Source organism: Zootoca vivipara, chromosome 3 (assembly GCF_965207765.1).
Source record: "Zootoca vivipara chromosome 3, rZooViv2.hap1.1, whole genome shotgun sequence".
NCBI classification, from domain to species: Eukaryota; Metazoa; Chordata; class Lepidosauria; order Squamata; family Lacertidae; genus Zootoca; species Zootoca vivipara.
The window spans coordinates 48,017,275-48,089,363 of NC_142586.1; the positions used below are offsets into that span (position 1 = coordinate 48,017,275).

Consider the following 72,089-nt stretch of genomic DNA (forward strand, 5'->3'; position numbering starts at 1 on the left):
CACCCTAACCACATTTTTAAAAAAATCCTCAAAGAATCCCTGGAACTGTAGTTTGTTAAGAGTGCTGAAAATTGTAGCTCTGTAAGGGATCCGCTAACAAGTTTGTAAGGGATCTGCTAACCTCTGTAAGGGATCCGCTAACCTTTGAAAAACTAGTCTCTAGGATTCTTTGCCCAGAGGGGGGAAGCCATGAGTGGTATAAGAGTGCTTTAAATGTGTGGTGTGGATGTGCGACGCAGCAAGAATTTGCTGAGATTTAAGGCACTGGTTAGCTCTTGTAGGGGTGTGAGGGGTAAATCCAAATCAAATAAGGAAAGAATAATAGTACTATAGTGTTGTCATTCCAATGCATTTATTGGCATTAAGTCCAATAATATGGCAGGTAGTGATGTAAAAATTACTTTATTTTTATTTTTAAAAAGAGGTATTAATGCTGTTTATATATTAGACAAACTTTATGCCAAGTGGCATAAGAAAGGAAAACTGTTTGCTATATGGGGCAAGGCCTGCTTTATGGACAGCCTCCTAGATTGCTTTTCCTGCAACGTAACTTCTTTTCCTGCCTCAGCATAAAAGATGAACTTATTTTGCTTATTTCGCATAGGATTGGGAAGCACGTCATCTTGAGTAACTTCTCATCTAACGGGGTTTTGCGTTGCCTGGTGTCAATTATTAAGCTATTGCAGCAAGACTAGTGCAATGTACAGTCTCTTACACGGGATCAAAAGGGCATGCACGACGTGTAGCTAAATAATACACGTTGTCTACTCAGCCTGCTGCGGTCCCGGTGCACATTTATTCACCCCAGCGATCTCCCAGTTCTGGCACCATAGGGCATTAAAAACAACATTTCCCGGCATGCCGTTGTATCCGGCTGCTTTCCATCGGCACGAGGGGAGCGGCGCGTTGCATTCTGGAGCGTGTAGTCTGTGCCGGGAACGTCGCCTCAAGGTGAAGGTGACTGGAACCGGCTTGACTCGTGGCTGTCTGCGTCCGTTTCTTCTCAATAAAGTTTTCCTTCATAAGGAAAAGGGTAGGCGGGGGGTCTCGGCAAGATGGCGGCGCCCGTGTCGCCCTTGGTTACTGGGCGCTGCTTTCTAAGGGCTGCCGCTCGACACGCTGCTCTCCTGCTAACCGGGTGGGCTGAAGCCGGCGCCCCGCGGAAAGGTTAGTGCCGCTTAGATCTGGGACGGCGTGGTCCTGGCCGCGGAGGGCTGAGCGCCCACTGCCCAGAGTTACGCTGACCCGTATCAACGGGGAGCAGCAGCAGCCTGTCAAACGGCGGCTGCTCCTGTGCTTCACCGCCGGGTAGTGACTGGGCCAAAGCCCCAGTCGCCTCTGGCCAGGAGGAGCTTCTTCGATAGCTAGGAGCGCTGCTTCTCCTCCCTCGACTTCCTCAGGAACAAATGTACATATTGGAGATGTTCTGCGGGCTTCCCTTCACCGCCAACTTAACACAACACACACTACCTTAAATATGGGGCCTTTTGGAACAGGAGCGTTTATTCTCTGTGGCATTTAAGGATACTTAAAGTTTTAATCTGTGATATTTTAATGTCTTTTGGTATTGTTGGAAGCCGCCCAGAGTGGCGGGGAAACCCAGCCAGATGTGCGGGGTATTAATAATAAATAATAAATAATAATAACTCAGATAAGAAGTGTTTTTGACTGTGATGTTTCAGAATACTTGTCCACCATGAAGGGATTTTCTGTTGCCTATCTTTTAAGTTTGAAGAATTCAAAATGTCAGTGCTTCCCTGCAACGTTGTACACACTGTTTTATCATCATTATTAGTGTTTTTTCGGTTTAAAAAAAACGAGGTGCTGGTACTTTGTACGGGTGAGTACTGTCACAAAAAAGCTCTGATTATTATTATACTATATTTTTATGCTGCCAATCCTTTGCAGCTGTTTAAATGGATGAACCAGTCATTTTATTTATTTTTATTGTGTTTTATGTTTTCTTGTTCACAGCCCTGATATTTTATCTTACGGTGGTTTAGAAATATTTTCATAAATGATGTGCCTAAAATCTGCTAGATGCTGCACACAAGCTTCCAGAATGTGTTTTATGCAGCCATAGTGAATTTACTGTGTAATGTAAACTTAAAACATTTTATGCATCCAGTGAAATGCACTGAAGTCCATTAAAGCTTATGTTGGCCTTCCTCAGTGTCCTATTTTCCAACTGTTTTGGACTTCAGCTCCTTTTAGCCCTAGGCTAATTGGTCCTAGGCAAATTGTCATAGAATACTATATGTGAACTAATAAAAATTTCAAACTTGAGCAATGAAACAAAAGGCAGAGCAAGAAGAATGGATAATTACAGATTTGACTTTTGTCTATGCTGGCCAGTTCCAAAGAAGACTTTTTTATATTTGTGGTGAAGAGGAGATTTCAGCAGGCTGTGTAAGTGCATCTCATTATCTTACTTCTGTCCCAACACCAGATAACAAAACCTCCTATCATATCCTATACATCCTACACATATATACCGGAAGGACAGGTACCTCGGTTTATGAACACAATTGGTTCTGGAAGTCTGTTCATAAACTGAAGCGTTCATAAACTGAAGCGAACTTTCCCATTCAAAGTAATGGAAAGTGGATTAATCTGTTCCAGATGGTCCACGGAGTACTTAAACTGAAGTGTTCATAAACTGAAGCAAACTTTCCCATTGAAAGTAATGGAAAGTGGATTAATCCATTCCAGACGGGTCCGCGGAGTACTCAACCTGAAGCGTACTTAACCCGAAGCATGGGTGTAATTGGTTCCGGAAGTCTATTCATAAACTGAAGCGTTCATAAACTGAAGCGAACTTTCCCATTGAAAGTAATGGAAAGTGAATTAATCTGTTCCAGATGGGTCTGCGGCGTTCAAAAACTGAAAATTCGTAAACCGAGGTGTTCATAAACCGAGGTTCCACTGTACTCCCAAGAAAGTGTGTATAGGACTGCAGCATGAGGAGCTTAATAGGCACATCCTAGACTAAAAGAGTCTGATATGGCTATGTGTATATTTGAACATATAAGAATGTCTCTGAATCTTCAAGCTTTTCATTGACAATAAAATAAATCATTATTTACCTCCCCCACTTTTCTTTTTTACAGCTTACACAGTTCAGGCAGCTGAGAAAGCTGCCAGTGGGACTCGAGCAGATGCTAATTCCAAAGCCTTGTTAATTTGCAATGGACCTTTAGAACATTATGAGTTTCTGATCAAAGCCGAGGAGTTGAGGAACGATGAGCAACAACGAAAAGTTGTACAATGCCTGCAGAAGCTACATGAAAGCCTTAAAGGCTACAGTATCAGTCCAAAGCACATCTTATCAAAGGTGAGATTCTGTCACTAGGCATTACTGTAGAGTCTTTAATGTTCAACTTAGGTTTTTTCCCTTACTTCTGATTGCAACAATTGTGTAGACGGTAACATTTAATAATTCTTATTTACACATGAGAAACACGGGCTGAGAATATCACATCCAGGACCACCCTGTGAGGCAAAGCTGGGACTTCAGGCCTCATCTCACAGTTACAAAAATAGCAATGACCACTGCACTACATTCTTTGTCTAAATGAGAAACTTGTTAAAAGTTGATCTTTTCACAAAATGATTTTTAGCAAATTTAGTATACCAGTTTATATATTTCTGTTGAAAAGGGTTCTGATCCAAAATCCTATGATGCACATATGGAGCCCAGGTATGACATCATTTCCCCTTTGGTTTTTTTAGCTGCGGAGTTCTGCAAGTTCAATGAAAAAATGAAGCCTAAAACCATCATGGAAGGCCTTTCTTATGTGGGAGCTCTATGTGCTCTATATCTGAACTCCTCTGGTCACTGATATTTTACAAAACTTTACCTGTATTCCCCTACTAATTTTTTCCCATGCTTTGTGAATCCCATTTTCTTTGTTGATGATGAACTGTCCCATGTCCGCTTGATTGTGCAGGCTGCCACAATGGCAACCTGCTTTGGTTTTAATCATGCAAAAGTGCAGTTGGTTGGCTTTACCTAATCTATAAGTCCAAGCTAAAGTACTAGTGGCAAGGCTGCGGTAGCATGAGGTGCAATATAGTCTAGCTGCCACTGTTCCATGAACTTCAGTACATCTGCCTATGTGCTTACCAAAATCATGGTGAAAGCCATTGCCCCCACTTCCCAATGAACAGATTCACCATTAGAATTGCTCATTATTGCTGTCAGAAGGCAATTCTGTACCTTGGTCCCACAAAGAACTTTTTGCCAGAACACAACTGTCAGAGTTGTCAACAGAAATGATTGATAGAAATTGATTATTGTATTGCACTATACTTGATCCCATAGCCTTTGATACTTCTGCCTAAGTCTTTGGATCATTGCTGCTAGACTTTCAAGCCACTAGGCTACAGAGAGGAAAATGCCAGTAGTCCCTTGTATTGTCATGTATTGGGAATTAACTAAGAAGACCCATGGAAAGGTGAATATGAAAAGGGTAGGAAATATGTGGGGATACAGGACAAAGTGGATGAGATGAGTTGGGTAGAACATAGTGGTAGGCAGTTGAGTCTAAGGTTGTAATAAGCAACCTTGCACTCCTAGACCAATGGTCCATATAAACCACCACCACCAGTGGTCACCCTGGTTGCCCATATGCTACTAGGCCAAGTTGAATGTTCTTGTATTAATTTACTAGGCTCTTAACAACTTGGTTCCAGGATACAGCAAGGACCACCTAATCACTTATATCCCTGCTTAATCATGGAGGACTTACATGAGGGAAGTCACTGTCAGCCGCCCCCATGGCTCAGATGCATGGCTCGCATCTACCAGAAGCCATGTATTCAGTATTGTGGACCCAATTTTGTGGAACTCTCTTTCAGTTGAAGTCAGGACAGGCCCCCTCCCAGTTGAACTTCTGGCACCTACTGAATACTTTTTTATTCTAGCAGGCATTTTATTTCAGCAGTCTGATTTTATACCTTTTCTGTGTTGTATTTCTTGTACACCCCATAGAGACCATTGTAGTTAAGCAATATATGTAGTTAAGCAATATAGAACTTTTAAAAACAAAAAACTAGTCTAACACTATTACTTTTATATTTACTTCTTTATCTTTTTTAACAAGGCTGTTGTAACACAAGATATAATTCTCCCCTCAACCCCCCCCCCTATATTAGGAATTGGCCATTAGATCAAACATCCCCTCCACAGTTGCATACAACCTTTCCCCACAGCTTCAGTCATGAGCAATGCTATGAGGATTACCTCTTAATAATGAACTGATATTTTCAGTACATGTTGTTCTGTTATCCAAAGATTTCTGTTTAGCACAAGTATTGACCCCCCCCCCTCGACATGCATGCAATTAAGATTTTCTTTCTCCTCCATCCACTCTCTGCAGTGCGCATCACTGTTGTTCAGTCTTCTGGTTTGGAGATACAGTACTTTTTTTGTTGGTGCTGCTTACAAGTTTGCCATCTTGAATAACTTGTGTCACCTATAAACTAGTCCACCTCACTGCTCAACTTTAACTCCAGAACGCTTATAAATACTCTTCTTCTTCTTCTTCTTCTTCTTCTTCTTCTTCTTCTTCTTCTTCTTCTTCTTCTTCTTCTTCTTCTTCTAAAAGGGAGCTGTTGTATTTGGACTGTTAACGATGTAAAATGTAATCTCCACAATTTTCTACTCTGTTCTTAAGTATTCTAATGCAGATCACCATTTCTGTTCCCTTATTTATTTGTTCTTTCCTTGTTCAGTGTTTGAATATTAGTAAGCAAGCATTTTGAAAACAATTCCTTTAAAAACAGACAGGCTAGAGAAACAACCCTAATTTTGTCTTGTTGTATTTTCACAGCACAATTTACTACAGTAGTTGCAGCTAACTATTACTGAAACAGTTTCAGAACATCTGAAACCTTGTTGCAAATGTCCACTGAATTTTGAGGCTCTAAATTAAATCTTCCAGTGGTTTAGTTGTAATAGTTAGCTTGTGTGGCTTGCTGAATATACTGATTTTTAAAAGGCAAAGAAACTTGAGAAACTGATGAGGAAAATACTTATAAAAATGCAGTTTTTATTTGAAACACAGTCTAGAAATTGCTCAGCTCCACATGAGATCAAAAAAATTGAACTTTAATTTGTTTCAGCTCTGTTACATTAAAAAAATGTAAAAGCAATAACTAAATTAGTACATTTGTGAAATATGATGGTGAATATCTATGCAATCACAGAAATTGATGAAACCTGTCTCACTACCACTACTACATGCATATGTAAAAATAATTCTCTCCAGTTGCTTAGCAAATGATGTAGTGGGTTGAAAATCTAAAGAGAAATATTTCAGCATGCTTGATTGTTTTTATATAAGTGATTGAGATCCAAAGAGCTACTTGAGGTGAGATCAAAGGCTTTTACTAATGGTTCTATGCTTGTTTTCTTTGTACAGCAAACTCCCAAGTTTCAAAAGTTGTTTTCCATGCAAGTTCTGTTCAAGAAATGTTATTCTAAAGTCACACTGGGCACAATAAACCAGTTAGATAATTCTTTGGATGCTAGCTTATTTATCTTTAATTTTCAAATAGATCTGCCTGACTGACCACTATTAGTACTTCTAAGAATACCAGATTATATAATGTTACATTAGATTGACTATATATGTATAGTTGATGCATTTAAAACATCCTGCCATCCTGTTCCAAAAATTTGGATGCTTCTTCCAAAGCCATAAATATGGGAATTGCATATAATGCTGGCCAGAAATATCACCATTACTGAATCTCTCCATCTTAGGAAATATAGATGGAACCTTGATCAATTTAGTGGTTGTTATAGTCCCCACCTTATTTCATACATATACATCCATTTGGCACATATGGGGTCAGATGAAGAAGTGCAATTCACACGCAGATGCCTGTTTCTATGCAATGATATCTCCTATGTGATCAAAACCCTGTATCCATTATTGGTTTTTTAAAAAAACAGATAACCCATGTAATTCTCATGGTTGCAAATAGCCACACTGATGTAATTGTGTACTTGATTTCTCTTTTTACACACACACACACACACACACACACACACACACACCAGTTAGCTGAAGAGATAGACAAGTATAAATTTACATTTTAAAAAATCTGCATTTTTCTAATAGCATTTTTTTTTTACAGACTATGGACTTTTTCCATAGTTTTATTTTGTGGAGTTTTGTTGTTGTGTGTGTTGAAGTGGTTCTTGTTGCTGCAGATATGTACTAGTTTGCAATTTTTATTTTTAAATGCTTTGAAATGTGGTTATTGGTATGTGTTTAATAAAATATTAGCAGCAGGAAGTAAAGCTAAAGTGCAGTTTAATCGCTATGAATCAACTAGCCAATAGAATATTTTGATAATCAGAAATGTCTGCAACATGATTTTTTGGTCGCAGACACACCAGTGCTAAACACTGGTGACCATTTATGAGGTTTCTGTTTTGAGAGGAATTTTTAGATCACCATCCTCACCACTATTACTTCAGAAAGGCTAATTGTATGACAATTGTACTCCCAGGTACAGATCTAAGCAACCATGAGAAAATACCAGCATCATAAAACTAAAAATAAATTCAGATTAGTTGAAGTCATTTTTCTGAAGACTTGTCTTGGACAGAAAATTAGTATAGATTTAACATTTCCCAAGTAACATTGACACAAACTGTAAGACAAAGCTGTAAAGATCTGGGTACAGGGAGTCCTCAGAAATGCAAGTTGGGTGAGTTAGGAAGCAAGGTTCACATATTTATTGAAACAACTCTTTTAATTTAAAGGGTTAATTCCTTTCCTAGTTGAACATAATGGGAACTTTAACATTTAAAAAACAAACAAGCCCAAACATTATTTTCCGGGATATTATTAGGTATATATGTTATAATCCAGCCTTATATCCTTTTTCCTACAATCCTTGCAGCATGCCTGAGAAATGGTATATTGGGCTTACTAGATGATGATGCCAAAGTCATCCATTTAATCTGGACTCTGCCTAAACCCAACAGTCAATTCATTGCATTGATAGGACACCATCTGCTATCAAAGTTTGTTTTTTCTTATATTTTCACTGTATGTAAAAACTAAGCCAGACTCAACTTACTGCAAATGACAGAGTACCTGATAAATGTGTGTTGTACATTGTGTCTATTTTCATTATTTAGCTTTTATCAGAGCAAAATAAAATATAATGAATAATTTTCTTTATTTTCAGTTGTTTACCAGACATAAACCCCCCAAAGGTCTTTATGTCTATGGAGATGTTGGTAAGTTTAGCAGAAGTATATCTGAATGTTTTCCAGTATAAAATTTGCAAATGTTTTCAAATAATACTTAGTCATTGGAAAATGTTAATTCTGTTGATGGTAATGGGACTAAATAGATCAAAGTATTTTTGCCTTGAGCTGCTAAAAATGTGTATTTCTTTATCCTTAAGTGCAAGACAGATATATCTACAGTACTGACAAACATTGAAGAAGAAACCGTTAAACCCATATTAATTTGGTTCCTTTTGCAATGCATCAAATTTAAAGTTTAGCTATTGTTTCATACAACTTTCAGATTCAGTTGCAGTGTGCTTCTGAAGGCTTGGTACTGGGTTGCATACAATGTAGTCAGCCAGCTGACCTGATGCCCTGCTTATGTGGGCTTCCCAGATGCATCTGTCTGGCCACGATTGGAAACAGGATGCTTGGTAGATGGACCCTTGGTCTGATTAAACAAGGCTGCATTTGTAGTTGATACATAAAAATGGAAAATAAGATGAGAGGCATCACATTTATTCATAATGTGTGCTGCTGAAAGTATTTCAAATGGAAGCAATAATTACAGTTGCTGGTTCTGATATTATATTTAGTTCAGATTCTGATAATACAAGCAATTCCATCCACATAAGCTGAAGTCTTGTTTCCCAAAGATAATGATTTTGTACTGTTCAGATCACGATTATGATTTCATTAGCTCGATGCTAATGAACAGTCATTACTGTAATCAGTACATAGTGTTTTAAATTAACAACCTGTTGGATATGTGTGTTTTTATTTGAAGGCACAGGAAAGACAATGGTGATGGACATATTTTATTCTCATATAGAGGTAGAAAGAAAAAAGAGAGTCCATTTTCATGGCTTCATGTTAGATGTGCACAAAAGTAAGTTTAAATCTCTTTGATGAAGTACAGTATGGTATGGATATGTCTTATGTTCATAACACTGTCTGCCTCTTAATGTCTTGTCATCCTCCTCCTCCTGAATCCTTGTGCTGTGACAGAAGGGAGAGCTATTCTTTGAAAACAGAGAAGGGATTTTTATAGGTTATTTCTGGGGGACCTCTGATCTTTCACTTTGAAGAAAGTTATCCCCAAATGCTCCTTTCCCCTAGAAATTGCTGTGGGGAAATTACTGCAAGACTTGAGTATGTAGACTTCACTTTTTCTGTGGCATCAGCAGGCAGTAGACCAATTGTGTGACATCATAGTTATTTGCATGATTACAGACTTTTAGTTTTAACTAAAAAGCAGATCTTGTCTTGTGCATTCCTGTTACATTCATATTCAGTGATAGAAATATACATGAAAATGAGTATTAAAAAAGAGGGGGAGGAAGAGTGAGAAACAGATACATAATTTCTGTTTCTCACTCTCACTCAAGTGAACATTATGGAATTGAGATGTTTGGACAACAAATTAGGAATATCGGAAAAGGCCATCAAATGAGTGTGAGTGATTTCCTTATGCAACCAACCACAGGCATCTTCCTGTTCATATATAAGGTAGACTAAAATATCTGGCTGCTGATTACACATTGCTGTGATGTCCTACATTCTACAAATATTATTATTCCAGTGCTCGTTGTCCCACACAAATGTAAAAAGTATCAATAGATAGATACATCATTTTGTCCCTAGGTCTGTGCTTGAGGAGGTGTTCCCACAACCATAATAAGATGATAGTTCATATTTCTAGTAATTTGTTGTCTGCAAGTTTAGTAATGCTTTGTGTAATAGGTGGCATGTTAAGTGGGATAAGAAGTTTTATTTATCCACAGTGCACCTTCTTAAGGACCTGTAGTTGAAATATTTAGTTATTTTGAGTCAAAACATGAAATTTGGGTTCATTGTGCTTTGGCACACGGACCTCTTCCACCTCCCATTCTAGTAACGTTCAGTCCTTAATGTTCCCTGACTTTATGTGAGGTTTCTTCACAGCTTCCTTATATCCTTTCCCGCTTCTCTGTTTACTTACACTTGCTCTATTCACTTGCCTATTCACACTAAGACATGGTTTGGCTTAATATTACATGTGAGCCAACTCACTATAGTTGCACAGGCCTTCATATTTCTGTGACTGACTCAGTTAACTGAAATCATTTCCTGAGATGTAGTTTTCAACAATCAAGGCTACATTCCTGCCTCCATGCTGCCCACACCATTTTGTAAACCTATGAAGATTAATTTTATTACTATTTTACAATACTTTGTGGTTATCCCACCCCCCTCAATGATATAACTTCCAAACAGAAGTGCTCTTTTTCTTTTTGTGATTTGGTAATGCAAATTCTCATCCAAGGTCTAGAACAAAGCAATACTGATTAAAAATAAAATAAACCTCCAAAAAGTCGAATAGACAACTTTTAAAATGTATTTTTAAATTAACTTTTGACTTAGCCAGTGTGGTGTAGTGGTTAAGAGCGGTGTTCGCGTCTCCGCTCCTCCACATGCAGCTGCTGGGTGACCTAGGGCTAGTCACACTTCTTTGAAGTCTCTCAGCCCCACCCACCTCACAGGGTGTTTGTTGTGGGGGAGGAGGGGAAAGGAGATTGTTAGCCGCTTTGAGACTCCTTCGGGTAGTGATAAAGCGGGATATCAAATCCAAACTCTTCTTCTTCTTCTTCATTGTCATATTGCTGGTTTTACTAATAGGTAAGCATAATGCTATATTTAGGCTTACTTAGACCATCTCTTATTAGTTTTTGCTTATTGTCTGTGCACTGTCTTCTTTTCAGGAATACATAGCCTTAAACAGAACCTGCCAAAACGGAAACCTGGATTAATGGCTAAATCATATGACCCAATAGCCCCAGTAGCTGCTGAAATAAGTGAGGAGGCTTGTCTCTTGTGCTTTGATGAATTTCAGGTAATAATACATTAGACCAGAAGTGCATTAATTTCCTTTCTGGGAAATAAGTTTAAACTAGCAAAACATTTTTCAGCTTAGCCATTTGAAGACTGATACAAACTAGTCTAATTGCATGGTGTCCTGGCTGTTCCACTAAGATATTTTGCTGGCTTTAGATATCATGTGCTATTGGAAGCATATTGTAGAACATTTCCCCCTCCCAACTTCTACCAGAGCCTGTAGCTGTGGGCTGCCCTGTTCTAGATCTAAAGTTGTATTGTAGATGTTCACATGGCCTAAAGCCACAGCTTCAAGTAGATGTATAGGTGATAGACCCAAGCCCTCTTTGTACATTATGTGTATGTAGAAGGCAAGTTGCGGTGAATTCACTTTTTCTTTAGCATGTGGAGAACTAGCTTTTTTTTTATCCACAGCTGATTCACCTTCTAATTGCTCCCATCAAATATGATATGTCTGTATTATACTGTTTATCAACACCTTTAACTGTAACACAGTGGCTGTGATACTTTAGCCAGCCACACTTTTATAAGTACAAGTTACAATATGTTATTTATTTATTATAAACTATAAGTGTAAAATAAGGTAAACATTGTAAGTCAGTTGTTAACTGTTTCCTTAAGACTTGTATTTGCTTTAATAAGGTTATAATATCTTTAATTGACAGTTACAAAGGTTTACCTAAGGCTGGCTGGTAAAGTGCAATTCCTGATCTTATTTCCTTTGAAATACCAGTACCTGGTAGTGACTGGGGAAGAGGGACTAAAGGTGGTAGCATACAGTAGTGGCAAGTGCATTTTGTGGACCCTTTGTTAAACCTTCCCACACACCAATTCTTCCTTAAAAATGCACCCCCAGCACCTGTGACAGACAGTACACCAGCCTAGGTTCAATTCTGTGGGCTCTCTGCCAAATTATTTTTATGTGCTTTATGTCATACACTTTTTAAAAGGTAAATACAGTCATACCTTGGGTTACAGACGCTTCAGGTTGCGTCTCTTTGGGTTGTGCAGCACACAAACCCAGAAGTACCCGAACGGGTTACTTCCAGGTTTTGGTGCGTGTGCATGCACAGAAGCACTAAATTGCGCTTTGCGCAGAAGCACCGAATCGCAACCCGCTTGTGCACAGACGCAGCACTGCGGGTTGCGAACGCTGCGGGTTGCGAATGTGCCTCCTGCACGGATCAGTTCGCAACCCGAGCGTCCACTGTATGTGTTTAATTTTTTAAAAATACCTTATTTAACTGTTGCAGAGCTCTGACCCAGAGCTCCAATTGGTGCAGAAAACTGTGTCCTGCTTGCTATCTTCTCCACCAGGGAGCACTTAATGGATTCTGCTGTCCTGGACAGTTAATGGGGTGGCTTCTTGACTTAGCCTAAATACAGTGTTAGAAACTGAGATATGAAAGCTAGGAGCTAAATGGCATCTTAAACCTAGGTTATGGGTACAACAACAGAATGTCTAGGCACACTTTTCTTTTTAACAAGAATACAAAGCTGAAAATAATTGAACTGCAGCTAAAATATTATGTTAATGTTTTCACATGGTCTGGTCCTTCCTTTCCCACCCTCCTAATATTCTTAAGAGGGTCTCTTCTCCAGCTGGAGAGCAGCTGGAAGTGGGGAGGCAGAAAAAGGTCCTCCTTTCCTTCCACTCTGCATTTTAATCAGAAATCTTAGGCGCAGTACTGCACCCAGAGTTCAGAAACTGCTCACGCTAATGAAATTTCCTGTTGAAAAATGTGCATGGAACAATGGGAGTTTCTAATGCTGCTTAAATATCCACAGTCTGGTCCCCCTTCAGGTCCTGCGTGGGTTGGAACCAAATAATCTACCCTTTAATTTGGGGCATCTACCCTTGTGGGCCTGGGTGGCTTTCTTCCTCTACAGCTCTTCTTCCTTCTTGACTCATTTTTATATGGGCTACTTTGGCTTATGGAATTTTAGCAATACCTTGTTTCCACTCTCAGTCGGTCATTCTCCCCTCCCAGCCCCTTACCTTCTGCTTGCTTGCTTCTCTGCAGTTGAAATCATAAGCCAGCCAAGGTGCAAGTTCCTCCCTCCCTCTTCCAGCTATCTGGGTGACATGCCACTAACCAAAGGGAGGAAGAGGAGAGATCCATTCACATTCCTCTGATGTCCACAAGGGGTGGCAGGTGACCTTGCGTCCCACCCTCCAATTCTTACTCTCGCCCTGCTCCGTCCTCAGAGCCAACTTGGGGAAAGTCTCCCATTCTGCTTTGTCCCCAGAGCCATCTGCCTCCAGCAGCCACTAGGCACAGCTATGCCCGGTTCATCTTTGACTTGCATCTAAAGCTGCTTCTCCACAAGTTGCTACAGCAGGAGCTTGGGCTGCCTCAGTCACCATCTAACCCTTTCACCCACAAGAAGTGGGTGACCAAAGGAGTTTGAAAGCAGGGGTGGGTGATCCAGCCATCCTTCCTCTGCACCCAGCAGACAGATACAGAGGGCCTTGAGTGCACCAGCCAGTATGGCATTTGCCAGATGGACAGTCAGGGCCTGCATAGCCCTTTTGCATTATGAAGCCCACACAGGGTTGAGAATCCTGTTTTTGACCTTCTAAAGTTTCATCTTGCGCTACCTTGGGAATGAGCTGAAATCTGCTCTGATCAGTGTACTGATCTTCTGGATGCCCTAAATAGCATAGTCAGTGTGGATGCTGTTTCTGGCCAGCACAATCACTTAATAATGTAGATTACTTTCTTTGTCACAGGACAAAACAAAGAAATGAAGCTGTGGATGCAATTCTGAACTGGGCGGCTTTCTCCACTCCTGCATTCAATAGGGCATTTTATTCCACTGTAATAGTTAGTTACTTCATTCAGCAGAGTTCTGTCCTACAAACAGTGCCTTCAGAGACCTCTCCATGCTATAATACTTGAAACAAGATTATCTGGAGTTTCCTTTAGACAAAAGTACATCTACAAAGTTGTAATCCAAATTTATTCCATTTTTATAGTTCAAGAAGCCCAGAATCAGAGCTGTCCACATTGTTGTGTGGAATCTTGCCACTTCCCTTTTGCAATATCCCAGTATTTTTTCTCTTTGGCATGTGAAAATTCACAGCTGGGTTAATAGTAATCAAGGTGGCACAAGGCAATCAAGTGTGTTTGTTTCCTGACAGGTGATAAATCTGTTGAGGAGTTCATCATTAAAATACTTGTAGTCCCATTGTGTCCCTGTTATATCCAGCAACTGAGCTGCAGACCATTTATAAATGACCAGTGGAGAATAGGGAATATGATAAATGGCATGAATCAGCCAAAGACAAATTACAGCAGTCTAGCCTAATTTCCTCCTTTGATAGCAAACTGGCATAGCAGACTGTGGAGATGTAGTGTACTGTATATAATATACCTTGACTTTAAGGCCTTGGATACTGTTAAATGGGTGAGTGAGGTAAGTGTTGGCTCCAGAGCCATTAGCTGAACGATCATAGAGTATGTGTATTAATGGGCTGCCATCAAGATGAAGTACAGTGAGATACAATTTTAATGGGTTAGATAGTTGGGCACTAGACATGTGGATGATGATGGTAGCTTTGAATTTCATATGCTACAACAATAGCTTTCTCCACTGGAGAAAGGGAGCATGGAAAGAATACCCTTGTGCAGGTAATTTTAGAAGCAAGATATTATCCGCTGTGTACTTCTGAAGAAGAAAAAATGAAATGGCAACCAAGATACATTATCTGATAAGATACCACTTCCCCCCTCAAAAGAGCTCTGTGGTCACGATGATTTCCATTTGCCAATTGATACTTGAAATATGAGAAAATGATTTCACCAGAGTTACCCAGCGTCAGGGAGTTGAATCTCAGCATGGGCTGCTGGACCCAAATGTCTTCTAGCATTCACCTTCTCTGCTGCTAAAACTGTTTGAAGAAAAGCACCTATAAAGTTGCTTCCTATAGGTAACTGATAGAAAGGATTTGAAAAAAAAAGTTAGAAGCTAATGTTTCTATAAAACGTTTCTATATTGTTGTGCCCTGGGCAATAACTTTAGATTGAGTTATTCCTTTTTCTTTAATTCCTTCAAATGACTGCCTTGGCACTGAAATAATGACAGCTGGGTACTGCATCTGCCCTTGTTCAAGGGGACAACAGCAGACCAAGAGCAGCCCTCATGTCCTACTGGTTTGGGAGGCACTGATTTTGCTCTCTAGCAGCCATAGTTGTTATATGTACAGATATCAGGCCAGGGACACATGCTTGAGTTGGAGACTAAACTGGGCTTATAGAGTGAAGCAGTAGTGCAAACAGGATGGTTGGAATGGATGGATGTGAGGTATATCACCTGAGGCAAGCCACAAAATGGCACCCCCCCTGCCAAGGAAGGCAGGGTGAGTGAAGATCTACATCGGGAACAAGGGTGGTATTTGCCAAGGGGCCATAGCTGAAGTGGCATGGAGGGGGCTGCCAAGGATAAGGCAGATCCAACCTTCCACCACAATTGACTTTGCATTGGCAGGAGTGGGTGATGCATTCCTTGGAAGCCTGATCTGCTGTCCCTGTGGATCGTGCTACCTGAGGTGGCCACTTACCTTGCCTTTTTGTTGGGCTGGCCCTGTGCCTAGGTTTGTGTCAGACGTGTAGTCCTGAGGCGTATACTATTTTTCAGTGACTACCACCATAACAGTCACTGCATAAGGTACTGTAATTTCTAGCTGGTTCTGGGCTTTAACCTCAGGCGAGCTTCTGTGGCATTCATTTCAGAATGGCCTTACTGCTCACTAGTAACTGGGTGACCATTTTTATGACTGTGGCTGATACCCAATCAGAAGCAGTAAAAAGTGCTTGATTAATTGATTGGTCAACTTTTCAAGATGTCATATTTGTAGACTTGAAACAAAAAGAGAGTGTCAACGTAATTACAGTAACCTCCTCTTATGAAACAATATGTCAAAATTCTAAATTATTGTATTCAGTTATTATTTATAAAATTTGTAACTGTTTGTAAATATGTAACTATTTGAGCTACCCCCCGGGTCTTGAAATACATTCTGCTGTACAGTGGACCCTCCGGATATGAATTTAATTAATTCCGGGGGTCCGTGCACACCCCAAAAATTTCATAAGGAGATGGAGTGCTTCTGCGCATGCATGCGCTGCGAAACCTGGAAGTATACACTTCCTGGTTTACCGCGTTTGAACCCAAAAGTTACGTTACCCAAAGGTAATGTAACCCGAGGATCCACTGTATTTACTACATCGACAGTATTCAGGAGAGATGGAAGAGCCAGTTTGGTTTTCACTTCAAATCACAGGATTGATTAAGCAGTTACAGATTTTGTTCCAAATGAAATTAAACACACACAGTAACTATAAAATATAGTAGTTGCTGTCATTGCTATAGTATGTAGGTTGATTGTCATTGCCCAAATTCTGTTGCATTAGTCCATATTGGGATGTGCTGCTAAAATAAATGCTATTTATCATCCTGCATCCAGTGAATGCTCTTTTTATATTGCATCTGTCTTCTCCCTTTGTCTTATGTCATCCTCATAAATCCCAAACAGAAATGAAAAGGCTCTTCAGAAACAGAGTAGTCTGAAGTAATTATTAATGGGGGGGAATAGAATGTTAAATGTGTGTAAGACAGAAAATTTGAGAAGTACTGTGTGATGTTATCAATATCTCATATGTTTGGTAAAAATGAATATGCTTTATGCAATGCTTATAGTCCGGAAAAGCTGTTGAAAGCATGTAATAAAAAAACTTAAGCTCTTATTTTTGAGCTAACACTAATTACTGCTTATACATGCTTATGTTCTTCATTCATTATAAGAAACTGTACCAATCAGAGGATAACTGAGCTTCAAGCACTTACACACATACATTATGATTTTTTTTCAACTTAAGAGAAAAGAAAGCAACTCTAGGTCATAAAAATCTTTTCTCTTAAATGCTAATGAAATTTCTCCATTCTCTCCATTAGCAGATCTCTCTTATTGGTAATTTGTATCCTTTTCTTTTGTTCCCATTTATAATGAATGCTGGGCACAGAAAGAACCTGAGCTTTGAGAATGCTTTCACTTTTGTCTTCTCTTCCAAAGCTACACAGGATCAAAAGGACATAAATTGGCACCCAAGTACACAGAATGACTCTTGCTTTTTTAATTATGTAGCTTTTAAAAAAATTAATGTATTTTGGTAGGCAAATAGATTCAAATTCTGAAACATCAAAACACCAACTGAGAAGGCCTCTTTGCATTTCCTCTGGTCATAAATATTTTGCAGCTTAATGTGCCAGAGTGTTATGCCTTGTCAAAGTCTCCCTCTTGTAAACCTAGATTGTCGTATTGCATGATGCCTTCCACTTCAATTTCTAAACTAGAAGAAAGGTGTGTGTTTCTTCCTCTTTTCCTTTCTGTTTCCTTCTGCATATTTCAATGGCCTCATGACCAAAGACCATTTTCTTTCTTTATTCCAAAGATCCTAATTTCTCACATGGTTATATGTCAGGATTGATTGTGTTTGCATGTGCAGCCACCCCATTCACAGTATTGCAGCAGTCAGCCCCCCCCCCAGGTCCTGCAGCCGTGAGTCAATTGGTTCAGACAGAGCCTCTTCCAAAACTAGCTCTTAATGTGTCACAAGTGCCTTTTAAAGAAGCATAGAAGGGCACTATGGGCAAAGGCAGCTGAGCTGTTTGCTCTGATTTCAGATGTATTACAGCTACTTTGTTCAAAAACTCAGCTCTGCCTTAAACCATTTTCAGCTGGCCTTTCTCATACCTGCTTCTACATTTGTTCTTTTTCTCCATGGTAAGTTTATGTGTTTAATTTAAATTCAGCATATAATAGTTAGTATTTTGAGCCCAACTGTAATAATTTGATGAACAATAAGCAAGAAAGTGAAAATGTTCAGACAAAAGTTTCTTTTCATTATTAATTGCTGCCCTCATTTTTATTGAGACAACGAGTTAGTGAGTTAGTGTGTGTGTGTGTGTGTGTGTGTGTGTGTGTGTGTGTGTCTATGAAGGGAGAGAGTGATTTGTGTCTGTGAAGGTTAGAAGAGGCTGACTGTGCTGGAACTGACTGCAGTGCCTTTTTGATTATTCATGGACAGTAATAGAAGGCACTTAAAAAGAACAATGAAATTGCTTATTTTTTGTGATGGGCCATCTGTTGAATTGTTTTGTGCAACAATTGCACAATAGTATCTATGTCATATCATTCTATTTTCAACAGCAGCTGATTATGTATACTTGGCTACTTGTCCTTTTTTCCAAAAGTTCCATGACCATTTAAAGTCACCTTTGTGATCCTTTGCTGGAAAGGTAATAGAAGTGTAAAGCAGCTGGTTTGTATTTTCTTCCTTGATCTTCTGAGATTTGTGTGTGTTGGTCCAAATTAATGAGGCCTCTTAAATGTTTGGATCTATTTTTCTGCATTTCCCACCTGTAGTTTTATAATGGAAGTTAACACAGAATTGTTTCAGCAGTTTGTTAAAAAATGATGGGGCTCTGTAATGAACTGACATATTGTTGCACATTCACTACTTATTAATTATTCCCTCCTTTTCTGCTGCAAGTGGTAATTAGAATCTTCTGTCATTTAACCAACAAGCCTCTTTTGTGACTACAAAAACCAGTTGCAGATCAGTTAATGGAGCAAGTCAAAATCAGCCTCTCATGATGGCGGCGTTGTCTTCTGCAGGTCACAGACATTGCTGATGCCATGATTCTCAAGCAGCTCTTTGAAAACCTGTTCCAAAATGGTGTTGTTGTTGTAGCAACTTCCAACAGGCCACCAGAAGGTAAAACCAAACAATATGTTGCTATTGGCCTTTTCACTGGAAAGGAATAGATGCCTTGATAGGTAGCATTACATGTATTCCTTTTCTAATTAAGATCAATCTCTTGTGTTGCTTCTATTGTAATTTTTTAAGGTTCTACGCTGTGCCCTAAATGGCACACTTCCTTGGCTTCTGTTCAAATATATGGAAGTGAGGAACATAGTCATGCTAAGGAAACTGCATGGTATATAGGAGGTAGGAACTATGAGCAGGAGAGTTGCAGTCATGAACTTCTGTGAATGAAACTCTTCTTATTTGAATGGAAATGTCTTCAGTTCATGGAACAATTGTTGTAGCACTGAAAAGCCAATAGTCCTTTCAGGCTAGAAGATGGAAAGTGGAAGGAAGAAAAAGGTGCAGGGAAAGGGTGATCAGCACTATGCATTTATGACTGCCCTATTTATAGGATTGGTAATATTGCTGATCATCAGGGAGAATGAGCTGAGAAAAATGGATGCTCACATAAATGTGATGTAGTATTCAGAGTGTCAGACTAGATCCAAGGATAATGGGTTCAAATCTCCACTTAAGCCATGAAGCTTAGAATGGCTATGGACCAGTCATTTCCCCCCCTGCCTAACCTACCTCACAGGATGGTGAGTGGGGGAGAACAATGTACATTATCCTGAGCTCTGTGAAGAAAGACAAGGATAAACATACAATGTAATAATAAATGCATGATAAAATAGACAGATGGTAGGGATGGAAATTTGATATATTCTCTGGCATAAGGCCAAAGATTAATGAGACCTACTCTAAAACAACCAGGTATACCTGTAGCAAGAAATGTAATAAATAATTGGAATAACAAACTAAGAAAATGACTGGCTGCTACAAGAAAGAACATGAAAATCTTTAAAGTTTGTCAATAAACTTTGAATGAAAATGCAAATTAATGTGGAAACATGTTTAATAAACTTAAAACTGAAAATGAAACTTCACATATCTTTGTTGCTAAGTAAATGTCTAAAAGAAACAAAAGCTTTTCTTTAATCACTTTATATTTTGATTGTTTCTTAAAAACTAGTAGGGAACAAAAAAAATCTACCAGTTGTACTATTACAGAGACATAATCTGTAGTCAGCCTTTTGTGGGTGAGAGGAGTGGTTTATGGTAAGTACTGCAAATATGATATTGCAGTTAAAAACTGCATATTCACCCAGTACTGTTATTTTCTGCAATCTAGTGTAGTTATGTTCGTTTCTCAAGAATTTCTGAAAAACATACAGGTATTTACTAATACTACCATTGCTGGTTCTGTATGGATAATATGGTAAGATCCTTAGTAGACTTTCACAGACTTCATTCAATACTTACATGAAACAGCAGGTTCAGTTGGCTTCTCGCATCAACAAATGACTGGTGAGGAAGTGCTCTCCATGGCCTATTACCAGATACCCAACACTGCAATACAAGTGAACGGAGTAGGAACTGGGAGTTAAAATAAAATGAATCTCCCTAATAAACAGATGTTGGGTCTCTGGCCGGTGTCTACCCAGATAGTGATAAGAAGCATGGAGATCTAGCAAGCTGGGCCCAATTCATGACTTCCTATCTTCAAACAGTATCCTGTCCATCAACTAACTGTTTGGAATAAACCACCTAGAGATGAGTTTTTATGTTTGACTGACAGCTTTATGATTTCCTCTGGAAGCCAGCTCCCTCCAAGGTTATTGGAAAGGTCTGTGCAGGAAACACATGCAGCTTTAACAGGGATTGCAACATTCTACTAATCTTAAGCAATCATCTTTGTCAACTGATAGCCTCCATTATTTATGTTTTGCCTGTTTCAAGTTGAATAGTTTATTACCCTTTGTAGTTTGCTCCATCTCAAAATCATGGAAATATATCAGTGAGCTAATCCAGTTTTTAAAAATACATATTTTTTAAAACCCAGAAGTCATATACCATGGTAACCTTGCCTGCTGTATTACTGGTTTAAGCATAGTTTTCAAAAATGAGTACAAAAAGGGGGAAGTGATTGGCCACATTTCTATGAATAAAGTTCAGACTTTAGGTGTTTTATGTCTTCGGAAGAAAGGATTTATGATTTTGGGGTAGCCACTGATAACAGTGCTTTGCTTGATGAGCAGATGCTATATTCAAAGAACATCTTTATTGGGTGTAGAAGTTGTGAAGGGGTTCTGAAAGAGGATGTGTTATCTTGATTGAACCTGTACTGCCAAGAGTTCTAAATACGGTACCTACACACCAAATTATGATCACAAGTAGTACCGTAGGAAGACAGGCTAGGAAGCTCATTGGCATGATGAGCTTCCACAGACTGCCTCTGGCTAGAGGCATAATACTAATTTCTGTGCCAGCTAAAAGTTCTGTATATCAGCAAATGCAACAATACAGCATTATAGTAGGTCTAGCTCTGATGCTACAAAGGCATGATTTAGGCAGCCTGGAAAAAAGGAGCCAGCCTTACCAAATGGCATTGGTGAAAAATCATTTGTGGACACTGCCAGCAACACCCTTGAGTGAACAGGAAAGACTGAACCCCTGGGATGGTAGGAGTTATTGTCTCCTAATAAGCAGAACCATACAATGGTGATCTCACAGATATTTGTCCAGAACCCCATCATTAATAATGTAATGCAATAATGGGAAACTTTTTTCAATTCAATGGCCACAAATCAGTGGTGGGTGTGGCCAGAAACACCACTTGCCATCCTTCATCCAGGCAAGCAGTAACTCTCATCATAATTCAAAGACACTTTCAAACTAGTTAAGATTACTAGAGGAAAGGACATAAAAGGAGCAATGAGGGGTTCCACCTTGAGCAGAATCTTGGGGACCAGATGGAGACACTGGTTTCATTTGGCCCCTGGACCTGAGATTTCTTACTCCTGCCTTAATTATAATGCTGAAGCTCATTAAAAAATGCCATAGCATCTGCAGGGTCCTGTTGCTATTTAGACAGATTTAAACCAGGCATAGGCAAACTCGACCCTCCAGATGTTTTGGAACTACAACTCCCATCATTCCTGATCACTGGTCCTGTTAGCTAGGGATGATGAGAGTTGTAGTCCCAAAACATCTGGAGGGCCGAGTTTGCCTATGCCTGGATTTAAACCAATACCTCTAGCATAGTCTTCATGTAGTATGTACGGTAACTGAGAAAATTGAAAGGTTCATAGAAATGAGAAAAACAATGTTGTAATTTCAGGTACCAGTCTCTGCCTATGAAACTTTAAAAAGCTTAGACCTGTGGTTCACAGACTTTCCACTCCCAGCTCCACGGACTACTTGAAAATTGCTGACGATCTCTCTACCTGTTCTTACTGTTGTAATGCACTGAGCCAGATGTTGTATGCTTTTTAATTGATTTTTATTGTTTATTTTACTTATTACATATTGTAATAAGCAACCATTTTAATGAAGCTCGCGAATTTCAGTTTGAGAACCTTGTCTTATACCCAGCATAACATCAGTGTCAGGGCTGCCATATGTCCAAGAGGGATTTCTGAAATGTGGCACTTTGTCCTGTATCTTAGGCAAGTCAATCTTAAAAGCTCAACAATTTTGAGGTCTTCCTAAAAAGAAAAGCAACCCTGTCTTTGTCTAGGATTAACAATCGTGGCATGCTCTGCCTCTCAGAAATTCACTTAATGAGTGTGCAGCTCTTCTGGAAACATCATAAGGCTCAATAGTTTTGGCTGGTTTTCAGGAACTGAAGCTAAGCTTCCAGAGGAGTAGGGATTTTAATGGAATTTATTCTGAGAAAATCATGCTCAGCTTTATTGGAATTGTCCCGATCCTGGGAGACATGAACCACATATTTAGATAGATAAGCAAGCAAATGATATTGCATGACATTTAAACTATTATGGTCCAGTTGGCTTTGTTGGGGCTATGACAGTGCTTAACCATTACAGTCATACCTCGGTTTAAGTACGCTTCGGTTTGAGTACTTTCAGTTTAAGTACTCTGTGGACCCGTCTGGAACGGATTAATCTACTTTCCATTACTTTCAATGGGAAAGTTCGCTTCAGGTTAAGTATGCTTCAGGTTAAGTACAGACTTCCGGAACCAATTGTGTAAAACTGAGGCACCACTGTATACAAAAACAAGCATTGAGTTCACAGTCCTTTATAAATAGTCCGAAGTATGACTGGATATGCTTGAAACTGAAACCCTTACTAAAGATAGTCTTCAGGCTAACCCATATCCTTGGCCAGAGTAAAGGTATTCCTGGAGTTTATTCAGGATTTAATTTTCTTATGCTTACCTCCAGACAGCAGTTTTGTTGCTCCAAATAAGCATTATAGCACATCCAAAGGGAAGGTGTATGCTAAGTGTCTTGGGCAAGTGCATTTTACAAACCTTTCCTCTGAGATACCTTCACACTTGCTGCAGAAGACCAACTCTACTGACTACACACCTTGCATTGGTTCCTATCAGCTTTTCTGTCTAGTCTAGTGGATTATCACTCTGAGAATCCACAGTGTGGGTCTGGCATGCATTGACACCGTGCTTCCAGTTCCTGCAGCTGGCAATAGTTTGATTAAACGTAAAGCTGATGATGCCTCCAGGAGGCCCAAAGTGTGCTATTTAGAGTGTAATGCAGTCAAATTTATTTTTTATGATGTTTTTTGTCTCTTATACATTAGAGTTTAAGTATATTTTAAAAAGCAGATACTGAAATGTTAATCACTGTATTGTGCAGCTTTGCTGTTTATGATTTATAAAGTTAACCTCTCCAAAGCAATGAGATACATTTAAACTATGTGGTTAATTTAATTAAGTAAGAAGAATACAGTATATTAATTACTTTAAAATACAGTTTAATTTAAAAAAAACATTGCAGCCAAAGATTTAAATTTAAATTATTTTCTTTTTTCCTCCCTTATTTCTTGATTTGGTAGAACAGAGATGGAGAGCCTGTGTTAAGGTTCCCATATTTCAAACAGTGGGGAAATTTTTTTTTGCCAAAGTTGTTGAGCTTTTGGGGCTAAAAAATATATGCTGTATTTCCCTGGACACTGCCCAATTTCTGCCTGGACACTGATGCTGAGTGCACTATTCCAGATATGCCTGGGAAAATCTGGATGTATGACAGCCCTAGCTGTGTTGAACTCAACCATGCTGTTGAACTCTAATTCCCATTGGCACAGCCAACATAGCTGATGGGAATTTAGTTCACAATGCTAGGAAGACCAAAGGTTCCTTCTCCCTAATGTAGAACTTGTATTTGTAAGTAAGAGCAAAAGACAGTCCTGTCAGAAGTATGTGGCAAAGATAATATCCATGTGTTCTCTTTCAGATCTCTATAAAAATGGGCTCCAAAGAGTGAACTTCGTGCCATTCATTGCTGTTCTTAAGGTAAAGGAAGATGTGCTTGATAAGGGATCTTGGGTTTGTCCTAGCTTACTGATAAGCATCTTTATTGCAAAACTGTTTTGTTCATATTTCTGGGAGGAATTTTCTTTAACTTTATGGGATTAACTCAATTAGGGGAGGCAGAAGTTAAGATTCAATTTGTAATATTTTTGAATCTCGAAGCTCTACGTTTCTCCAAACTGAATGACTGAGTTCAGAGCAACAACATAAAAGGAAACATTACCAGAACAGAATTAATTTTTTACTTCTCAGCTTTGTTTTTTCACATGTGGTATTCATGAAGATAGAAAAAAATCCCAAGCCAGGTCTAGGAGAGCATTATCTATTATTACCTGTTACTATTCTACTCTTTTCAAAAATACAAATGACTATAAGGTTCATTTTTCCTATGATTATTTATTTTATTATCTTTTTAAAATTCTTCACTACTTTTCAGAATACAATATTTCCCATGGTGGCTTACAACCTTTAAAATAATTTAAAAGCATATAAAATATAAACAATATAATCACAGTCATCATAGCAGTAAAAACATTTCAGATCAATACATTATGGTAATCACCCATGCCAGATACCAAAATCAGGATTTTTAAAAAATGAAATTGCTATTGTGCCATGGGTTTCCCAAATTCAGGTTTCCCAGCATTTAGGTACAAAGAGAAAGGGGAAATGTATTAGCATTTGGATTTATATCTTAATCTTACATGAAGAAGGGTTCATTGATGCATGGTTTGGCTGTGGGTTACCAACGTTTATGAACTACTTCCTAATTTTTCTATGGGAGTCCAATACAAACTCAATTTGGACTCCTGGAGATTGCACTGCAACTGCAATTGGTTTTTGCAGCCATTTTCTGATTGCTTAAATCCTTTTTTGGTAACCTAGAATTTCATTATTTTGATCAACATTTTAATTGTATAGGGAAGGGTTCTTTCAGTTTATTAGTCTATAAACATCTAAATACACATTTCAGATGCAAGTCCCATTGATATTAATAGGACTTGCTCTCAGGTAAGTGAAATAAGACTGCAGCCTGCATCTCTCCATTAAACTGTCTTTTAAAAGTCTTCTACGTGGCCGAATCATGCCAATGTAAAATCAGTTTGATGTGAAAGAAGTGAATTTTTTTAAAAAATAGCGTGGAGAGCCTTCCATAAGTAGAAGCAAAGACATTCACTGTGGAAGTGATAAATCCACAAAGACTGCTTAGAAGATACTAAAGGTGCAATCCACATCCATTTAAGTCTGTGTTGAGTCTGGGTTATTTTACTTAGGTTTCCTTCTTCTATGAGTGGGATTCCAAGTAGCTGGCTCCTGATCCTTAGAAATCAAGACAAGAAACCCGATTGTGTGCAAACAACTGTGTTTAGTATTGATTCTTTTATAGAACATCCATTAGCACTTATGCAGTGTGATAAAACTATATGTACATTGCCTTGGGAGTAAGTCCTTTTATTTGAACTCAGTGATACCTGCTTCTGAGTAAACGTGTATAAAATTGGACTGTTTGATTATTTCCTATTCTTCCATTGGCTTTCACCCCAATAAATAATCATGTTGTTGTTTTTTGTCAAAAAGCCACTATTAATGTTTGGAAGACTATTCAACTTTATACTACTATTACGTCAGGAAACTACTACCAGCAGATTTAGAGCGATCTTGGGACAGGGGGTGGGATTCTGGCACCGGTTAGGAGATATAAAATGTCTTTGATTATGTGTTCTGCCTTTGTCAAGCCACCTGTGTTAGAAGCACACAGATCTGTGAATTGACAATTTCTTTTTAAAATAAAAAAGTCATCTTGGTGATTAAATTGATTTGTCAGTTAGTTCCATTCTAATGCTGTGATAGCCCAGTAGCTTTCAGTAAGCTGAATGGTTAAAACTTGCTTTTGTGGTCAGTGTCAGCACCCTGACCTCTGCTGAGCTGTCACCTGAGTCAGAATTGCTGGGATTAAGTCTTTGATATTGTGATGTCTTCACTTATCAATTGACTTTTTCATTACTGAAGATGTTAGGCCTTTTGTTTCCCTTCTTAGTAAGTACCCAAGCAAATCTTAAATAGAAGACTCTTTCTTTCCCAACCTGTGGAAGTTGTAGGCTCTGCTTTTCTCTTTTTTTCCTGTGTTAATTAAATGGATTACTTTTGGAATTTACAATACAGTTCAGTTGTGAATCATTGTGCTTAGCATTAGAAAACGAGAGTGAGAGAAAATGAGGGGGTATACACGTGCAAGTATACACTCAGTAAATATAAGACTAGAACAGACTTTGGCTCAAATGTTCACATTGTATTTTTTTGGCTTTTAAAATGTGATGGTATATCAGAGTTTGAGTTCAAAAGTAGCTACACTTTAATGCACAAAATTAGAAGTCTAAATACTCAAAAATTCTGTTTGATCATCTGAAAACTGTCTTTTGGTAGGTATGCAAATCCATACCACACTGAATATATTAATAAGTTTTGTATCTCCTACAACAATCCAAATTAATAAATGTTTAAAAAATCAGGTAAGGTTTTAAAATATAATTTTCGTGTGCATGCACACTTCGAAAACTCATACCTATGACAAACTTAGTTGGTCTCTAAGGTGCTACTGGAAGGATTTTTTTTATTTTGTTTTGACTGCGTCAGACCAACACGGCTACCTACCTGTAAAATATAATTTGTTAAACATATTGCATTTTAAGTACAGTAAGATGATTGCTTTACAATATTTCATTTAAATATATATTACCATATATATATTTGTCATCTGAAGGTAAAATAATGATAGCAAACTCTCGCATTCTATTCCATTTTGATCTGTTTAAGCAAATGAACTCTTTGGTTCCAACAGCTGGCTCAAATTCTGAGTTAGATATGCAATCTTGCATTGCTTGTAATGCGATTGATTTGTTTAATGTTTCCTTTGCTTGTGATGTAATGCAAAATAAGGTCTTCCTTATCTTCCTCCATCCCCCTCACCCAAAAGGTCCGAGCCAATTAATAAGGCTTGTAAGTGCTTTGTCACAGGCTACCATGGAGGTCTGCAGAGAAGAACTTTAATCCAATAAACATTTCATTTAGATCATGAAAAGAAAGTGTGAGGAGAAGATCCAGAAGGAGAGGGTGTTAATGGCAATTCTCTCCTTGCAGTGACATGAGGAATTTGCCAAATTAAGCAAAAGGCCTTCATATTTAACACATTAAACCTGTCAAAACTAATAATGGGAATAGTTTAATTTGGGTTGAACCTTACATTGTGAATATTCTAAAAAGCCACAACTGTTTTCTTCAAAGACTTACTGTTGAGCTGGATGGACAGGGCAAGAGGAGGTTGTGAGAAACCCAAATAGCAAATAACACTGGCCGAAAGTTGGGGTGGGGAGAGGAATAGATAATTAGGTGTAATTAGCGTGTATGAATTGTTGTCTCCCTGCCCTTGGCTTGAATAAATTTGGAAGAAAAAAACCCAAGTGGTGAAAATGCTTTGATGTAAGAGGAGTCATTGTGGCTTGGCAGCATAAAGGCAGTGTTTTATACTTCTTACATAATGGTTGTGATACAGAAAGACTGAATGGACTCTGCACCCCCCAGTCTGCTTTACAGCAAGGACTTTTGGATTCTCTTGAAACAAAATGCAGCAGAAGTTTTCAGTTGTTGGTAATGAGGTAGCAGACCTCATCAGAGATAGGCGTAAGCCATCCTTAGTCTGCTTAGAACTTAATCATTTATTTTTATACTGGAATCTAGTTTCTTAAATCAACACTTTCCCTTTTCTCCTTCATCCCTGTTTGGAGCTCTGGCAGGACCAAAGATTCATGCCAAGGAAGGAAGTACAAATCAGATTTTGAAGTAAGAAAACATTGTGAGCAAATTTCATATTGGATGGAACTGAGTTAAAGTAACTTAGTCATCTTTATATATTCGACCTGTTGTTGAACATTTGGTCTAGCATGAAACATAGCCAGTCCTGTTCTGCTTTGCAGAAAGGCATACTGTATACCGCTTACTTGCAGGAATAAGAGCTATCCTTAGTTGGGGGTGCGCATTCTTTGTAAGAGTTGTTTATACTTTTGGATATAATGCAAAGCATCTTGTCAAAGACCAAGATTTTGGTTTACATATTGCTTCTGTTTGGCGCAGTGGGTAGGAAATGATTATTGAGAGACCTTGAAAAAGGAAGCCGTGTTATGCTCTTACCTTACTCCCCACTAAAACTTAATATTGTTCCCTTTGTTTAGGACTTTCTCTTGATTATGTACTCACTAAGCTGAACTTTAAATAACTTTATAGTTACTGCAGCTATGGTCTGAGATCTGTTGCATAGCTACAGCTACGTGGTATGCAGAAACAACTGTAAAGCATCTAATTTGAATTAAGGAACCAAATTATCAATTTTGTGTGCTGAAGCAGAGAAACTAAACTTATTATTCCAGCTGAGGTTCTGGACAATGATACAGCTATGGAAAATGAACAGTTACTTCATATCCACAGGGTTTTAACAAACATAGGAAATAAATCAATATTAATAGAGAATAATTGTCACCCTTTAAAAATATTAAGCACAAAAAATCTGATTTAATACATACAAACTTCAATTATGCAATGTAGCAGCAGTAATAGCTATAGCCTTACGCACACATTTTATGCATAGTATTCTTTTCGAACTTGAGGGCCTGATCTAATCATTTTGGGTGTTAAAATGCTTTTAATCTTTTCAGATTTAGCATTTTATATTTATTAAAAAATGTAATATTTATGTACATGCACTCTATTCTCAATTTAGAGTTCTGTAGCTACTGGGATATGCTTGAGAAAAGGAAACTGGCATTTCATTTAACCCTTTGAGGGTTTATTATGTAGAACAAGTAGCCTTTTGTGCTTGAAGTTGTACACTCTGAAAAAAAAGCAACACCTGAATATCTCCGGAGCTTGAATAATTATGCCCGATTGTGTTTTGCTGGTGTAGGTCACAGGAAATTCACTTAGGGTAGACTCTCTACAAAGCTAAGATATATGCAGATTTTCTGTTGTTGGATTGTGTAAAAATTATTTACTGTTAATACTTGCATAAAGGTTAGAAAGGTTGATGAAGTGATATTTAGTATTGCTTTACTATTCACTGCGTGTCAGGATGTAATTATGACTGATTCATGGAACTGTCTTAGGAACGAACCATCTTTATTAAAATGCTGATCAAGATAAGAGCTGACAGTAATAAAGAATAGAACATTTTAGTCTTGTTGCTTTTCAATGATTGCTAATTACCCCAGAGGTCATGTATAGTGCTTGGGAGGATTCATTGACATTATTTTCTTTTAAGTCTGCTGTTTGAACAACATCTGAACATGAAGACAAAGACTGAGTGCATACTGAACAATAGTTTGACCAAGTTTTTTTATTCCACAAATACTAGATGATTCCTCTTTTCTGTTTTGTTACAGAAATTTATGTTCACACGATAAGGCAGGATCTTTGTTTTAAGATCATATCCTGATCATATCCATCACTATCTTCAGAAGGTCAAACAAAGATGAAACAATGTACTACTATCCTATAGTTTATTGTATGCAGAGCATAACCCAAACTAGAGGTACCGGTAATTAAAAGCCCAATCTCCTTCCTATGACTTTGGTTATCTTATAAATCAGAATCTTCAGTTTCTTTATTAGATTACAATGGGCATTTAACCTTCAATATACCTTCAGTCCCATCACCTCCTGGCAAATAGAAGGGGAAGAAATGGAGGCAGTGAGAGATTTTACTTTCTTGGGCTCCTTGATTACTGCAGATGGTGACAGCAGTCACAGAATTAAAAGATGCCTGCTTCTTGGGAGAAAAGCAATGACAAACCTAGACAGCATCTTAAAAAGCAGAGACATCACCTTGCCGACAAAGGTCTTCATGGGGTCATGAAGAGTCGGACACGACTAAACGACTAAACAACAACAAACAACAACATACCTTCAGATAGAAGACTTTTTAGTACCCTTTGTACCATGTTTGGAACTGAGGTGTTACATGTCATGATTTGAAAACAAACTAATATCCAGACAGAAGAAATACAAAGCATGGGGGAGAGATTTAGGCCAATGAAATAGTATACAGAGAGGAGTGAAGCAAATGTTTTCAGGCTAAATGTGTTTCTTAAGGGGTTTTTTTGTTTTGTTTTTTAGTCACAGACCCCTTTGAGAATCTGATGAAAGTCCTCTCCCCAGAAAATACACATAAACACAAACACACACACAATTTTGCACACAATTTATTTTATTTCAGTAGAGAGAGAGAGAGAGTTTGTGTGCTCAGTTCACAGACCTCTTGAAGCGTATGGGGTCTATGGGCCACAGGTTAAGAACCCCTGGTCTGAACCCTAGGTTGAACAGCCTCCTGCAAGCTAGGGCTACCCTCTAACTAATGTTTCATCGATGGCAACTCTCATAAACCCCAGCCAGTATGGCCTTGCTGGCTGAGGCTGATGGAAGTTGTTGCATCAGGAGAGGAATCAGCTTTGAATGCAGAACTAGAAGAAGTGGCACTTAGTGGGGTGTGGGGGAATGATTTATGGTATGTGCATGAAGTGAGTAGATTAGGTAGGTGCACAGAACTCAGGAACCATAATGAGGGCAGCAGGGTTAGAAATAGGGTAGCTTGGGTATGGGTAATAACCTTTCTCAATAGTTAAAATAACCTTCTGAAGGCTTCATGATTGGTGGGCCATAAGCAAAAAGTGGGTGGGGCAAAGGTTGTGATTCTTATCTTGTATAGTGGGCTATATTTAAGCCATGAAAAGGTTAGTGGTTTCTTCATACACGTGTATCTCCTCTCCATTCAGGCAAGCAGAAGGCAGCATCATAGTTCAAGGACACATTTGAGCAGGCAAAAGCAGAGTCTCTAGAGCAGGGCTAGTAAGAGGACATGACTTAGAAAGATACTTTAAGAGCTGGTTTCAGTCCCTGGGCCTGAGGTTGCCCTTGTAATAATAATAATAATAATAATAATAATAATAATAATAATAATATGCCCTGCCCATCTTGGCTGGGCTTCCCCAACTACTCTGGGCAGTTTCCAGCACATATAAAAACATAATAAAATGTGAAATCAACATTTCAGACAATTCATTTGCAATTCATTACAAAACCCATCAGCAAAATCATAGCAGTAGGTACTTGTACTTGCAAGATTGGTATAGACACAATACTGGGGAGCTTTTCAACATGCCTGAGAGATCAGAAACTGGATACAGGATATTGTTCTCTCCCCTTCTCACTCTTTTTTATGGGAGGAATTCCCTCACTTCGACCCTAGCTAGAGCTATAACAGATGTGCTAGAACAAACATCCAGAACAGTTAGTGTTAACAGTGAAATGTTAAGCAGGGATTCACCTTAACCAAAACCTGAAATCAGATTTGAGACATCGGCAGAAATCCTAGCTAATTGGCTAAATTAGTGAATTGGAAATACAACCAAATCTTTGGAAGAAGTGCTGGCACATAGGCGTTGTAGCAGACTTTAATGGGGAGGTATTCCTCCTGTTTGAGAAATATATTTCTTTTTAAGCTCTTGTAATGACTTAATTATGTGTTTATTTATCTTTAAGAACAGATGTCCAAGTAAAAAAAACCACTTAATTTAAAACGAAACTTAATTTTTTAAAGGAAAACTGGGTATCAGGCTGGGGGCCGGCATGCAAATCTTTTTTGGGATGGGTCATAGCTTGGTGGTAGAACATCTGTTTAGCATGTAGGTTCCAGCTTTCATGCCCAGGATCCCCATTTGGGAGAGAAACCTGTCTGAAATCCTAGAGGGACACTGCTTGTCACTTTAGACAATACTGAGCTAGAAGAACCAATGGTCTGACTTGGTATAAGGCAGATTGCTACGTTCCTATGCTGTATTTTCAGTATGGATCTTACATCTAACTTGTAGTGATTATTTGGAGGAAAGCATAGTTGTCTCCAATGGCTGTATCATTTTCAGTAGTGTTAGGGTTATTATTCCATTCTAACAGAAATTCCAAATATCAAGGTTTGTCTCCATTTCAACCTTACAGAAGCCAAGTAAAAGCTTTCTGAGTCTAAATTTTTTCCCCTTACAGTAACGTGTGTGAGTGATAAGGTTTTTTTAACCTTCTTAATTATATTTTCAGAATGTAATTGTGTTTGTCCTTTGCTCTACATAAATACATAAACCAATACATAATAATGCGAGCAGCTGAATAATTCTAAGCATTAAAATTGAATAGTGTAAGAAGTCACAGTCTTTACGCCAATAGTATTGAAATGCTCCTTTGATGTGACACGCAGCTCTGCTATGAATAGCTTCTACTACCATTGGGGAAAGGACAGGAGACTTTTAACACTGCAGATGAAATAGGATTATCGAAAGACTTTAAATGTAAACCAACTGTTAGGAGTGTAGCTTTAAAATTAAGGGCTAAAATATGAAGACTCCAGCTAAAAGTTCTTTAGCTGCTGATTAGGATTCCCTGATGGTGATTAGTGAGTGTGGAATGCAATCATGCCTGTAGGCTTTAATCAATCCCATGATGGAGAAGTCAGTTGCTCAAAGAGAGACCAAATTAATACATGTATTGTTTCTATTGGGCTTATTATTTTTAACACTTAAAAAAAGGAGGCAAATTTGTGATGAAGCATTTCGGAGCATGCAGAATTTCAACAATCCAGAAGCATGTGAACTTCACTACCAAATATTCTATCTGTCTTTATCCTAAGAATGCTTTATTTTACATTGCACAACATTATGACATGTCTTTCCTGTTGTGTTGCAAATGAAGAAGTGTGCATGCACACGAAAGCTCACACCAGTGGCAAACTTAGTTCTTAACTAGAAGGAATTTTTGTATTCTGTTGTGTTGTGTGAGCAATTAATCTCACTGTGCAGTAACCCAAGACCTTTTCAAATAGCAATTTTCCTTGTGTAAGTATTTCAAATGTTGAGAGATCTCCATTTTTATTTACATAACCACCTCTCTGTGTATATATTTAAAGTCATGTATTTCTGTTATTACGATGTTCCAGTGTATGGAAGTTTAGAGAATAGTTTGTGATGTGAACAGGCCACCTGATAATAAGAGACCCTGCCTGTGCTTAAGTCAGGTGATCCAACAATATGACCATGATTTTGCTGCAGACCATGGAACTAGCATCTCAAATGCAGATTCCAGAAGCTTGAGCGCAATTATAAGAACAGTTTTCACTATAAGGGAAGGCCTTCGTGTTTCATTGGGGTGGGGGTAACCCAAGTTCAGATCTCCTTGTCCTTAGAAACAACTTTTCCCTTCCTACTTCCTTATGTGTTCTGATCTATTATCCACCAGGCAATCATTGCTATTATTATATAATTATTAATATGTATGTATGTATTGCCTTTATGTGCCAAGACAACACATAGTTTCAAACAATATTAGAATAAACAAATGATACAAAATATCCTAAGGCAACTTCAGGAACCGATGCCACAAACTCCCAGACCTTGCGTCCAGCTTCCCTCAGAGCAGACAGTTCCTAAGAAAGGTGGGAGAGGGATAATAACATTACTAATAATAGCAATTTATACATTTAAAAATATTCAGAACTGCGCCTTCCAAATTGCAATGAAATTAAGTATTTGCATACACTGTGCAAATTTACTCAAACTGCAGAATAATTTTAAAGGCATTTTTCCAGATTTGCCGCAGAAATCCATTCTTGTTGACCACTGTGTGCTTGGGCTGCAATTTTATTCTTGATTTCCGGTACTTAGAAGAAATTTCTAAAAGTTTGATATGTAGCTTTTCTGAGTTCAAATGCAGCTTACACATTGCAATTCAAAAAACACAATCTGTGATATTCAACTAAGTCATATTCTGAGTAGACCGGTTGTAAAAAATGAACTTGGTAACTCAAGGTACTCACCAGAGGTCCCTAGATTTCATTGAGTCTGCACTGAGTATGACTGTTGGAAATCACCCAGTCTCAATAAAACTTCTTTTAGAAATCTAAAAAAACTTACAGCATGCCATAATACGAAGCAGCAATTTATAGAGAACAGGTGAAGAAAAAAGTCTCCCAAGTCAAAGAGAGGCTTGTTTATGTAAAGCTCACTTTATTTACCTTCAAGTACATATGCAGAGAGTTGGGCTGTTCTTGTACATTCAAACTAGGGCTGTGATTGCTGGCATTCCTAGCCCCTATTTCATCTTGATGAGCAAAAACTATAGAGGTTGTTTGAAACTTTGATCCCTTTTTGTCTGATTTGGATAAACATCAACTTTACATTGTTGTTCTTGCCTGGCTCTACTACCTTGTATTGCAGCCATCCCCAAACTTCGGGCCTCCAGATGTTTTGGACTACAATTCCCATCATCCCTGACCACTGGTCCTCTTAGCTAGGGATCATGGGAGTTGTAGGCCAAAACATCTGGAGGGCCGCAGTTTGGGGATGCCTGTTGTATTGCTTTCTGAGTGATGCTGAAAATGTATGTTTGTAACAGCTGTATTAAGGCATTCTTAATGGCCGGGAGGAGAATTCTCAGTGATTTCTTGGTATAACTTTGAAGCAGCCTTGATGGTGGAACGAGCATAATCCTTCCAAGTGAATAACTTGCTGAACCCATCATTGAGTTTGCCTTATGCTGATGCATAGGGACATATGAGATGATGCACTGCTAAGATATGTTGTACTCCCTTGCAAAATTCCATAGCATCTGCTTAAGGAAAGTAACAACTGTTTTATTTTGTTTCTGTATTCAGAAATACTGCAGCACTATCCAGCTGGATTCCGGAATAGACTATAGGAAACAAGCGCTACCAGCAGCAGGAAAGCTATATTACCTGTAAGTTGCTAAAGCGAAAAGTATTTTTTTCCCCTTCACTAGCCAACATTTATTGCCACAGGGACAAGTAAAAACACTCCCCCACCCCACCCCACAAAACCAAAGAAATGCCAACTATCTTCTGTTTTGCCACAGTGCTAGTGCCATCAGATGGCATTTTCAGTATATTCAGTTACATCGTTTAAAATGTGTGACTGAATCAAAACTAATTAGATTTTGGGGGGAGGTGTGGTGTTTGCAGAACTGAAGTGACAGATGGTTATAAAGCAATGAATATCCTCTTGTAAAAGAGTGTGCAATTCCCTGGTAAATAAAAGAGCATCCTTTATTGTAGTAAACTAATTATTTATACAAATCCTCTGACAAGGACTCATTTACTGTTGGGTGTTACCATTTGTGGATTGAAAAACTTGTCTTATTTTGACAGATGATCTGCTTGTATCTAGGATGTTGATTTCCTTCAGCATTTATTCTCTGTTTGAAGATGATAAAAAATAATACCATAATACAGCTATAAGTACAATTTATCTGTATAGCTTTGATTTCTGTTTCCCTAATGATAGTTTACCCTCAGAGCAATTTGAGAATACAAGTATATGTGATGCAAAGTTGTTCCAACATTTAAGAAGAGAAAGTGGTTTTAATCAAGCCAATACAAGTACAAATCTACTTGTAGCTTTATTATGGCATTGTTTTTTAATATTATTTTTGAGGAGTTTAAAAGACTGGGCTTTCCAGCTAGCAAAATAATTAGCCCCAGTCTAGGACTATAATGGGAGTGTACCATTTAGTTCACAATCCAGGGGTAGCACCTTGATATAATTTTTGGAGTGAGTTTTATACTTGAGTTTGCCAGACAACTGGATATGACCTGAAGTTTTAGGTTTAACCTTATTCTTAGGCTTCTGGGGAATGAATAAAATATTGGAGTTAGGGACTTGTTAATTAAAAGTTACTGAGCATTGCTTCCCATCCTGAGCAGGAAAAAAGAAATTTCACTTCACATAGCGGTTTCAAGGCCACAATTAGTGCTTGCCAATACTAACAAATGATTTTGAAATACTCAAATTTTATCTTTTAAGGGAGAAACAATTTATTTTCTCATTTTGTGGTAGAATTCATGTATGTTGATATTGTGTTAAGCTTGGACTGCATTGAATGTTGATTGGTACTTCTATAGAAACGTGTTTTTTCCTCCTGCAAATCTGGACTGAGCATCAAAGGGCTTGGGCAAAATTTGCCTGTTTCACCCATAAACAGAGTTCTCACTCCAGATCTATAAAGGAGAGGTGCTAGGTAATGTTACGGGGATGGATTTATGCTTCTGGCATTGCTACATTTTGAGCTAAATGTATATATATGGGAACAAGGGCAGAAGAATCCCACAGTCTAACCTACCGTATATTTCAGGGCCTTCTCTCCTAGTGGGCAAGATGAGATACTAATGGATTACTAATGGTGAGGCACCATCCTTAGTATACATATTTACTGGCATTGTACTTTTGCCTGAATTCACAAAGGGCTGAGTCAAAGATTGCAACAAGTTGAAATGGAACAGCTGTGGTCTGTCTGAAGGATTGAAATGTGGAGAATACACACACACACACACACACACACACACACACACACACACACACTTTAAGGCAATTTTTCTGTGTTTGGTTCCATAGTCCCAGTCTTTACAACTACCGGTACTAGCACTTTTTACTGTGCAAAAGAAGTTTATTATAACATTTCTGTATCCAGACTAAGTCCAGTTTAAACATAAAGAACCATAAGAAGAGAGACCAGGAGTCTCTAACAATAGTTAACACGTGGACAGCAGATCAAGCAAATACATATGCCACATGGTCATAGTATTTCCCACTATAGTAATATGTATTGCATTTCTATTTAAATTATAGTAAATGGGTGATGTCTAGCTGAATCCCTTTGAGAGACTCTCTGGAGCAGACTTGGGAGAGGTATCAGGGGCTGCAGGGGAAGGATAGGAAAGGCCCATTGCACAAGAAAACTTCTGCTTATGCAACAGAGAGTATCAACATATAATTCTAAAATGGTATATAAACATATAAATTACCACTATATGTGAATTTTATGCAAATCTGCTTCCTCTTTTGTACTTTTTGGATGGTTATGCATAAGTGACTGCTTCAATCATTGCTGAAAATTTCCTGTAATTTCATCATCTTTGGCCATCTCGAATTATTTGGAGAAGGATTTTAGATATGTCAAAACTAATTATATACAGTATGATCCAATTCCAATACATGTTTACTTTTAAGTAAAGCCCACTGAATTTAGTGGGACTCATTCCTAAGTAAGCGGGCATAGGAATGCAAACTTTATTCTTGAAAATGCCAGATCAACAGATTACATTTTATTTGTATCTATTTAACTGTGATAAAATAATAGTTACTTCAGATATAATTTCACTGCACCCTCTTAGAGGTTTGTAAGGGTTCCCCTTCAGATGCTTGCTAGCTTTTGCTTCTTTGCTCTCATTTTGTGTGTCAGATATAGACAAAAGCTTATCTTTCTCACTGTGTGTGTGTGCGTGTGTGTGTATGCATTGTTGGCATCTGTCTGTCTCAAGAGACAATGGAATAGTGCGCTATTGAGAGTAAGTCAAAGCATCGGGCAGTTATGGTGCCTGCTGTGGCTGTAGAGACCAACATGGGAGAGACATGTTTGATTGCAGGTGGGGCAAATGAAGGTGTCCAGTTTTGCTTCTACTGATGCACCATGGGGTTTCTTCTCTCTGTGCTCCTCCCAGTGTGTGTGTGTGTGTGTGTGTGTGTGTGTGTGTGTGTGTGTGTATCTGATGCCCTGGCCTGGCCTGGCTGGCATTGCCTCATTACTGGAAACAGCTTGAAACACAAAAGTCTTCCTATGTATGCAAATAAAGCAGAATCATCTACCTGAGAGTTAATGTTCTCTGCTTTTAAGTGTATTCTAACTCTAATGTTTGTATTTACAACATAACATCCTGTTCTGTCTTTCTCACTCTCTCTCCTTTTTTATGGGCAAAAAGCTAAGCAAGCCCAGGCAGCTGTTTGATGTTGGCTTCAAGTGTTATTAATTTCATATTCTATTATTCTTTTCACTGTAGCACAAGTGAAGCTGATGTGGAGGCTGTCATGGATAAGTTGTTTGATGAGCTGGCTCAAAAACAAAATGATTGTACGTAAGTTAATTTCTCTTGAAAGAGAATACATTTAGAACACAATGCCCAATCTCCACTGACCAATTAATAAGTTCCACTGCTGTATATGGGTTGATGCCACACTCAAGTGGCAGTCATTGTATCAGCATTTTGTCTAATTTATGTGTTGAATCATGTGCTATTATTCATCAAGCTATGCATTTCCTATCTGTAAGAGATGAGTTTTGTAGTAATTATCCAGACAAGATTGAGTCTTTGTTCATGTTCCCATAGTAACTAGACCAAGGATTTTAAAAGTACAAGGCAGAGAGCTGAGAGTGAATAAAGCGTGTGGAACCATTGCAGACTTCACATTTGAAGAGCTGTGTGACAGAGTGAGTACCCAGTCAAGCCTAGATCAGTTGGGCTTTTCAGGCTTTCCCCCCTCTCTCTTTTTTATTATATTATACCAGCTCCAAACAAGCTTTGAGATATCCTTTGAGCCTACAACTACAAGACTAACAAGGAAACTTGAATTCTAGAGTTGAAAAGTAAAACTGAAAGGGTGAAAAAAAGCATAGCACAATCAGTTTCTCTTGAAAGTGATCTCTATGATAAACAATTTAAATGTGTGAATAAAATTCTGGAACTTGATAATGCACTAGTGTCCAAAAGAAATTCACATTTAGATCTCAGTTGTTAAATGCTGATCACTTAGGTAAGGAGCACAAAGAATAAAAACTTCCTTTCAGAATCAGACCAAAGGTCCATCTATTACATGTCTCCAATGGTGAATTACATTTGATCTATCCTAGCTGTTTTCACTTACCTCCAGTGAGACAAAGGACAAGACTTCCATCTAAATATCTTTTCAGCCAAAGATTCACATGCTACCCTTTGAGTTACTACTATGTGGTGACTCTGTGAGACCCTAGAGAATATTCTTTAAGAAAATGTCCATCTGTACCTGTACTGATAATGTAGAGCTGCCAGCCAGGTAGCTTAAAGAAGAAGCCTGTTGCCTTGACCAAGGGCAAAAGCTGTTCAATGGTTGTCTTACCTACTGTGACTTTATAGGTAAAGTATATTAAGATACTCTGATAGGTAGTTTTGTGTAATGTGGATACTAGAGTTTTATAATTGCATATAGTATATATTCTAAAAAGGTTTACTTTTTTTAAGAATGTAAAATGATCTCTAGAAATCTTATCTAATGGCGTTGTATATGACCAAAAGTGTCCAGCATTGTGTGTCTTAAGAGTTAGCCTTGTTGGGCCTTTTTCTGAGTACTCAGAATTGCAGCTCATGAGGAGAGCAGTTGTATAGTCTCTGCCCCTCTGCAGACATGCCCCCAATATATAGGTCATATTGGAGGTAGTGTGTGACTCAGGAATCCATGTAGGGCTGATTTGTACAGCCCTGACCTCCTACCTCAAACAGTTATGGCTGTTATGGGACAAATAGGGCTTCTACAATAAGGATAGGCGCCACTTAAACTGGAGAGGAAACAGATTGCTGGCACATCAAAAAAGTGGCAGAGTAGTTTTGAAACTGATCCCTGAGGAAAAGTTGATAGGAGCTGAAGAGCACCTTGGTAGGGTGAAAATGGGAGTGTTCCATATGGGAGTGGAGCAGAATTAGGCAATGAAAGTTTAAGTTTACATGATAACCATTTAGTGTTGTAGGAGGAAATATGGAGAGCGACACCACATACTCTTCCGTGAGCCTAAGTCTGTGAGCCTAAATGTGCAAGCTAGAGTGTCCTTCAAAACCAAAGGAGAACATAGATATAGTAGCCAATGTGGAATGGAAAGAACCAATGAGATACAGTTATCTTTTGGGTACGAATATTCTGTGACGCAAAGGGAAGGGCATATGAGAATGGTGTAACTGTATGTGAAAGAGAACATAAAATCAAAGAAATGTGACATCTCCAAAGGATCAGGCTTTTTCACAGGAAGTGGGATGGTAATACCCCAAAGTAATAGAATTGAGGATATATTGTTAACCCCTGAGCCCAGGGGGATCTTGAGATGGACAATGCAATCAATTAGGCATCTAAAAGGATAAAGTGTTGTATTGAGTGTCTTAAATTACTCTCACATTGACGGTAGATTCATCTTCTGGTCACAACACAAAGGTAAAAAAAAATCTTTTGTTGTTGTTTAGTCATTTAGTCGTGTCCGACTCTTCGTGACCCCATGGACCAGAGCACATATTTTTAAAAATCTAGAAAACCCTAAATCACTCTGCCCTAAGACAATTGGTGATGGAACTGATTAGAGGGGAGTTTCAAGTGATGGCCAGGACCAGATGGAAGGCAGGAAATGTGCTGTTGAACTGATGGGGAACAGTGATCATAGTGCTATCAAATTCAACATATGGACAATTGTCAGAGAAGTCCAGCATGATTGCACTTGACTTCAGAAGCGGGGGGGGGGGGGAGATGAGGTACAGCTGCACCTGTGAAACCAGCCACCTTCTGAGTCTTTCCCCCCTCACAGTCCTTCCTCTGGAAACAGCTCCCTTATGAAGGCTCCTAGGGCCAGAGGGTGGGGCAAGGCAGGTGGAAAAAACTATTAGCTGCTCGATATTGTATCAATAGAAAAAACGCAGAAAAGGGGTTATAATATTTTGGGGTTTCAGCTGAGAAAAAAAAGCCAAGTAAGAGGGAGGGACTCCTGTTTAATTCTTTGGCCATTGGCCTGTAGGACCCCTCAGGACTAATAATAATAATAATAATAATAATAATAATGGCATCAACTTATACTAACTTTGAGTGTAACTTTGGGTCAGCACAAAAAACAAATGCTCTTCTAGTAAATGCGCTGGTGAAAGGTCATTTTCCTTGGTCAGACAAGTAGGCAATGAAACATGATTGTTGCCTTTTGTGGTAAAATAATAAAATGGAAATTTAAGAGTTTAGTCCTATGCATTTGCATTCAGAGATGATTACAACCAAATTCAGTGAGGCTGGCTTCTTAGTTAGTGCAATTAGGATTACATGCTAAATTCTAAACATTACAAAATTATTTTTAACGACAATTAAAGCCCCAGAAATGTTCAGATGGCAGTATTTAACACTGAAGAAGATGAACTCTACATACAGATTGTGAAAATGAGTTGGTAGTTATTTATAGTCTGAACACACACTCATAAAAGTCTAATTAACTTTGAAATGGAAATATGGTTTTTCTTTCATTCCTAGGTCATTCAAGCCCAGCCCTACCTTCGTGCATGACCACCCTCCTGATTTAGACATAGTGGTTGAATCATGCCCCAACACACACACACACACACACACACACACACACACACACACACACACTGGATTAGTCCATATGCATTAGACTGCAACATAAAATAGTTCTTGCAGGTTTCATATTTGCAGTTATATATATTTGTGGCACTCAGAGCTTTAAACAGTGACAAATCTCAGCGGACTGATTTGCACATAATGATTTAGCACCATGTGCATGAGCTGGAAGGAGCCTGAGCATTGCCTTGGGCTTGGGTGCTCTCCTCTCCTCCACATAAGGAAGGAAAGGACCTCGGGAGTGTCTCCTTTCAGTTTCAGATAATACTGATGTAGCTTTATGTACAGACCTGATTGTGCTTTAAAAGAAACTCTGGTTAGTTAAACAAGCCAGCTTCATAATCCATGGTTTGAAGTTGGCTTGTTAGAAACTTAGCACAGAGTTTCTTCTAAATGACAAAATCTGCTTCCTTTGTCACTGCCAGGATTTGCGGAATGAAAAATGAAAGACTGCAGAACTCCTCTAAATCACACAACAGGGTCAGGAGTGTGCAAAACTGAGCTTTGATCTTGTTGCAGCTCATGCACATTGCACTAAACCATTGCTTAATACAGAGGTTGTCAATCTAGAGAACACCTTCTTCTGTGAGAGGTGCACATGGGGTCTATGTGTGAGAGTGGGAGGGTGATTATGTGTGGTCTGTGAGGTATGTGTGATTTATTGAGTGTGTGAGAGAGATGTATGTTTGAGGTCTGTATGTGTGCAGTGAGTGTATTGCATGTGCATGAGGAAGTGAGTATTATTTAGCCACCTTGTATAGTTTCCCTGGTACTCCAGAATGCCCCCTGTTGTTAGACAGCAACGGCATCAGTGTGTGAGAGAAAGAGAAATCAATATTGTGTGATCTCTACAGGACCAGTCAGACATGTCTGACTTCCCTTGATCAACTGAGGTTGTCTGAGCAGGGGGTGGAGTGGGGAAGCAACAATGATTGTACTTTCTTTAATTTTGTGTTATGCTATACCCCATGGCAATCTTTTTCTCCCCATGCCATGCCCCAAAGGCAGCTGTTTTGTGGCTGGTACCCACAGTGCTATCTCAATATTCAAATGTGTGCCCACTGTCCCAAACAGTGGTGACCTCTGTCTTAATGTTACATAAAAACTACAGAGTGCCGTGAGTTCTTTGTAAGTCTAATTTATATACCGGTATGTGTTAACATATTGGTCTGCTATGGGAGGAAGGGCAGGATATAAAGTGAATGAATAATAACAACAGCATACCCAGAATGTGTCAAGCTCAAATAATAAGCAAGTGCCATGTGCAGATTTTAAGTATATTATTTCACAGCTTCTGCGTCGGTCTTAAGTTCTAGACATTGCATAGCAAATGGAAGAAGGTCCATTGCATCATGTAGAACAATTGTTTTCATTACACAGTTGCTTTTTATAGATGGCCCTGACTGTATAACACACAGAAAGTCGTTTCACTTGTCTCTTCCCACCATCCACCCGTTTCATCCATTTAACCTAGTTTCAGAATCTAGTGTCTGTGTATAATGTAAATTAATACTGACCAGAAAGGTAGGTGCAGCATAAATCTTATCTTTAATATCTTCATGTTATCTATATTTCTTAATGCTTCTTTGAAAGAAAAACTTTCAGCCATGTTTATGCATAGCAAATACTGCCCCCTGATGGCAATACTAACTTTTTAATGTGATTAAGGCTGTGTGGTGTGTGGTGATGGTTCTTTCTCTGCAGCAACAGTGAACTTCCTGATCCACTATTAGTAACTTGATAGTGGCATAGACATAATGGAGACGCTCTCTAGGGGCAAAAGCCTGGTAACTCATTCTTCAAAATTCTTAGCAGCATGTTTTGGCAGTCAATGTCAGTCCTAAGGATTTGCACTTTTTTATTTTAAGAGCTACATGGGCATCTATATTTATATGCACCCCTCATTTGACGTACCAAAATATTTAATTAAAAAATATTCAATCCAAAAGTGTGGTAACCATGAAGGCAAGGGGATAGTTACTTTTAATGGACACTACTCAATAGCTGCCAACACCAAACACACCGAAACCTAGAGAGAAAGAGCACAAGAGTTGTTTCCCCCCCCCTCTGCTTTTTAAAAAAGTGTTTCCTTTTTGAGGATATCCTTGATTGAAGAACTGAGGTTATTTCGCCTAGGGAAGACTGGCTCTAAGTAATGCAACTGCAGCCATTTGTAATTCTGCACGTGTCCAGTCCACAATTGTGTGGAGAAGGTAGCAAGGATACCACCCCTTTCATGAATACAGCCAGTCTCCAAGTAGTGATTTCTACAATTGCAGGAGTCCTTTCATCAGCTGCTACAATCATGGAAATGATTCTATCACAGTGGTTGTATCGTCTGTCAGGCTAGGTCACTTACGAACATTCTTCATGTAAAGGATGATGCTGGGATGGTTACATATCATCCCTTAGCATGTTAAGACTGAAAGTACTTGTTAATGACAAATTACAATGGAAGAGCCCACAAAAAGTACAAACAACACAGACCCAAAAGGTAATTTATCTTAAATAACATAGAAAGAAGGAAATTGTAATAGGTAGATTCCAGAGCTTGACTTTCTTTTCTGCTTCCTATTTCTGTGGGGTTTTTTATATTTCTAGTACCAATAATAAAAACCTCACCTCGGAGCAAAGGGCTGTTGCTTTGCTGCTTTTTTTTCTTCAGAAGCAAAAAAAGTCAAAGCCATCACCTTTGTGTGTTATGAAGTTGTGACATTCCCTCGGCACAGAGGTGCATCTGGCACCTTCACTATACTGTACAGCTTTTGGTGAATGTGGAAGATGCACCTCTTTACCCTGGTTTTTGGTACCTGAGATGTGTAGGACCCACCCTTAACTCCTGTGACTACAATATGTTTTAACTGCTTTAAATACTGAATTTTAATACTGAGACCTGCTGCTGAAGGGGGGTAATAAATTTAATGATAATAATTAATAGAAAATAAGGAAAAATGGAGTGATTTGTTAGAGCATTACAATATATAGACAGCTATTAAAATAACTTGAGTTGAGATAATGGTAGCAGAACACTTGTTAACTTGGTAGTGAAATGGAAAAAGAATGAAGTGGACAGCTCAGTCAAGCAGGCTAAAGTAGATTAACAGCTTGGTGGGCTTGAATTGGCATGAATGTGGTTTGAGTGAGTGTGACATCGATGAAATCCTACTTCCCAGTATTAAGAATTAGTAACAGAAATCCACAGTGGTTGGTCTTTATTATCCATCTTTTACATGGCAGCAACAAGGTAGAAAGCCAAGTCATTAATCACAGAAGTTGATATTAAGATAACCGTAGACACACTACAGACTTAAACGAGTTTCCCATGAAGTCCTAGAACTATCTGAATTTTTTTTAGAGTCCTGCAGAAAGGGTTGGGAGTGTAGCTGAGATTGGGCTAGCTATAGGAAAAACACCACTGTCTGCAGAGTGGGTTTTGGTGGTCCCATCTGGTTAAAACAAAATAAGGACATCAATAGGTATGTTCATAAATAAATAAGTAAAATTAGATGTGGCTGAAGGTGTCATTGTGAGAATGAGGAATTGTACCAGGTAATCTTATTTGTAGCTTGAAGTGGAATAACATGCCCAAATACAGCACTAGCTGAAGTGCCATTGAGTATTCAAATTAAGCAAATCAGTTCTTCCTAGGGCAAGTTATGTAGCTTCAGAATAATTATTTCTTTAAAACTAGGCATTGTATTGAGGCTGCTATTGACTGATACAGAAGTGTTAAGCTCTTCAGAAAGGTGACATTTCATAATAAATTATACCATCATAGACTTCTAGTATTTACATGCTAATCAGTCAATTGTACAAAGCAAGACCTTGGACTCCAGATAGGTTTCCGTAACTTGTCTGGCACATTCCACAAAATTAAAGCATTTCCCAATAAATGCAACTGAAAGAGCAACAAACTTCAGGAGGTGCATAGGAAGCTGCCTTATACGAGGTCCGGCCATTGGTCCATCTAGCTCAGTATTGGCATCATTGATTGGCAGCAGCTCGCCAGGATTTCAGGCAGGGTTCTTTCCCAGCCCTTCCCTGGACATATCAAATGTTGAAACTGGGACCTTCTGCATGCAAAAGAGATCTCTACCACTAATCAGTGGCTCTTCCCTAACAGACTGGATTTATATAGTTCTTTAGCTAGTTAATAGGGATATGTTCAATGGGTTCACTACACAATGGCTCAGAAGTTGTGCATAGCAGGGAGTCGGACTCAGTGACCAGACGCAAAAGCAGGAAGGGCTCCTGCAGCTTTAATAATTACGTAGAGGAGGGAATTACATACATTGTGTGCTAATCTACTGTATATACCTGGTGCAATTCCCTCTTCTACACAACTATTACAGGTGTAGCAGCCCTGTCCTCTCTTGCATCCGGCCACCCTGCCTAGTAAGAGACCCCATGTAGGAGACGCCAAGTTCAATTCTTGGCACCCTTGCTTAAAAAGGGCTCTGCCAGCATGACGGGGAAGGGGGCCTGGCTGAGGCCTTGCAGACGTTAGTGAGCTAATTGGACCCTCAATCTGACTTGATATAAAGCAGCTCTACCTGTTCACAGGATCTCACTGGACTTCACCGAATTTGTGGCGGTGTTTCCCCTGCCAGGTTTAAAGAATACTGGCATTATACAGGGCACCTGGGTTTGTGATATTTAGTGGCTTGTATTTCTTCCTTCGGAACTCTTGGCTTATTCATTGGCTTGTAGGGGTTCTCTCCCTGTTAAGAGTCCCAGCATAAAGAAATCACATTGCTTGTGAGGCTACTCAGGATCTGTTGCTAGCACCATGCTTTCAGTGCCCAATTCTGTATCTCCTCAGCAGATGTGCCCAATACCCTCACAATGCCTTCAAGGGAACAGCAGCTGTATGGTGGGCAGCTGGCAAAGCTGGAGTAATGCTTTTGAGAAGCTTTTATGGCAGGGCACATGTTTTCGTGTGTGGAGGGTCTAAATCAGTGGTGCAGCTTGTTTCCCCCCCCCTCCAAAAAAGGGAGGAAAACTCCTCTGTCACAGGGCTCCTGCTCCTCTGTAGAAAGGCAAGTTGCGTAATAACAGTGTACAATACATGGAAACAGAACTTTGTTTCAAAACAATGTTGGGTAAAGACTTGGCTTTTTCATTTCATTTATTTTACAACATTTTTATATCGCCTAATAACATTCTCAGGGTAGCAAACAATACAATTTGCAAGCCCATGGCCATCACCACCACCACCAAACTTGTAATCACTTAAAATATTAATCATAAAGTGGTATATAAATGTATTAAATAAATAATAATAAATTGCTCATTAGAAACAGTAGAGATAATGCCACCAGCAGTCACCCTATAAAAAGCACTGCAAAGCACTGAAAGATGATTTTTACATACCGCAAGAAAATAAAAAGTTTTCCAACTAGTGTTGAAAGGGCCATAACGTGGGTGCCAATCAAGACTCTCCTGGCAGGGCCTTCTTTGTGTTTCAGGGGTTTCCCTCTATTCCAAACATGGAAGAGTTGTTTTTTTTAAAATCTGCTGAAACCAGAAATAAAACCTAAGCACTTGCTTTGCTTTTTTAATCTTAGGTATCCAGGGCCATTTAATTAATTCTCAAATGTGTGGTGTACTAAATGATCCATGATCCATCTTTTATCTTTTATGTTTTAGCTGCTATTTTAATTCATAGGAATTTAGTTAAACCAATCTGGTATTAGACTGGATGATTTCAGGAACATATCTACTACTGTTGTAAATTTCAGACTAATTCATATAGCCTATTTCTGTAATGTGTGCATTCCTGCATGAATTCTCTGCAGCTATAGTTAGAGCTTGAGTAAGTGATTTATTCAGGGCTTGTTCACACACCTGGGTTTATTGCATTGTGCTTATATTCCTGTTGCTTGAGCTTGAGTTAGAATGCTTCAAGAAAGTAGAAGACTTGTTGACAAACTACATGTGATGTTAAATGTGCAAATGCATTTCTTTCCATGGGCGTAGCCGGGGGGGCAGCTGCCCCCTCTAGATCAAGTAAAACAATAGAATTACTTAACTGACCAATCATGTCAGCTCTGCCCCCCAAAAGTCCTGCCCCCCCAAAAATCCTAGCTACACCCATGCTTGTGTCTTTTAAAAAATGTACTTTCAGTGCAGCAGCTGCAAGAGGGGATCAAGATCAGGACTATGGCATATGAGGAGAGAGAGTTTTACCCTCCTACCATGTCACAATCCTGGCAAAACTCCCTTCTCTCTGATGCTGTTATTTGCCGCAGGAGGGAAGCTGCCATTTGCACCAATGGTAGCCTTCCTCCCAGAGGCTCTGGGAGGGGGAAATCGTATCTGCTTGAACCACAGCATAAGAGGTAAATGCTAAATCTTCCTTGCTGTGCAACACATTTCCAATCCTAATCCCTTCACTGTGGGTATTAATTTCATAGTTGGAAATAGACATATTAAATGATTAATAAAGACTGCATCCTATTTGGTTTTACCCTGAGGAAATGACTCCTTTGTCTTTTAAGTTTATCCTTAGCATTAACATAGGATGTGGGTGGGTGGTGGGGAGGCACCTGCTCTAGTCAGTTAGTACAAAATTTACAAGGATACGTTCACAGAGTGCTGTTGTACTTAGATCCTGCTTTCCACGGGGATCTCTGGTCAGCCACTGCGAGAACAGGATACTGGTCTAGATGGGCCATTGGCCTGATCCAGCATGCTCTTATTTGCTCTGTAATTTTGGCAATATCCAAGCAAATTACTTGCTGATTTAATTAAGAGATCATGAAGCTAAGCTTAGCCACCAACTTTAGGAATCAATCTGTTACTATCGCAGTCAACCTTCTCACCTAATACAAGAAATGGAGGGATCACACTGGTTTTCTTGAGATATGATGGTAGCATTTCAAAATATATATTCAAAATGGTCTATTGGCTTTTCAATGGGTTACAGTTCCCATTTTCTGTTTCAGCCGCTTGGAGCCAGTGATTACTTGGAAGTAGCCATGCATTTTGACGTAGTCTTTGTTCGTCACATACCTGAGTTTACAGTGGCAAAAAGGACCCAAGCTCGCCGCTTCATTACTCTTGTTGATACTTTTTATGACAAGAAGGTAAGTAGTCAGTTGGTAAATTCTTACAGGATGAAAGCATCTTGAATTGCTCTGGAAATTATCAGTATAAGATTAATGGGTAATGCAAGTTAAATCTTCCTATTTTCTCTCATATTTGCCTGCTGTTTTGGGAAATTGGTTCCACATGAGAAGTCATGGGACAATTTAACCCAGATACAGTTTAGGTCATAGGTCTTCAACGGGTGGGAGTTAAATTTTGTGTGTTTTTAATTTCCTGGAATCAAATGGCAATGCCAATCAATTTCATTAGGTGAGCCTGAGTTCCAATGCTATAAAAGAAGAACCAAACATTTTCTCTTGTTTTCTCCAAACCAGGACACATAAATAAAACATTGCTGCTCACCAAATCCTATCCCTGAAAATTTGCAACTCCAAGATGGAGTTTAAGATAGCTTTAGATATTAGAAAATTGTTAGTATATTCTGCCCCATGCCCTCACCAACTCTCCTGAGTCAAAATAATATCTTTCCAAGAGAAATGATCATGATTCATTTTTCTTGATTGGTAAAAAGTCACATCGTGTTTTGCAAGCCAAACAATAGTTAAATTGAAATTATCCACAAAGTTTTGTTTGCTGCTATAATTCCAGGGTACAGATCTGCTTTGTTTTTATCTTATTTCACCTAGAGTCCCAGTCATGATTCATTATAAGTGAACAGACGAGTAAAGTGTTAATGGGTTTGCCCCAAAGTGATAATAATTTTAGAAGAAACAGCCACTCTTGGTTTTAGTCTGAGTTGTGGGACGTCTAATGAAATAGTAATGATAAATGCAGCACTTAGCTTGGATTTACAAAGGTTTCAATCATGGGAGCAAAATCAGCAGTATTAAAACAACTAAAAAAGGCTCTTTATATTTAAGCTGATGTTTTTAAAAGTAATGGAAGACATTAAGCTTCACCCTATGTGTGATTATAGCCACACACTTAAATATTTATGCAATCAGGAAATATCGATTGAGATTAAAACCTTTTTCAAGAATGTCCTGGCAAAGAAATTCACACAAAAAACCCCACCTTTAGTTCAGCAAGATGTTGTTGTTTAGTCGTTTAGTCGTGTCCGACTCTTCGTGACCCCATGGACCACAGCACGCCAGGCACTCCTGTCTTGCACTGCCTCCCGCAGTTTGGTCAAACTCATGTTCGTAGCCTCGAGAACACTGTCCAACCATCTTGTCCTCTGACGTCCCCTTCTCCTAGTGCCCTCAATCTTTCCCAACATCAGGGTCTTTTCCAAGGATTCTTCTCTTCTCATGAGGTGGCCAAAGTATTGGAGCCTCAGCTTCACGATCTGTCCTTCCAGGGAGCACTCAGGGCTGATTTCCTTAAGAATGGATAGGTTTGATCTTCTTGCAGTCCATGGGACTTTCAAGAGTCTCCTCCAGCACCACAATTCAAAAGCATCAATTCTTCGGCGACCAGCCTTCTTTATGGTCCAGCTCTCACTTCCATACATCACTACTGGGAAAACCATAGCTTTAACTATACGGACCTTTGTCGGCAAGGTGATGTCTCTGCTTTTTAAGATGCTGTCTAGGTTTGTCATTGCTTTTCTCCCAAGAAGCAGGCGTCTTTTAATTTCATGACTGCTGTCACCATCTGCAGTGATCAAGGAGCCCAAGAAGGTGAAATCTCTGACTGCCTCCATTTCTTCCCCTTCTATTTGCCAGGAGGTGATGGGACCAGTGGCCATGATCTTGGTTTTTTTGATGTTGAGCTTCAGACCATATTTTGCGCTCTCCTCTTTCACCCTCATTAAAAGGTTCTTTAATTCCTCCTCGCTTTCTGCCATCAAGGTTGTGTCATCTGCATATCTGAGGTTGTTGATATTTCTTCCGGCAATCTTAATTCCGGCTTGGGATTCAGCAAGATAGTTGGGACTTATCCAGACAATCTTATCTTTGTTTAGTAAATGACTTAGATGCAGCTCATTTTTTCTGGTGGATCCAGATGTCTTTTCTCAAAACTCTTGCATTTTCCTCACAGTCAAACAACCATATTTTCTCACTGGACATTATGGTGAGCCACACACACAAGTATGTTATCTCACCTTGCCCATTGCAATTATAAGTATTATTCTAGAAGTGTCATGGGCCCTGTTAGCTACTGGCTGTATTTTAAAGCTGGGGGAGTGCTTGTTCTTTCTTCACTAGACAATTGCCCTATAATAGATACCAACAGTTTAAAACATACATTGGCACCTGCAGCTTGTGAAATGACAGGCTGTGTACTAGAGGTTCTCAACTTTATTAACTTTTATCTTCTTTTAAAAAGGATGTTAAAACATAAAGGCGGACAACTAGCAACTCACATTAAAAGTATTTTAGACCATAGCCCCTATTGGCCCCAGGCAGCAGAGCATCTAGAGGGCACCAGGTTGGGAGAGTCTGCTCTAGCACTTGTAGAACAAACATCATGAAGCAAAATGTGCAGGTACCATTCCAGGAATTGTTTGGTGGCAAAGGAGCCTCCTCCCACCTTTCACAGTTTTTAGTCAATGAGTGAAGTCACAACTGTGATTGAGGAGTGCTATGGCGAAATTTAGAATGACACACATCAAAGATGCCAAAATGACTTCAGAATTACTCCAGGCAGTGTAGAAGGAAATTCCTGGTTCACTTTGAAACTGTGTTTTGGTCTTCCTTGTTCTATGTATGCGTGGCTCTATATTGTTCTCTAGACTCAGACAATGGTCATTTTGAAGCTGACAAAAATTCCCTGGTAGAGAAGTGACAATTGTCTAGAAAGAGGGAAAAAGCAAATACAAAATTGTAATGTTGTGGTGGCTGGCTATAGTATTTCCACCCAAAAGCAAAAGGTAGTAGCAAAATTTATTCTTTCTAACACAGGTTTCATGCCATGCCAAAAGATATATTATTTTGTATTTAACATTTCAAAATTCCATGAGACACACTTGTCTTTTCATATTTTCTGGCGATTAATGTTGTTTCAAAAAAATAAATGACAATAAATCAGCAATTAAATTCGTCACAACTAAATTTAATTCATCTAACAAGGCATAACCAATCTGATAATTTGAATTAGTGGCCTTATTTCAGTTCATTTCTGCCCTGCCTTCCATTGCAGCACAGAATTTCTATATTGTTTTACTACAAAAGGAAAGTGAGCTTATTGCATGATAATGCTCAATGAGCATAAGTATTTTAAATTGTGTGTGTGTGAAAGAGAGAGAGAGAGAGAAAGAGACTGTAAGCTAAATGCTGTACAAAACCAGTAGAAATAAATGCCCTAATGCTGGCTTACATTCTTAAGAATAGCAGAATAAAAGAATGGCCTACATTTTGATAATATTTACTACATATAGGTTTTGACGGTAAGATGCTATACCCAATGACTATGTAAAAGAACAAAAGTTAGTGGTAATTGTGTTAGAATGCCACATTTTTTATAAATGAGTTTATGGTTGGTGTTTGTGAAGTGAAGAAGGAATGATGGTATAGTACAAGCCACTTGCATTCTGCATTCTTATGGAGAGCTACTTATGCTTGGCAAAATCAGAAATCATTTCAGTTGTTGTCTATCTCAAAATTGCTACTTACACCATACAAAATGAAAACATGGTGGGTTACAAAATTCAGATGGAGAAATAGGAGCTATAAGTGATAGCACCTACAGCTGTTTCACTCTCTTCCAGGTGCGTATTGTTTGCTCTGCATCAGCGCCACTCCAAAACATATTTATTCAAGAATCCCATGATGGTGGATTGGACGAAAGTAGGGTAATGATGGACGATTTGGGGTTGAGCCAGGTAAGCACTATGACCATTAGAGCCTTTGTTGCAGGAGAGCATAATTGGTTTTGGTCTGAGTGGTGGTGCTAGGGGGGCAGTGAGCAGCAAAAGCATTTAACCGGTCATTCTGTAGCTTTCTGGCAGGATCAACGTTGCACATTTTCTTCTATTCCAACTTAATGTAATGCTGTTCATAAATGGTTTGAACCAATCCATTTTAGCGTAATTCTAGAGATACTTCTAATCTTTTACTCAGTATGTGTTTCTAATATATTAGAAATATTGGGTCATGCTGCTGCTTTAATACATGTTCTTTAGATTTAGTGCAGCTACATTTAGCTTTGCACATTGTACTTGTATCATCATCATCATCATCAACCTACCTTTTTCCTGGACTGGAACTTATTTTACTTGAGTCACCATGTTGGGAATCTGTTTATTGTCTAATAGGTGTGTTATAAGTGTCTCTTTCACTCCAGGTTTACAAAGGAGAGAGAGCTGATAAATACTGCTTCCCAAAACTGATATGCACAGGATTTGCAATTAACTTTTACTCAGAGTAGACTCATTGGAATTAAGGAGCCTAAGTTGTTGTTTAGTCGTGTCCGACTCTTCATGACCCCATGGACCAGAGCACGTTAGTCATGGTCATTAAGCAATTACTCTGAGTAATTGTTGGTTGAATACAACCCAGAGTACAAGAATCTGTTGCTTGCATTTTTGCATTATAGATTATATTTCTATTCTTACATTATATAGTAAGAATAGAAATACTATATAATGTAACACTAATATACTAATACTAATACTATATAATATAATATAATATACTAATACTAATACTATATAATACTAATACCTGACAGAAAGTTAAATCAGAAGTGGGAAGCCTCAAGTAATTTTATCTATGGCAAATAGTTTCCAGTGTTTATCCAGTAAAATTAGGTTTCCTAATAAGTATTGTTTTCTAATAATGTCTTCCTTTTTGTATCTTATAAAGAAATATGGTGGTTATAAGCAACACTTTTGAAAAATAATTTAAGGGTTGCAGCTTAGTCCTCTTTTGCTGATCTTTCAGTGTATGGATGCTGTTAATGCACAGTAGACACACAGTTTTCTATCTTAAACAGTGACATTCACCTTGGCGGGGGGGGGGAGCATAATTTTTCAGAATATGAGCCAACACACATTTTAAAAGCCTTGTCCTAGCATGTCATATCCTTCAGAAAACTTGGTTTCATTTTAGTCCTGCTGTGAGAGGAAATTCAAAGAAAGTGAGAGGAATGTTTTGTGAACCCAGTCTGTTAATGCCTAACTGATAAGGATAAAAAAGCATTACCAAATGTATGTTAAACACAAGTGTCTCTGAAAGATCTCTGTCATACAGAAATGTTGTACAAAACTGTGATGTGATGCAGAAATGGAGGGAGGTGGGAATGGAAAGAGATTCATCCTCACAGTACATTGGCCCCTGCAGGGCCAGCTGTGTTATGGTGATATTTAGACATAATGTTTTGTTGTGGCTTTACCACTGGCAAAGAAAGATATAGGTTAATCATTATCGTAGAACAACTGTGTGCTTTTCAACTAGCCTCTATATTTGGGGTGGAGAACCAGATGTTATTGAATTTCAACTTACAACATGTCCATTGGCCATGCTGCCTGGGACTGATGGGAGATGGAGTCCACCAACATCTGGAGGGCCATTGGTTCCCTATCCCTATGAGGACATCAAACCTGCCACTACAGACAGTAAAAAAAAAAAAGGTTACATGGGCAATACCATTTTATTGCACAAAGACTGACACATGGAGTCATCCAAATAGCCTTTATCTGTGTAGGTGAAAGGATGTGTAAGCAGTGTGTGTGTGTGTTTTACTATTATCAACCACAGAAAACAGTCCCAGTCCCTACTCTTGGAATAAATATTTTTAAAGCCCCTCAAACTTCTGTCTAACTGGGAAATGTTTGTGTGCATGTATTAAAGTGTGTGCTTTAGAATTAGCTAGCTGAAGTGTGCCTGGGGTTCAGAAACATGTAACCCAGAGACCTGCAATATCACCAAAAAAATATTGCACAGAAGCACAGCCAAAAGCAGCAACTGCAAGGTGCTGCTCCCTGTATTATTTTTTCAATATTTAAGAATAGTATCGTTCTACAAAAGCATGATTGCAGAAGAAAGGGAGCTCAATAGTTAATGAACTGCACACAAACCTGGGGGGTGAGGCAAACTGATGCACTGTGAATATGTGGGCTCAGGCCACACTGCACGTTTGAGAAGTCTTTCATTTTCTGGTTTCTTTTTAATGCTTCCTGCATTTTTTTAAAAAAAATGTTCTTTGCTTCCATCTCTCTCTAGAATTCAGCTCAAGGACTTTCAATGTTCACGGGAGAGGAGGAGATTTTTGCCTTTCAGCGTACCATCTCACGACTGACGGAAATGCAGACTGAGCAGTACTGGGAGGAGGGCGACAGGAGCAACCAGCCACAGTTGTGAAAAGACTAACACAAATAGTGTTTTAACAGGCACACTGCCCAATTTTGCACCTCATTTCCTAAACATTTACCTTTGTTATACGTTAACAAGGGACAGGTTACATGCTGGAATGCTGGTGGGAACAGCTTTATGCCTGTGTGTGGAAGTCTTTTCTGCAGCCTAACACAAAGTCTTTCCTGACCAAGAATCCAAATCCAGTTTTAATCTACAAATTATGTTGAAAGGAGGGGGCACATACAGTTATGGTCTGCATTTTATATCATACTTGAGCAAATGGTAGGCTCAAACCAGGCAAATTAAATACATATTCCTGCACCCGCCTATATCCAGCGTTTTGGTTACAGATAACTGCATCTCCAGTACCCTTGAAATTTTTTTAAGGAAAAATTATTCTGGGCAGCAACTGAAAAAATTCAGTTTCTCTTTTTACGAAGTACAAAATCACATGTTTGCTTTTTGTTAGCTCTGCGATTCTAAATATGTTTCCTATTTCTGCTTGTCTACTGCCGCGGTAGACCTATTTATTGTTATTCCATTGTCTATATGTGTGGCCCCCTATCTCAAATTCTTCTGATCGGGAGGGTGCAAAGAGATAATAGAAGTGGAATTACAGAACCAAGAGTAAAAAATGTCATTGTACTGATAGTGAAAATGGACTTATATTGAAATTTGACTAAGTTGCCCTACTTCCCTCCTGATGCTGAGGATCTTTTCAAGCAGCTATGCAAAAGACAGTAAGTGCAAATCTACACACACATACCCGCCACCACAATCCAGTGATCCTTCTACACCAGATAATCACCATTGCCACATGTAACATTGGTGGATCATGCTCTTTCACTGAACAGCACAGGAGAAAGCAATGCAAATACAGAAACATCTCTTGGCAGTTCAACCGCCCATCAGTCATGATATTGCTTTACTAATAAGACCACCCACATTGTTCATTTAGCGCAGGTACCAGTCAATGAATGGTGATGGCAGCATAACTCTGTGATACCCAATGTACACCACAAACAATGCACAGTCTGGTATCCTCAAAGGCACACTTCCCATTTGCAGACCACCATGGTACAGTAAGCAGGAGGCCAACACTGATAGTTATGGCTATTTACTCCAGGGCTAGTTAAAGACAATGTCTTGCAGCGGACAAATGCAGGCAACCAGCCACCATTTTGTGAGTTAAATAGGGCCATGCGTAGAAAGAGAAACCAACATTCCTTCCTTAATAATTGCCCATGGGATACTTGAGAAATCAAATTCAAATACTTCCAGACAGGCAATACAAACAGTATAACCACTTTTGTTTGAAGGACACAAGCTGTTTTCAAGGTAGAAAGCTGTATGACAAGGGAAAGGAGAAAAGGGATTATGTTGTGAGTGCTCTGCTAGCAAGAATGACATATGCCACAAAAAGCGGCCTGGAGGGGGGCGGGGAATTGAACTAGAAGTCATCCTTCCCACCCCACAGACCTGTTCTCTATCCTCACAGCCACAGGAACAGAAAGTCGTATGATGAGGTCTTTGTCATCTTCCAGAGGCAAAGGTCACAATATAACTCCAACCATATTGGCCAAGATTGACGACATTTTATATGGACCCATAAACACACATTGTGTAGGTCCTGATCCTAAAGGCATCTGAGCTTAGTCACAATACTTTTACTAAACTTCATAGGTGGAAGATAGTTCTGATAGCTTTATGAACACAAAGGACTGTGCATTTGATGGTGAGAAATAAGTACATTTCCCCCCATCGTTGCCCCTCCATGCTGGGTACAGCTGTATCTGCTGTAGCAATTGTCTGCCATGCATGCTTAAGACAAAGTTACCAATTCCACATTGTGGTAGCTTGATTCCCACGGATCACTGCTGGATTTGTTGTAGGCTGCCTCTTAGGCAATGGAGAATAACCTTGCTTCTTCACCTCTTGGAAGGTTTCCTGTAGAGAGCCAAGTGGGATGCAGGGATAGTAATGAGTAATGGTTAGGAACTTCATCAGTATCTGGAGGCAACCAAACCAAACTGGAATGTTTATTTTACTTCTTGAAAATTGTATACCACAAATACCTGCGAAAGCCCTTCCAAGATGCCAATGGACAACGTGTAAGAAATAGTTGAATGTGGAAGATTATTGCCGTTATTGTAAAATCCATTTTACGTGTATAAGCCTTGTGGTATACAAAGTGTAAATAAAAATGTCAATTATATTTAAAGCCTACTACCAGCATCTAGTTACAATATAATAATATTTAAAGGGAAACTGTGTGGCAATTTAATATACTCATACTCCTCCTTTTCTCCCCATTAACCTCTCTTCTGTGAACCCTCTGGAGCAGATTTTTGAGGATGTGCTGTAGGGTGGAGAAGAGTTCCATTGTGGCAGGTAGAAGTCTGCTGAACCCATGGAATAGCAACATTGGATGCAGCCCTAAGAAGTAAGCCCCACTGAATTTGCTTGAATTCAACTCTGAATACAAATGCACAGGACTGAAATGTTAGCTATGATTTTGCCACAGAAGGCAACAACTATGCTGCCATATTATGAATATGTGTGCACATGCAAACCACCAAAAAGAATCAACCCCAAGCAAGTAGAGTGAGCCCATAAATATCATCCATATTAAAATTGTCCAGGGGTTATTATTAAACATCAGGTATTATTTCAATTTATCAATTTTTCCATTAGAAAAGACTGGTGGTAACTTCCATTCCAATATACTAAAAATAGATGACAGCCTCTTGCTCTCACAGTGGATACCTATGGGAAACCCACAAACAAGGCCTCCCTGCTTGTAATTCCCAGCAAGTGGTATTCAGAGGCATACTTGAAATAGCACATCCTGGCTAGGAGCCATTTATAACCTTATATTCCATGAAACTGTCTAATCCCCCTTTAATGTCTATCCAAGATTGTATGTCCTTAGCCATTGGTCATGCTTGCTGATGGGACTGATAGGAGTTGTAGGTTCAGCCACATCTAGAGGTCAAAGGAAAAGGGGGAGAAAGATCTGTCTACATTATAGCATTAGGTCCTGTGGGTCCTTTGCTTCCTACAAAATTCTAGCAATGAACATAACACTCCTGAGAGAAGGAAATGTGCATCTGTTAACCATCAGTTGATAGTTGATGGACTATGCTGAAATGGCAAAATTAACTGGGAAGCTCAAGAATCAAGAAGACAAGAACTTAAAAAAAAGAATGGGGAAAGTTTATAATTTATATACAAGATCATTGTAAGCAGGCTAAAACATTGGAAGGATTTTAAACACACTTGTGGAAGAATGTATGAATAATTTAGAAAGATAAAAAATTGGAAAAGTATTGATATGCAGTGGAGAATAGGAGCAACAGGACCCATGGAAGGGATGGGGGAAGTCGGGAGATTCAGAGTAATCTTGATATTCGGATTCTGAATTGGTTTTGTTGTATGTTTATATTTTTGAAAATCAAATAAAAAATTATTTCAAAAAAAGGAAAAAGGAAATGTGCAGCTAAATTTTCTACAATATTGTTGGTAGCCCAAAAAATGAAAAGATTTTGCTAGGAAAACAATCGTGGGGAAAAGAATAAATCAGTAACCATGCTCTCCCCCACCCCAGAAAACAGAAACTGACACTTGGAAAATTTAAATATGCTCTTTGACACTAATCTCCCAGACATGATAAACAAAAAGTTATGAAATGGGCAGGACCTGCAAACAGGAAAAATTAATAAAGGTTCAAGAGACCTGAAAACAGTTATTTGCTTGTCTACACTGGGTTTGATTACCCTGCAAGTATGTTTTATTCCCCTGAAAAACAATTTTTAAAAAGGTGGTGCAGCCTGTAAAAAAAGAGTGAACAAAGGATGGCAATTCCAGGAAAGGGGTAGTGTGGAAGCAATCATCGTCAGGTCAAAAGAGCTTCATAAATTTGAATTCTTTGATACCAGAATAGATTATGCAATCTTCATTCTGTTATATTCCAGCCACAACCTGCTTTGTCACCCAGGTACATTCCAATCATATTTATTTATGATAACAAAAAATAGCTGCAATTATAGTTGTGTGATACAGGGCACAGAAATAACACATTCCCCCAATTAATGGTCCCATTAAAATAATAAAGTATCTCAAGATAATGTAATAATAATAATAATAATAATAATAATAATAATAATAATAATAATAATCAATTATACCCCGCCCATCTGGCTGGGTTTCCCCAGCCACTCTGGGCAGCTTCCAACCACATATTAAAAACAATACAGCATCAAACATTAAAAACTTATCTAAACAGGGCTGCCTTCAGTTGTCTTTTAAAAGTAAAATAGTTGCTTATTGCCTTGACATCTGCTGGAAGGGCGTTCTACAGGGCGGGTGCCTCTACCGAGAAGGCCCTCTGCCTGGTTCCCTGTAACTTGGCTTCTCGTAGTGAGGGAACCGCCAGAAGGCCCTCGGCGCTGGACCTCAGTGTCCGGGCTGGACGATGGGGGTGGAGACGCTCCTTCAGGTATACTGGACCGAGGCCGTTTAGGGCTTTAAAGGTCAGCACCAACACTTTGAATTGTGCTCAGAAACGTACTTGGAGCCAATAAAGATCTTTCAGGACCGGTGTGATATGGTCTCGGATATTGTTACTTGTAGCTGAAAGCTGGGAATTTGCTGTCTATTCCTGAATGCAGTTATAAGGAAACACCAGAAGCACCGACTCCATATGTCAGCATCTAGCACCACCAAGTGTTCAACTCAGTTTGTCTGCAGCAGAGCTCAAGAAAATACGTATCTTTTTCTCTGCACCATTGTTGCGGGTCTTCACAAGGCACAATCTGGGACGCTAGAAGCCTCCCATTGCTTTTAAATAGACCCACCCAAGAGCATCTTCACAGAGGACAGTACTCTGTTTGAAGAGCTGCCGCGTGACCAGGAATTTGCCCATCAACAGCTCGCACCAAGACACCAAACTCTGCAAGCACATGGGTCGCTACGTAAGTTCTCCTCACCATGTTGAGATGTATCAGAAATAGCTATTATTTCTAAACTTGTGTCAGAATGTAGGCAAATTTGTATTCCCTTCTGCCCTCTTTTTTGTCCTTGTACAGTAATGCTTTCTCATTTTTTATATTAACACATAGTAGCCACAGTTAGCCTTCCCTAGCCCTCAATATTATTTTTCTTCACCCAACTGAGGTGCACACATTTTAGGAGAATGACAACGTTCCTTTCATCAGGCTTTTGAAGGTGAAAAAGCATGTCTGACGTTAGTTTATAGGGGACTCTCTGATATATTCTGGCTTTTATTTTTAGTGTTTCTTTTCTATTGATGTTTCAATCAGTTTTAGAACATGTATCGATGTGTCTCAGTGGGCAAGAGTATACTAAGTTGCTACAGGTGCAGAATGAGTTCTGCACAATGCGACTCCCCCCCCCCACGTGCCCATGTCCCCCCTAAATCTGCTCTGGGGGGTTGAGGGGAAACATAGAACAGGTTTAGGGGACAAACAAGAAGAGGAGAGGGTGGGCCTCATTCCCTGTGTGCATACCCCACTTAGCATGATGTTGAATTCCACCTATTAAGTTCTGCATCACCCTGTGACCGTACAGTGAAGGGTGACAAAGTAATACCTAAATAAATAAAATTATTGACCCAACTCTGTTTATTGTCAGGGATCAGCCACTGCCAACTTTCCCACTCTTGTGCTGTCTGAAAGGGAAAAAAAGATTTTCAAAAATTCTTAAATGGGTTAGAACCAAAATGCTATGTTCTAGAACTGTAATTGTCATTGAAAATGTCATCATTAAAATCCTCAAACAATGGAGGAAGGGGGTTGCACACATCCATGCTTGTCTTAGGAATTTTGGGAACAACCCCGGCTCCAGGTCCAGGTTCCTGGTATACATGGTATAGCATGGCTGCCCAAATTTATTTATGGTGTTGATTCATCACCCTGGTGTGGATAAGGCTGCCAATGGCTGCTAGTCAGGATCGCCATATACTACCACCAAGATCAAAGGTGCCATGCCTCTGAATCCCAGGTACTGGGAAACAGCAGCAGGCGAGAGGAGACCTCGCTCTCATGTCCTGCTTTTGGGTTTCCCAAAGGCATCTGATTGGTCATGGTGGGAAACAGAATGCTGGATTCAGCTCTTAGTCAGATACAACAATACTCTTCTTACACTCTTAAAAGATTGCTCTTTTCTTGTTTTTAGAAGGGTTGTCACCAGTTGATCATAAAACAACAATTTGTTTATTATTCCGTGGAACTCAAGGCAGCATATTCAGACCCTCTTAACTTAGTGTTCCTATTTTCCAGGGACATCCCCAGATTTATGGAAGCTGTCCCAGTTTCTGGTTTGATCCTGGAATGTCCCGCTTTTCCTCAGGACATCCCTATTTTCATCAGAGAAATTTTGGAGAATATGCATACTTTTGAGTTTCCAAGTGGTCCTCTGCTGGCACTGAGCGGACTTAGATCTGCCTGGCTTCAGCAAGATTGCTGCAGTCAGCCTTCGGGCCACGACCTGGGACCATTATGGATATATTTTATGCATGTATGACTTAATTAATCTATTTGTCTGGAGAACTGCAAGATTATGGTTGTGAAAATTCTACATTTGCTTGCTGGACGTTCAAGACCTAGAATTTGACGGTGAGTTTCAATGCGGCCACAAGATGGCAGAATATAATCACTGTTATTCAGGAACAAGTGCTTCTGATTTCATCCTATGAGAGGGTTGGTTGTAGCTTCATTTCACTGCGATGTTTAAGGGACTGCATGTCCTAACAGATAGTCTCAAAAATAATCATAGCGTATCTTTTATGTTAAGAATCTCCCAATGTCAGTGCAGGAGCCTTGTTGGGTAAGACATCACAGTAGATGGGGTAGATTTTACAAGAATTCCCCTGAGGTCTGAATACATTGGGGGTCCATAAATGAGGTTACCAGATTTTTTTCAATGAATCCGGGGACACTTTTCAACTTCCTACTAAATAGATGGATTTTGTCAGGGGACTGATTTGTAAATCTGGGGATTGTCCCCGGGAAACGGGGACGTCTGGTAACCTTACTGTTATGTACTGAGCTGAATCCTAGAACAATAGGATTCAGAATCAGCGGGAGCTACCCAATCCAACTCCAGGTGGAAGTGAATCCGCAACCTGATTGGCCTGCTGGAGCAGCCAATCAGGCGGCTGGCAGAAGTGAATCTGCTACCTGATTGGCCTGTAGGAGCAGCCAATCAGGCTGCAGGCAGAAGTCAATCCACAATATAATTGGCCCACAGGTGTAGCCCTGAAGTAGCCAATCACGCAAGGCCCATTGTGTAAATAATGTATATAAGCAGATGGTTTTGGGAAAAGAGCCATTCGTCTTCTCTTCTCCTCCTTGATGACTATGAGCTGAATAAAGAGCATGAAATTCACTCTCGACTCCGAGTATATTTCACTTACCATAAGAACTTGTGCTAAATAAATGTGGAATAAACAGGATGTCTGGAGGCGCTCTTAGACCCCCTGGGGTCCACCCCCCTCCCCATACACACACACCTTTGTCACTGTCAGATTTTAGGTGTTTCTAACATTTTACTCCTGCCACAGGGCTTTTGTGCACAATGCAGCTCTCATTGGGAACGGTTCCTCCCCTCTTTTTAAATCAGCATCAGCAGACACACCCAATTCCTGGGGAGGGTCCTAGCATGCCAAAACCTTCTGTTAGGATCTCTTACTCTTACATAGCATAGATAGAACTACAAAGTCTTTGGAAGTTCAAAATCCACAGCCCCGAACACCATGGCAGATTCTATAATATCCAGTCTACTTGAACTTGATTTTTCATGGCATGGTGAGCCCTTCTTAATAACAGTAACACCAGTTGATTGCATAAAGCTGATGTCAGAAAGCCAAGCCTTGGGCTTCACATACTCATTAAATTTCCCATTCAATTATTGTTTTGGTTGTTAGCTGCCTTGAAGGAAAGACGAAAGGTGGGGTATAAATCCCTAAAATGAACGAACGAATAAAAGTGACACATTTCCAATAAATCAATTGGTTGATGACCCTTTCATTCAGGCTGCAGACACTTGCTGGGGAATTATCCTCCTTGGAGAAGTAAGTGGGGCTTACTTCTGAGTAAATATGCATGGGATTGTGCATATAGTTTAAAACGGTGCAAAAGAGAACAAATAGGAACCCTTCAAGCAGCTGCAGCCAATATTCTAGTTGTACAGTGTATCTTTGTACGATCATATACATCATGCTTTGACACCACTCTGAATTTTAGAACCTGGGAGATATATTATTGCAGTTAATAGGGAGGAGGAGGAGGAGGAGGAGGAGGAGAATAATTAATTAGCCACTTAATATTAAAATAGGACCACTCAATGCCAGTGATCTACTGAGTGTACACATTGAGTGTCAGGAGGCCCACTGGCAGGAAACCACCAAACTTGATAAAATGAGGAGGTAAAACCATGGGGCAGGGGGTGTCCATGAATTGTGCCCTATCCAAGGCCCTCCAGAACTGAGACTTGGCACCTACACAGTGGCTTTCTATGGTGGACAAGCAAGATTCAGAGCTTAGGTAGGAGCTTAGGAAGCTGCCATACTGAACCAGACCCGTAGCTGGTCCACCTAGTTCTGTATTGCCTCAATTGACTCTTCAGGGTTTCAGACAGGAGTCTCTCCCCACCCTACCAGGAGATGCCAGGGATTGAACCTGGGATGTTATTGTTGGAGATTTATTCCCCGCGTTTGCATTCATGGGATTGTTGTCTATCACATGATGGTGTATATTTTCATTCACGGAGTCGGACGTGACAGAAACAGGATGTTTGTGTTACTGTGTTTTCTGAAGTGGGACTATTATCCTTTGTTCTTCCTCTTTGCTGTGTGATGCTAGAGAGAGAGGGAGCCATGTTGCAGTGCTCCATGTATGTTTATATGTAAACTAGTGTATTTCAGCCCGTTCAATAACGGGCGCTAGAACATCCTGGGGTTTGGAGAAGCGCTTGCGCAGCGCTTCTCCGAACCCTGGGACCTGTCCTTACTGTCGGCGGCAGGGGGACAGGAACGGAGGAGGAGAAAGCGCTGCTTTCTCCTCCTCCGTTCCTCTCTCCCAGCCGCCGACAGCAAGGAGACATCCTGGGGTTTGGAGAAGCGCTTGCGCAGCGCTTCTCCGAACCCTGGGACCTGTCCTTACTGTCGGCGGCAGGGGGACAGGAACGGAGGAGGAGAAAGCGCTGCTTTCTCCTCCTCCGTTCCTCTCTCCCAGCCGCCGACAGCAAGGAGACATCCTGGGGTTTGGAGAAGCGCTTGTGCAGCGCTTCTCCGAACCCTGGGACCTGTCCTTGCTGTCGGCGGCAGGGGGACAGGAACGGAGGAGGAGAAAGCGCTGCTTTCTCCTCCTCCGTTCCTCTCTCCCAGCCGCCGACAGCAAGGAGACATCCTGGGGTTTGGAGAAGCGCTTGCGCAGCGCTTCTCCGAACCCTGGGACCTGTCCTTACTGTCGGCGGCAGGGGGACAGGAACGGAGGAGGAGAAAGCGCTGCTTTCTCCTCCTCCGTTCCTCTCTCCCAGCCGCCGACAGCAAGGAGACATCCTGGGGTTCGGAGAAGCGCTTGTGCAGCGCTTCTCCGAACCCTGGGACCTGTCCTTACTGTCGGCGGCAGGGGGACAGGAACGGAGGAGGAGAAAGCGCTGCTTTCTCCTCCTCCGTTCCTCTCTCCCAGCCGCCGACAGCAAGGAGACATCCTGGGGTTTGGAGAAGCGCTTGTGCAGCGCTTCTCCGAACCCTGGGACCTGTCCTTGCTGTCGGCGGCAGGGGGACAGGAACGGAGGAGGAGAAAGCGCTGCTTTCTCCTCCTCCGTTCCTCTCTCCCAGCCGCCGACAGCAAGGAGACATCCTGGGGTTTGGAGAAGCGCTTGTGCAGCGCTTCTCCGAACCCTGGGACCTGTCCTTGCTGTCGGCGGCAGGGGGACAGGAACGGAGGAGGAGAAAGCGCTGCTTTCTCCTCCTCCGTTCCTCTCTCCCAGCCGCCGACAGCAAGGAGACATCCTGGGGTTCGGAGAAGCGCTTGTGCAGCGCTTCTCCGAACCCTGGGACCTGTCCTTACTGTCGGCGGCAGGAGGACAGGAATGAAGAAGGAGAAAGCGCTGCTTTCTTCTCCTCCGTTCCTCTCCCGCAGCCGCCGACAGCAAGGAGACATCCTGGGGTTTGGAGAAGCGCTTGTGCAGCGCTTCTCCGAACCCTGGGACCTGTCCTTACTGTCGGCGGCAGGGGGACAGGAATGAAGAAGGAGAAAGCGCTGCTTTCTTCTCCTCCGTTCCTCTCCCGCAGCCGCCGACAGCAAGGAGACACCCTGGGACCTGTCCTTACTGTCGGCGGCAGGGGGACAGGAACGGAGGAGGAGAAAGCGCTGCTTTCTCCTCCTCCGTTCCTCTCTCCCAGCCGCCGACAGCAAGGAGACATCCTGGGGTTCGGAGAAGCGCTTGTGCAGCGCTTCTCCGAACCCTGGGACCTGTCCTTACTGTCGGCGGCAGGGGGACAGGAACGGAGGAGGAGAAAGCGCTGCTTTCTCCTCCTCCGTTCCTCTCTCCCAGCCGCCGACAGCAAGGAGACATCCTGGGGTTCGGAGAAGCGCTTGCGCAGCGCTTCTCCGAACCCTGGGACCTGTCCTTACTGTCGGCGGCAGGGGGACAGGAACGGAGGAGGAGAAAGCGCTGCTTTCTCCTCCTCCGTTCCTCTCTCCCAGCCGCCGACAGCAAGGAGACATCCTGGGGTTTGGAGAAGCGCTTGTGCAGCGCTTCTCCGAACCCTGGGACCTGTCCTTGCTGTCGGCGGCAGGGGGACAGGAACGGAGGAGGAGAAAGCGCTGCTTTCTCCTCCTCCGTTCCTCTCTCCCAGCCGCCGACAGCAAGGAGACATCCTGGGGTTCGGAGAAGCGCTTGTGCAGCGCTTCTCCGAACCCTGGGACCTGTCCTTACTGTCGGCGGCAGGAGGACAGGAATGAAGAAGGAGAAAGCGCTGCTTTCTTCTCCTCCGTTCCTCTCCCGCAGCCGCCGACAGCAAGGAGACATCCTGGGGTTTGGAGAAGCGCTTGTGCAGCGCTTCTCCGAACCCTGGGACCTGTCCTTGCTGTCGGCGGCAGGGGGACAGGAACGGAGGAGGAGAAAGCGCTGCTTTCTCCTCCTCCGTTCCTCTCTCCCAGCCGCCGACAGCAAGGAGACATCCTGGGGTTCGGAGAAGCGCTTGTGCAGCGCTTCTCCGAACCCTGGGACCTGTCCTTACTGTCGGCGGCAGGAGGACAGGAATGAAGAAGGAGAAAGCGCTGCTTTCTTCTCCTCCGTTCCTCTCCCGCAGCCGCCGACAGCAAGGAGACATCCTGGGGTTTGGAGAAGCGCTTGCGCAGCGCTTCTCCGAACCCTGGGACCTGTCCTTGTTGTCGCCGACAGGAAGGACGCGGGACACAAACCCCTACTTCGTCGCCGCTGCTTCGTGGCCTCCTGCCGCTCCTCTCACGGGCCAGGGAGGGTTGTGAGGAGGAGGTCTCCGCCGGCCTCCACCCTCGCTTCCCTGACGTTCTGGCCAGGAGCGGCGGTTGGAGGAGGCAGGGGGGGGGGAGAGAGTGCGCGCGTGTAGTCTCTGCTGTCCAATCCCTGTGTCGCTGGGGCACATGCGCAGTGACCCAGGGACACACGGGACAGCTTGGACGCAGGGACAACTTGCAAATTATTATATAGGATAAACGTAGATTAGCCAGAATGCTGAGTTCTGTTACGCAATTGCGCAAACTTTGCAGATCCGTAAGTGTGCTGATGTCAGTTTGCATCAGTCGCTGTGATGTTTGGGCTGAAGAAACCTTTTGCCGCTCCCAAACGATCGACCAGGAGGGAGGGAACATGCCAGTCGGGCATGTGTCTCTACCAGGGTCCTACTCAAGAGTAAGAGATCCTAACAGTTATGCCTGCCAAGCAGATGCTCTGAGCCACAATACCCAGCCTTACACTTGCCCCAGCTCAACATCAGAAGATCGAATCCTGAACAGGCTAGCCAATGTGGTGCCTTCCAGCCAGCATGCCAATGGTCAGGGTTGCTGTAGCCCACAACATCTGGAGGCCACCATGTTGTCTGCCCCTGCTTTGACTCTTTCTGGTGTCCCCTGACCAACCCTTCTCTCACACAGCTTTAGTGGGTGTTCTGTCTCCTCTTATCTGCTTCACAGCTTCCTCTCATCCCCTTTCTGGAGGGCTGCATCCAATATCTAGTGGGTCATTTAGAGGCTCTGCATCTAAGCAGCAAAGCAAGCGCTGGCTGAATTCAGAGTTTCCTTTATCAGCCAAATAAATGTCAAGCAGCAGGAGGATCTTTGCCAAAGGTCTATGAGGGAACAAGATTAGGGCAGCACTTGGGAGTACTTTTCAAAGAAGACACAATAACCACACAGACACCAGCCATGTCACTGTTTTCCACTCTGCATCATTGGACCATACCTGTCAAGTTGCTGTCAGAGAAATAAGGGACCAGGCCGGAAATAGCAGACCGGAAGTAGCGCTGCCGCCATTTTGGAACTGGGCGGAGCATGCTCAGAAGTGACTTTTGATGCTGCTTGCCAGTTCCAAAATGGCCGCTGCGCCAGAAGTCGCACTGCAGCCATTTTGGAACTGGGCAGAGCAGCATCAAAAGTAGCTTCTGAGCATGCTCCGCCCAGTTCCAAAATGGCCACCGCGCCAGAATAAACCAGGGGAAAACAAAAAAAATCAGTTTTTTTGAGCTAGGAACAGCTGGAAAAACAGGGATTTCCCGGGGAAAACGGGAGACTTGGCAGCTATGCCTTGGACAACTTGGTGGAGAAATTGGAAGAAAGGTTTTGGGGCTATCCTTCCAAAGCATCCCTGACATAGGATCTAAAATTACTACCCACATAGGGTACTGGCACTGTGGTCTAAACCACTTGGGCAGACATCCCCAAACCTGGCCCTCCAGATGTTTTGGAACTACAACTCCCCTCATCCCTAGCTAACAGGACCAGTGGTCAGGGACAATGGGAATTGTAGTCCCAAAACATCTGGAGGGCTGAGTTTGGGGGTGCCTGCTCCTGGGCTTGCTGATCGGAAGGTCAGCAGTTTGAATCTGTGTGATGGGGTGAGCACCCATTGCTTTGTCCCAGCTTTTGCCAACCTAGCAGTTCGAAAGCACATCAGCACAAGTAGATAAATAGGTACCGCTGTGGCGGGAATGTAAATGGCATTTCTGTGTGCTCTAGCATTCATCATGCTACTCTGTGCACCAGTAGCAGTTTAGTCATGCTGGCCAATGACCCGGAAAGCTGTCTGTGGACAAACGTCGGCTCCCTCGGCCTGAAGCGAGATGAGTACCATACCCCGAAGTCGCCTTTGACTGGACTTAACTGTCCAGGGGTCCTTTACCTACTTTGCTAATATGAGAGGGGTGAAAACAGATAAGGGTCAGGAAAGGCATAAACAGCAGCCCATGGCACAAATTATGTACAAAAACAGCCACCCAAGAGATGTCAACACCAGAAAAGTCTGGCAAGAGGATGCTTGTTCATACAAGCTGCGAGACTGAGGTCAGGAGGGTTTGTATAACATGTGGGGAAGTGTTCACACTTTAATCTAGCCTAGAGTGAATGAAAAGAGAAATACCAAGAAGTAGCAAGGATGGGGGTGGAGTCCACCCCCTTCCTAGTATAAGTGTACTTGATACGCAAAAAGGTTGCATGACAAAAATAGTGGTGGGGTATGAGAAGTGTTGGTGCGATTTAAGTGCTGCTTAACTATGCCAGAGTTACCAACATTTTAAAGCAGACATGGCTCCTGTGTGGTTAACTCCAGTTGATCTACAGACATTAGCAGGCTGCGGTGCTTATCTCCATGTCATGGAAAGCTACAGGCTGGCTTCTGAAGATCCAGTGGTTGTCAAAGGCACAGGAGCAGCTCAAACACTTATTTTATAGTCAATCAGCAACCCTAGAAAGCTGCCGTTTTGGAGGAGGAGATCAGGACTGGAGAAGCAACAAATAAGACGGGGGTGCTGACCCCTTTTCCTACCCTCAGTTACCCCACCACAACTCCCAGAGCAACCAAAACGGGGGCGGGATAGTGGTTCAGGGAACATTCGGGGCAAGAAAATGGGTGGTGAAAGGGTTAAAAAATCACCTCCTGACACAAAACTACTCAACTCCTGACCGGCCCCTCTGGAAGTGACCATTTCTTCTTATAAAGTGTTTTCAATGTGTTTGTCCATAATATGTAGCCCTACCCACTGTAGAGAGGGGAGATAAAAGCGCTGAAGAGTGTTAGGTGTATCTGCCCCTAATGTCTGTTCTTAGCAAGGTATCAGTTCATTAATCTGCTCTCAGACCATGGCTTTATGCTTCTACCATAGAAAGGAATAGGCACAACAATATTATGAGGGTATTTGAAACCATGGATTCCTTAAAAAAAAAAAGGCAGGTTCTCAGGATAACTGGATTATAGCAATAAAGAAACACAAAGCACAGATCTGGAAGGAAGCTGGCTTGGTGCTCATCCAAATGTTAAATGACAGAGGATAATCTTTTTTCTCTCATTCTAATGGCCATTTTGCTTGGCTATCATGGAAGCATGGGAGTGTGCCCCTGATGGCTCTGATCCTTTTATCTGGCCTAACAAAGTTATACAACAGGTCATGACCTAGGCAATATGATTGAGTGAAAACCAGTTCCTCTAAATTGTATGCTCAGAAAAAGAAAGCTCCCAATTCCTTGTCTCTCTGTCAAAAAAATAATCTGCACTAAAAGGCTGATCAGAAAAGTTGGGAACAATCTTCCTATCAAATATTATAACTTGGTTTGGAAAGACTAAACATAACAGCTGATGAGGTGTGGGCTCATGTCATTAAGCGCTTTACAGGTCAAAACACCTTGTGCCTGCAAACTAATGGGAAGCCACAGATGTTGGAGCACCTGTGTAATGTGCTGTGGGTGATCAACCTATCAAGGGATTGGTACCACGTTCTGAACAAACTGAAGCCGCCAGACCATAACCAAAGGTAGCACTATGCTAAGAACATTACAGTAGTCTAGCCTTGGAATTACAAAAGCATGAATATGGATTATGGGTTCTGATGAGACAGAAAGGATTGGAATCTTCTTATAAGATGGCTCTTCATAGAAGATATACTAGAAATGGCACACTAGAATGTCAAAAAAGAAACAAAATAATCACCAGGCAATTTTTTTAAAAAAGGGCAGTAAAGGTAAAGGGACCCCTAACCATTAGGTCCAGTCATGACCGACTCTGGGGTTGTGGAGCTCATCTCGCATTATTGGCCGAGGGAGCCGGCGTGTAGCTTCCAGGTCATGTGGCCAGCATGACAAAGCAGCTTCTGGCAAACCAGAGCAGCACACGGAAACACTGTTTACCTTCCCGTTGTAGCGGTACCTATTTATCTACTTGCACTTTGACGTGCTTTTGAACTGCTAGGTTGGCAGGAGCAACGGGAGCTCATCCTGTCGTGGGGATTCAAACCGCCGACCTTCTGATTGGCAAGCGCTAGGCTCTGTGGTTTAACCCACAGCGCCACCTGCATCCCAAAAGGGCAGTAAGTGTACTAAAAATCAAACTAATCCTATGTCACATTCCTGATCATATCAGAGAATAATGAAAATCATTTGACTTCCCTAAAATAAGAAAGGAATAAGCTCTCAATTTTAGCCTTCATGTTGGAATGGCAGCACCCATGCTAGCAGAAGCTGCCAGTTATAGATAGATAAAAATGCACAGGTCTGCAGGGGGGAAAGTTCCTCTCAGTGCTCCATTCTCTGAACAGCTGAGACAGCAAAGTCCTGACATGTTGAAGGGCAACCTAGCCTTCTTTGGACAAGGAAGGTCACTTCTGTTTGTTGTAATATTTTGGTTAAAAGAAAGGATACTAGATATGGTAAAATAAAAGGAGAATTCTTTGCATGCCTAAATCCAGGCTTTGGTGAGGGAACCCCAGCAGAGATTTAAAATCACAAAAAATGCAGCAAAGCATGTAATATAGGTGGTTAGACCTTTAAAATATCCCCTTCTGATTTTCTTCCAGAGCACCCCATTTCCCTTAGCATGGAAAGAGACCACATAACTGTTAAATTAAAAATGGTTTACTTACAAGCTCTTTAGAGGTAAGACTCATGGGTTTTTCTATACAGCAGCAAGAAAAGACAAATTTTAGTTTCAAAAAGTGGTAAATGTTTCTAAATTATTTGTACAGGAACACAAAGATGGCTTTCTTAAGCCACCTGGTCTAAGCTTGGAGCATCCAGCTTAGACATCATAACTGGTAGGGTTCACATGGTGGAAAGGAAGAGAAAACAAAGGTGATGGGTAAATGGCCTAGCTAGGCCTGGAAGTATGGCTTACTCTATGGCCTTAACCACTTCATGCGTTAATTAGAGTTAAGTACTGTGTGTTGGCTATATGAGGCTGGATATATCCCACAACTTCAACATACAATTGCCCTCAAAAATGAAAGTGTGCATCAGAACTGAAGGTAAACAAGTTTCACCTGATCATCCAAGCGCAAAAGAAAACCTCCTCCATGCAGCAGAGTTACACCAGACTCTAAATTATTGGAAATGGGCTGTATTAATAGAAAAACCAATGGAGCCTCTTTGCACCTCAAAATACTGTACAAATAGGCTTTATCTGGGGCTCTTCCACACATAGCCTACATGCCTTACATAAGGGTGGGCTGTGCAAGCAAAATGGATGGCTCTTCTGAGACACGCCTGCTAACACCAGAATTTACAAGCGTAGACCCCCATTCACATTAAAATGCTTACTACAACAGAGAGGGTTATGTGAGCCTGAGGCTTAGACCTACACTCTGCTACATGTATAAACAGAAACATAGGCCCTGCACAAACCAGCCTTGCATCTGAACATGCAAGTATTTAGGGTTTTGTTTTTAAAGTTTAGGCACAACAGATGTATCTACATGGCTTTAATAATTTCAAGACATATCAGCTTAAACCCCTCATATCCAATAAGGCACTGTTCAGTTGCTTCCAGCTGACCTGTTTATTGAGCATTCATCTTGACTCGTCTGCAAAAAGTTTGCAGGAAGGTTAGACAGCATTGACTATTTATTGAACACTCATTCCAATTTGTTTGCAGGGAGGCGATACAATCTT

The 72,089-nt window shown here is 40.5% G+C and overlaps 1 protein-coding gene across 1 annotated transcript; it reads left to right on the forward strand.

Moving 5' to 3' along the window:
- Positions 1-910: 910 nt before the first annotated feature.
- On the forward strand, positions 911-57,156 carry AFG1L (AFG1 like ATPase). The gene is made up of 13 exons (XM_035109283.3): positions 911-1,167; positions 3,111-3,334; positions 8,212-8,263; positions 9,045-9,146; positions 10,999-11,129; positions 18,813-18,912; positions 24,224-24,282; positions 35,038-35,120; positions 38,233-38,303; positions 38,560-38,660; positions 48,529-48,669; positions 52,344-52,457; positions 54,799-57,156. The coding sequence occupies exons 1-13, from the start codon at positions 1,056-1,058 to the stop codon at positions 54,934-54,936; spliced, it is 1,428 nt and encodes a 475-aa protein (XP_034965174.2). The 5' UTR covers positions 911-1,055; the 3' UTR covers positions 54,937-57,156.
- Positions 57,157-72,089: the final 14,933 nt, after the last annotated feature.

Excerpts from the sequence above, each read along its gene's own strand:
- AFG1L (XM_035109283.3), top strand. The coding sequence starts at position 1,056 with ATGGCGGCGCCCGTGTCGCCCTTGGTTACTGGGCGCTGCTTTCTAAGG. Across the intron at positions 24,283-35,037 it reads CATTCATTGCTGTTCTTAAG|AAATACTGCAGCACTATCCA; the intron begins GTAAAGGAAGAT and ends TTCTGTATTCAG. Across the intron at positions 52,458-54,798 it reads ACGATTTGGGGTTGAGCCAG|AATTCAGCTCAAGGACTTTC; the intron begins GTAAGCACTATG and ends ATCTCTCTCTAG.